This window comes from Cervus canadensis, chromosome 22 (assembly GCF_019320065.1).
Source record: "Cervus canadensis isolate Bull #8, Minnesota chromosome 22, ASM1932006v1, whole genome shotgun sequence".
In the NCBI taxonomy this organism is placed as follows: Eukaryota; Metazoa; Chordata; class Mammalia; order Artiodactyla; family Cervidae; genus Cervus; species Cervus canadensis.
Window position 1 is genome coordinate 25,250,160 of NC_057407.1, and position 72,089 is coordinate 25,322,248.

Consider the following 72,089-nt stretch of genomic DNA (forward strand, 5'->3'; position numbering starts at 1 on the left):
CATTCTCATAAAGTTTCCTTCTTTTATAATAGTTCCCACAGATTATCAATATGTGCTAGATGAGCGGTTCTCATCCAGGGGACATTTGTCTATGTTGGGAGACACTTTCTATTATCACAACTGCAGGGGGCGGTGAAAATTCCATGAACAGGTCATGGATAATGCTAAATATCCTACAATGCACAGGTTATAGAGTCCGTACAACAAAAATTATCTGGCATCAAATGTCAGCTGCAACATGAATAAATGCTCAACACCACTCATTATTAGAGAAATGCAAATCAAAACTACAATGAGGTATCACTTCACATGGGTCAGAATGGCCATCATCAAAAAATATACAAACAAGGTGGTGGGAATGTAAATTGATACAGTCACTATGGAGAACAGTATGGAGATTCCTTAAAAAAAAAAAAACAAACTAAAAAAGAACTATCACAAATCCCACCACTGGGCATAAACCCTGAGAAAACCGTAATTCAAAAAGACACACGCACTCCGATGTTCACTGCAGTGCTATCTACAATAGCCAGGACATGGAAGCCACCTAAATGTCCATCAACAGGTGAATGGATAAAAAAGTTGTGGTACATATATACAATAGAATACTAGTCACAACAAAGAATAAATCTGAGTCAGTTCTAGTGAGGTCGATGAACCTAGAGCCTGTTAAACAGACTGAATTCAGAAAGAGAATAACAAATACTGTATATTAATGCATGTATATGGAATCTAGAAAAATGGTACTGATGAGCCTATTTGCAGGGCAGGAATAGAGACACTGACATAAAGAACAGACTTACAGACACAGCAGGGAAAGGGAAGGATGGAGCAAATTGAGCGAGTCGCACTGAAACACATACATTGCCATGAGTAAAATAGCTAGCGAGGAGGAAACTGCTATATGATAAAGGGAACGCAGTCTAGTGCTCTGTGACAGCTTGGCACTGGGGGCGATGGGGGAGGATGGAGTGGGGGGTTGGGAAAGAGGTGCAGGAGGAAGGGGACATATGTATACTTACGGCTGATTCATGCTGTTGTATGGCAGAAACCAACACAACATTGTATAGCAGTTATCCTCCAATTAAAAATAAATTAAAAAAAAGAAAAGAAAGTAAAAAGACAACCTAACAAATGGGAGAAAATATTCACAACTCCTGTATCTGATTACAGAGACTTGTATCCAGTATATGTGTGTGTGTGTTTGCATATGTGTATATATATATATATATATATATATATATATATATATATATAAAACTTGTAAAATAATAAAAGAGAAACCAATTTAAATATGGGAAACAAGCAAAAAAAAAATGTCAGTTGCACCAATGCTAAGAAACTCTGTCCTGTATGTATTTATATTTTAAAGTACAAATAAGATCACAATTACAGATCATTTGCTTTTACAAGTTAAAAGTGACTCCTGAACATTTATTTATTCATTTCTCTAACATGACTAGTTTTCCAGAAGCAGACTTACAGATATTGAAAACACACTTATGGTCACCAAAGGGGAAACGTGGTGGTGAAGAGATAAACCAGGAGTTTGGGATGGACACACACACACTATTATGTATAAGATGGTGACCAACCAACAAGGACCTACTGCATAGCATAGGGAACTGTACTCAATGTTCTCTGATAACCTATCTGAGAAAAAATTCTAAAATAGAGTGACGGTATGTATATTTATAACTGATTCACTTTGCTGCACACCTGAAACGAAGCCATGTTGTAAATCAACTATACGGCAATAAGATTAAAACGTTAAAAAATTAATACTACTAGTTTCCTTCTAGTGTGAAAATTCTTTCATGCTGTCATCTAGCTTTCCATAACACTGTTCTTTTTAGGATGGCATGTCATTAATACCAACCAATTCTCTATTACTGGACATTTAGATAGATCCTTCTTCCCCCCCTTTTTTTCCTTTGCTTTCTCTCCCTCTCTCTTTTTTGTCTTTTTGCTATTATAAACACCACCATCATGAACATCTTTGAGGCTTAACTTTACACACATCCCTGATGACTAACTGCTATGGAAATCACTTTGTATTGCTGAAGTTAACCAGGAACCCATGGTCAACAGCAAACCCACAAACATTTCAAGGGATAAAAACAAGTGTTTGCCCCCTCCTAATAATGCCGATGGGGGAGCCAAGGCTGTAAGAGAAGAGAGGCAGGACAGCCAATTCTCACTTGAGATGTGGTTTTCACATCGTCTAAACCTGCTGGGGCAGGCCAGCCTTTGGCAGGGACTAACTTTATAATCTCTTTTACCAGAGGCTTCCAAAAATTCTCAACTATGTTCTGAGTTCCCAGTGAAGATTCTTGACATTCACAAAGTTAAAGAAAAAGATGTGCTCACAGACAAATTAAGACAGAGAATGCCAACTGGCTGGAGATCATTCTTTCTGTGTAAGGAGGTAGGAAGTGAAGTCAAAGCCCTAAGTAAACAGCTTACAGAGACAAAAGACAAGGTGTTTTCTTTTCTGAGCACTGGAAATTCAGGAACAACTTGCGTCAGATTTTGCAACTCTCACAAGAGTTTGGCTATCACAACATAATGACTGTATTCCTGGAAAAGTCTCAGAACCAATTACCAGGTTCTTTGACCTGAAAGTCAAAGATGGCCATGAAACCAGACCAAACCAGGTGAGATTTGAAGACTGGTGGGGAGACAAACACGGCTGAAATAAAGGTGATGGGGACAACAGGGCATCTTGGAACGATATAAAAATCCTTCCGTCTCTCAACTCTGACAATTATTTGACTCTATGTGGACAGTTTGAACTTGAAGCATTCTTCGGGTGAGCACAGGACAAAGGGAGAAAGGATGTGTTCTGGTCAAACAAAGAACATATCTTGTAAATGTGGGAGGTGACTTCTGGCAACATGTTTTCAGGACATAAGGGGTTAAAATGCAGGAAGAAGCGACCCAATCCCAAAGCATTTAAGTTGTGTGGTTTTCCTGGGCATAAAGGCATAGAAAGAGTCCAGGGGAAGGGAAGAATGTGTTGTTCATAAAATCTAAAGCTAAGCAAACAGTGCAGGTTGGAAAGGAATTGTAGTGTCTTAATATTGTGCAAAAGAATAGATGATAAATCTATTTAGAATTGACAGAAGCAACCACGTAAATAATCCAACAAGTACTGCTCCAAAGTCTGGAGAATGAATAATGTGATGTCTTGCCCTGGCATATTTCTCTTTCTAAATATGTTAATTTATTGTTTAAATGAATAAGCATTCCTGAGTGGCTGGAGAAAGGGGACCCACATTTTGAACAGCACTAAGACATACCCCTGGGGTCAACATTCCTGCAGATAACTTATACAGGCATCGGTGAGAGTTGACTGGGGGTGCTATCATCTAGAGTTTTTTCAAGTTAAAAAACTTTTGAACCCACTGTTGTCCACTCCTAGTTTTGGTGTGGTTTTTCCAGTGCCCTGCACCCTACTGACAACTCTGTTTGCATTCCCTGACCGAGAAGACATTCACTGCATGTTGTTAGCCAATTTTACTTTCTTATTTTATCACTACTAGCTGAAATTTTCTTAATTAATTTTAATCTTTTAAAACTTGAATGTAAGCCGTGAGGTTTAAAAGATTAGGAACTCCTCTGTTTTGTTTGCTATTTTATTTTCTATGCCCAATATACTACTTGGTTCACAGTTGGTGCTCAGTAAGTTTCGCTAAGTAAATCAACATGTTTTCGTCAATGTACTTTCTAGAAAGGAAGTCAGGGCTCCCTGAAGATGCAAAGCCAGCTAAGTTCCTTCAAATGATTTCCGACCTTCACATCTTTCCCTTTTTTTACCCCTTTTCAAATATTAAGATATAAATCACCAACAGTAAACTCCATCTCCCTTAGTATGTGGTTCTGCAAGTTTTGACAAATGCATTCAGTCATATACCCACCACAATCAAGATAGGAAGAGTTTCATCACCTCCCAAACCGCCCCCCACCCCGAACCCTGGGCTATTTAGCCGCTAATCACTCTCGGCACCGGCAACAGCTGCTCTGATTTCTGTCCGTACAGGAGCAAGTCTTTAGAACCGGGCTTCTTTCGTTTAGCATAATGCACTGGAGACTCATCATACTGTATCATTAATTCGTTCCTTTCAATGGCTGAGTCGCTTCCCTTGTATGGATTTACGAAGTTTGTTTATCCATTCCCCACTTGAGGGATATCACCTCCTCTCTTCTTATATGGAAAAGTAATGCCTTCACAGTGGCTGAGAGCAGGTTTGGGGTCAGCTAAACACGGGACTGAATCCTAGGCGTGGTACTTCCTAGTGTGTGAACCGTGGGCAAGTCAGCGAACTACCATGACTCAGTTTCCTCAGAAGAGTGCTGGAGGAAACCTATACAAAGCACAGAGCAGAAGGTCTGGCAAGCAAACAGTGAGCAGAGAATGGCAGCCGCAATCATTTTGGGGTAGACTGGAGTGAGGTCCTGCTGAAACTTCCTTTCCTCTGATCACCGTACCAATCTTCAGTCATCTGGTCATTACTTAACAGCTTTCAACCTCAGTTTATTTAACTGAAAAATGGGGCCAATAACACAATTTCATCGAGTTGCTTTGCAGGCTAAATGGGCTAATATATGTAACTATCCTAGTGGGGTGGTGCCTGGCCCAAAGGAGGTCCTCAGGAAACAGCAGTTAGAAAATGAGTGTTGGGACTTCTCTGGCAGTCCAAAGGCTAAGACTGCATGCTCTCTGTGCAGGGCGCTCGGGTTCGATCCCTAGTCAGGGAACTAAATACCACAGGCTGCAACTAAAAGTTTGAATGCTGTAACTGAAGATCCCGCATGCTGCAGCTAACACATGTGCAGCCAAATAAATAAATATTTTTTTAAGAAAGGAAAACGAGTGCTGAGATCACTTGATTAATATGACTCTTCTTCCATCTTCAGGGTTTGCATGAATAAGGAAGCAGTGTTGTATAGGTGAGGGGTGGGGAGACAGGCTCGGCAGTCAGACTGCTTGGATTTGATTCACTGCTCTGCCCCTTCCTAGCTGAGTGACCCTGGACAAGTTACTTCACCTCTCTGTGTCTCAGTTTCCTAATCTGAAGCATAAAGAAAATAATAGCCACCCAAGGTCTGTTTTGGGAATTACATGAGACAGGGCATGTCAAGTGCTTAGAAAAATGCCTAGTACATGGAGTTCAATAAAATATCAGTTGTGAAGATGCTACTAATTGTTAGATACTGTATGTGTCTGGTTCTCCTAGATCACCTGAGCTTTAGGTCTCTATATCATCACAGAAGTGAACAGTTCTGGGCACTATGTATGAGTTCAGTGTATGCTTGTTGAATTAATCTGAACTAACATATATCTCTTTGGGATATCATTATGATCTCAAAATTTCATTATATATTTTAAAACGCTAAGCAAAGCAAATTTTCAAAGGATACATTCTGTGAAACCGACTAGTATCACCGATGAGATTCAGAGCAGTTGAGGACATATATTACTTATGAAAGAGGCCTTTCATTAAGATGACTGTGTAACATTTTCCATACTGACACTTCTTTTAGATAATCTCAGCCTTGATTTTTCTGACAGCTCTTTTATAGTTCACTTGTTTTGTCCTTCAGAGAAGAGTACATTCAATTCTTACAATGACCTGGTTGTCTTTGGAATTAAACTTGTCTGTTTTCTGGTTCCAGGACTGACCCGCTGTGTTACTCCAGATGAAGTGATTGCCTTCTCTGTACCATAGATGCTCCATCAACTACTTTTGTACATTACAGAGTTAAATCAACAATTGCTGTTTAGTTGCTGGATATAAGGGTGGGAGGTGTGTACTGAGGTAGGGGAAGGCACTCTAAAAGTTGCTGCTGTTTACTGTAAAGAAGTGAGCGATTTTAGACATTGCCTGGTGATAGACCTATATAGACTATACATGTGTGTATGTCGCTATTAAGCTCACATTGAGGTCTGTTCGTACATTCATTCGTCCATTTTACACCTGTCAAGCATCTATCGTCTTGCCTAGTTATCAATAGGACAGTCTGCTCCGTGGGCAGGCTACAAAGCCCTGATGCTGGGGTGGTATGAGGCAGTTAGTTCCACATCACTTTCTGCTGTCATGCCAATGGTCAGGGATGATTGGGGTCAAAACCAGCCCAACTGGACTGAATCCTCTAAATTCTGGTGGGAACTGCCAAAAAAGAGACTCACTGTTTCCTCCTGGACTTGACATTAGAAGCAACTACTGGTGGCCACTCTGCCACCCAGGGAAGACTATCCAAGAATGGAACCAAACAGAGGGAGTTGGCTGAGGAACAGAGCAAGACACATGTACACATACACACACACACACAGACACACACAGAATGGGAAGTGAGGTCCTAGTGACAGAGTATGAGGCCTGACTCCAAGTGTTAACTGAAGGCAACACTTCCTATGTATTTTCTATTGATGTACCTATTGATGATTTTTTTCAATTCTGTAAGCCAATCAGTCGCCATCCCATCTGTTTTTTCTGGCATATGTCGGTTTGGGTTCTATTTTCTATTATAGCCTCTTACTAGATATGAAAACTTGGGGTTACACAACCATACTGAGCTTCAATTTCTACATTTGTAAAATGGGGGTAAAAATTTATAATGTGGGGTTTTATTGTGAGAATTAGAAATGATACTAGTATATAGTAGTACACAAACAAATCTTTCCCGAATGTTACCTTTGCAGGGGAAACTGTGCTGATCTTCCTACTGAAAATTTCGAGGCCTCAGCATCTTCCATCTCACAAAGCCTGCTTTGTTTCTGCAACATTTATTCTCTGTCTTTATTTCTGAAGCACTTATTGCAGAATCATTTATGCAATCTTCCCTGAATCTGCATCTTTTGCCCTGTTTCACAGTCCCCTCCACTGAGTCCAGGCTCTGTCACGAGACCTCCTTTGGTCAGTGGTATATTAGTAACTAGAATGTAAGCAGAGACTTGAGAAGTGTGTGTGCCTTTCCATTTTTTCCTTTTGTAGAATTGGACTGTTTGCCTTTGCATGTCTGCCTTGCCATGAGAATTTGCTGGGGCTAGTCCGCTGGCGGGATGGGAGAGACATGGGCCAGAATGGCCTAGTTTGCTCCAGCTGACCCGGGATGACTGAGTCCTCAGCCACAAGCCAGCCAGACATGTGAGCAAGACAAGAGCAGACCAGAAGAAGCAAACAGCCTAACTCACTGATCGGGAGAATCAGGAACTACAGAAATGGTTACAGTGTTAAGAAACTGAGATGTGGGGTGCTTTGTTATGCAGCAAAGGCTACCTGATACATTGACATACCATTAGTCTACCTATTTGCTATGTGTACTATCTTTCTCCCCCAACTAGACTGTGAACCCCAAGAACGTAGGGATTTTTACATGTTTTGTTCACAGCCTGGCAGATAGTAGGTACTTGGATAATACTGCTGAATGTTAAATGAGTAACACAGAAGTGGCCTACAAAGAGGCATGTGAGTTGATGTTTAATGAATGGTAGCTGTATAATAATAATGTTTAATATTTTTTAAAAATATTTTTACGGATGTGAGAGTTGGGACTATAAAGAAAGCTGAGCGCTGAAGAATTGATGCTTTTGAACCGTGGTGTTGGAGAGGACACTTGAGAGTCCCTTGGACTGCAAGGAGATCCAACCAGTCCATCCTAAAGGAAATCAGTCCTGAATATTCATTGGAAGGACTGATGCTGAAGCTGAAACTCCAATACTTTGGCTATCTGATGCCAAGAACTAACTCATTTGAAAAGACCCTGATGCTGGGAAAGATTGAAGGCGGAGGAGAAGGGGACGACAGAGGATGAGATGGTTGGATGGCATCACCGACTCGATAGACATGAGTTTGAGTAAGCTCCTTTCTCTGTGATGAACAGGGAAGTCTGGCATGCTGCAGTCCATGGGGTTGCAAAGAGTCGGACATGACTGAGCAACTGAATTGAATACTTTTTATGACAGAACAAAGTTTTTTTCTCAGGTTCTTCTATTATCTTTCATGATGATATTGTGGGGGAAAAAAAAGGGAAAAGACAAGCTGCTCTCCTTTGGGTACAGGATGGATGATGAGAGTTAGCAATAATGTCAGATGCAGGCTTAATTTTTTTCTTACAAACTGACTTCGGATTGTGGGTGTTACAGAGACACAGCTCTTCATTTTTCAACTTGGTAGGTGTTGCCCTAGCAGTCCCTGCGGATGTAGTTCGGTTGATATTTATGTGTATAGGTGGAAGCAAAGGGTGTCCAGAAGGTAGATTTATAGCAGAGTTAACATTATTTTAAAACTTCCATCATACTTAAAGAAATTCATTAGTTACTGGATTATCTGTGTAATTCCTTTCTTCTCCATCAGGCTCTCAGCTCCATGAAGGAGGGGACCACTTCTACTTTATTCACAATTACACCCACACCATCCATCACAGTACAAGTACTTAAATCTACTTGTTTGGGAAATAAATTGTGCCCCTATTCATTTTAAGAACATAAGCTTCCCGAACTGAGGGACTACATCTTCCCACAAATAGTGTGGGAGCATGGCACTGCAGTTCAGTTCAGCGCAGTTCAGTTCACTCAGTTGTGTCCAATTCTTTGCAACCCCATGGACCACAGCACGCCAGGCCTCCCTGTCCATCACTAACTCCCGTAGTTTACTCAAACCCATGTCCATCGAGTCAGTGATGCCATTCAACCATCTCATCTTCTGTCAACTCCTCTTCTCCTGCCCTCAATCTTTCCCAGCATCAGGATCTTTTCCAATGAGTCAGCTCTTCTCATCAGGTGGCCAAAGTATTGGAGTGTCAGCTTCAGCATCAGTCCTTCCAATGAACACCCAGGACTGATTTTCTTTAGGATGGACTGGTTGGAACTCCTTGCAGTCCAAGGGACTCTCAAGAGTCTTCTCCAACACCACAGTTCAGAAGCATCAATTCTTCGGGACTCACCTATCTTTATAGTCCAACTCTCACATCCGTACATGACTACTGGAAAAACCATAGCCTTGACTAGAAGGACCTTTGTTGGCAAAGTAATGTTTCTGCTTTTAATATGCTGTCTAGGTTGGTCATAACTTTCCTTCCAAGGACTATGTGTCTTGTAATTTCATGGCTGCAGTCACCATCTGCAGTGATTTGGGAGTCCAGAAAAATAACGTCTGCCACTGTTTCCACTGTTTTCCCATCTATTTCCCATGAAGTGATGGGACTGGATACCATGATCTTTATTTTCTGAATGTTGAGCTTTAAGTCAACTTTTTCACTCTCACTTTCATCAAGAGTTCTTCTTCACTTTCTGCCATAAGAGTGGTGTCATCTGCATATCTGAGGTTATTGATATTTCTCCCAGCAATCTTGATTCTAGCTTGTGCTTCATCCAGCCCAGTGTTTCTCATGATGTACTGTGCATATAAGTTAAATAAGCAGGGTGACAATATCCAGCCTTGATGTGCTACTTTCCCTATTTGGAACCAATCTGTTGTTCCATGTCCAGTTCTAACTGTTGCTTCCTGACCTGCATACAGATTTCTCAAGAGGCAGGTCAGGTGGTCTGGTATTCCCATCTCTTTCAGAATTTTCCACAGTTTATTGTGATCCACACAGTAAAAGGCTTTGCCATAGTCAATAAGGCAGAAATAGATGTTTTTGTGGAACTCTCTTGCTTTTTCGATGATCCAACGGATGTTGGCAATTTGATCTCTGGTTCCGCTGCCTTTTCTAAAACGAACTTGAACATCTGGAAGTTCATGGTTCACATATTGCTGAACCCTGGCTTGGAGAATTTTGAGCATTACTTTGCTAGCATGTGAGATGAGTGCAACTGTGTGGTAATTTGAGCATTCTTTGGCATTGCCTTTCTTTGGGATTGGAATGAAAACTGACCTTTTCCAGTCCTGTGGCCACTGCTCAGTTTTCCAAATTTACTGGCATACTGAGTTCAGGACTTTCACAGCATCATCTTTCAGGATTTGAAATAGCCCAACTGGAATTCCATCACCTCCACTAGCTTTGTTCATAGTGATGCTTCCTAAGCCCCACTTGACTTCGCATTCCAGGATGTCTGGCTCTAGGTGAGTGATCACACCATCATGATTATCTGTGTTGTGAAGATTTCTTTTGTACAGTTCTTTTGTGTATTCCTGCCACCTCTTAATATCTTCTGCTTCTGTTAGGTCAATACCATTTCTGTCCTTTATTGAGCCCATCTTTGCATGAAATGCTCCCTTGGTATCTCTAATTGTCTTGAAGAGATCTCTAGTCTTTCCCATTCTATTATTCTCCTCTATACCTTTGCACTGATCACTGAGGAAGGCTTTCTTATCTCTCCTTGCTATTCTTTGGAACTCAGCATTCAAATGGGTATATCTTTCCTTCTCTCCTTTGCTTTTCACTTCCCTTCTTTTCACAGCTATTTGTAAGGATTCCTCAGACAGCTATTTTGCTTTTTTGCATTTCTTTTCCTGGGGATGGTTTTGATCCCTGTCTCCTGTCCAACGTCACGAACCTCCATCCATAGTTCATCAGGCACTCTGTCTATCAGACCTAGTCCCTTAAATCTATTTCTCTCTTCCACTGTATAATCATAAAGGACTTGATTAAGGTCATACCTGAATGGTCTAGTGGTTTTCCCCACTTTCTTCAATTAAAGTCTGAATTTGGCAATAAGGAGTTCATGATCTGAGCCACAGTCAGCTCCCAGTCTTGTTTTTGCTGACTGTATAGAGCTTCTCCATCTTTGGCTGCAAAGAATATAATCAATCTGATTTCGGTGTTGGCCATCTCATCATCATATATGTGCAATCACCCTCACTTTGGGGCAAATTTCCTTTGGTCATTACTACGTGCCAGGCACTGTTTTAAGCACATTATACGTGCAGGAAGGCCCTGTTAAAAGTCCCGTTTTATAGATGAGGAATAAGAAATACAGTAAACCTCTGTTGGAATACTGTGACATACATAGGGCAAGACACCACCCCTCTGGAATCTCTGTCCCTCAACTGCTACTTAAAGGGGTCAGGATAGAGCAAGGCTTCCTCTTAAGGGTTCTAAGGAGAACTATGTATCTGAGTTGCTCTAGAAGGAAATAAAGACTTCTGTGGTGAGCAGACTTATGTGCCATGCCACATCCCTTTGGCCCACCTTGGCTCAGGGCAGCTGTGTGGAAAGTTCCACACACATTGCCAGAGTTCCATGTCGACTGTTTCCTTGCTGTCTCTTTGCTTTGTTGCCTTAGCATTTTCCCGAAAGCTGCAGTGGTTTGCTCTGCCAGCACTCAGGTGCAACCCAGGAAGGGCAGGGCATCTAACACCTCACCGACAACCCTCAGCCAATAAGAGCCTGAGGAGCCTCAATCTTTAGTGGGACAATCTTGAGGCACGTTTTATATGGTTCCTCAACTGTTCTCCAGCAACACTGAGTTTCCATTACTCATATTTGTAATCAGCTCCTAATGCATCTTTTTCTTTTCCTGTTTCCTGCTCCCCACTCCTTCACTTTTCATCACTGGAATCTACTCAGAAATAAACTGTACCTGAACTCAAGCCTTTGTCATTGCTTCTAGGAGAAGTAAAACTAAGACATATGGTCAAATAATAAGAAAACCCTGCATGCTATGTTTCTCTGTCAGACATTCAAAATGCACGTTAACATATTCAAAGCTCTGAAGAGTCCTGCTGCAGTTACCTGTCTAGCTCTCTTTAGGGCTTCCCTGGTGGCTCAGTGGTAAAAAAAAATCCACCTGCAATGCAGGAGTTATAGGAGATGCAAGTTCAATCCCTGGGTTGGGAAGATTCCCCAGAGGAGGGCACGGCAAACCTCTCCAGTATTCTTGTCTAGAGAATCCCATGCACAGAGGAGCCTGGTGGGCTACAGTCCATAGGGTCTCAAAGAACCAAACACGACTGAAATGACTTAACACAGACATACAAGCTCTCTTTAACTCAGGGCTTCTCAAACTCATCTGCCACAGAATGGTTTACTCCTAAGATCTTTAAAATTCCCCAGGATGAAAGCTCCCTGGAATGTGCTTTGAGAAACGCCCATCAGTACAATCTCCAGCACCCTCTTCCTTGCTTGCGTTCTTCATGGTAATGGGTGGATCCAGCATTGGCTGCCATTCCCTGGCCTGGAGTCAAAGCCAAATAGAACTTCCTGGATGAGAGATTTCTCAGCATCAGGGAACAGAACCTTCAGACAAGGCCTTTCCGGAAACTGTCTCTTTCCCTTTTCCTTACAAATGGGATGGTCAGCCTGCTGCTGGGGCCAGGAATGTCTGGCTTGACTGGGTTGGGAATGCAGCTGTGGGCATCCTGAGAAAAAGCTCTACTTGCTGATGACGTGGGAGCCCAGAAGTGATGAATAAGAGATGCATGCCAACCAGTCTGCCGCCCCTGCTCTTCTGCTCACAAGCAGCCATGGGAGAATTTAATTGGCGTGGGTCCAGAGAGGATAATTATTTCCGAAGGTGGTGCACAGAAGGACACTCAGGAGACCAAATCAGTGTAGGATCAGGAGGGTGCGTGTGGAAACCTGGGGCCTGAACCTCCCTGTGGGGGTGGGATGGTGGGAGTGGAGAGGGCTGCCCAGCAGCTGGTCCATCTTCCTTTACCACTCAATATCTTACATTTAAGTAATAGCATTTGGGTTCTTGAATTTGGGGGATCAAGTCATATGTATTTGAGAGACTTGCTTGAAGATCTCTTCATTCCCTTGTTTAATAAAAATGAAACCAATGAAAATAATAATAATGGGAATATCAATTTCTAAATTCTCTGTGAAGAACATACACATACAGCCCTTTATCAAATCCTTTATATTCAATGACTGGTCTGGGTTAGAGTTTCTCATCCTCAGCATAACTGACATTTTGGGCTGGTTCATTCTCTCTTGTGGGGCTATCCTGTACATGGCAGGATGTCGAGCAGCATCCCAGGCCTCTACTCACTTAATGCCAATAGTGCCTTTCTCTTCCCAAATTGTTACATACAAAAATACTTCCAGACACTGCCCAATGTCTCTTGGGGTTGTAAAGCCAGTCGCGGATGGGAGCTATGGTCTATGTTAAAGGGGCAGGGTAGGTATCGTGCTTAAAGCATAGTTTTCCAGCTCGGCTGTCTTTGTCCAAATTCTGGTTCTACCATTTCTTAGCCTCGTGAATTTAGATACATTAGTTAACTTCTCCCCCTTCACAGATCACAGACTTGTCATGGCAAAGGGGTTTGTATAACTCAATGACGCTATGAGCCATACTGTGCAGGGCCAACCAAGATGGATTGGTGGAAAGTTCTGACAAAATGTGGTCCACTGAAGTATTCTTGCTGTGAGAACCCCATGAACAGTATGAAAAGGCAAAAAGATATGTATGACACTAGAAGATAAGCCCATTGGGTTGGAAGGTGTCCGATATGCTACTGGGGAAGAGTGGAGGGCAATTACTAACAGCTCTAGAAACAATGAAGTGGCTGAGAGAAAGTGGAAGTAACACTCAGCTGTGGATGTGTCTGGTGGTAAAAGTAAAGTCTGATGCTATAAATAACCATATTGCATAGGAACCTGGAATGTCAGGTCTGTGAATCAAGGTAAATTGGATGTGGTCCAGCAAGAGATGGCAAGGGTGAATATCGACATTTTAGGAATCAATGAACTAAAATGGACAGGAACAGGCAAATTTAATTCAGATGACCGATATATCTATTACTCTGGGCAACAATCCCTTAGAAGAAATGAAGTAGCCCTCACAGTCAACAGAAGAGTCTGAAATACAGTACTTGGGCGCAATCTCAAAAACGACAGAATGATGTCAACTTGTTTCCAAGGCAAACCAACATTACAGTAATTCAAGTCTATGCCCCAACAACTGATGCTGAAGAAGCAGAATGATTCCATGAAGACCTACAAAACCTTCTAGAACTAACACCAAAAAAAGATGTCCTTTTCATCATAAGGATTAGAATGCAAAAGTAGCAAGTCAAGAAATACCCAGAGTAACAGGTAAGTTTGGCCTTAGGGCACAAAACAAAGAAGGTCAAAGACTAACTAACAAAGAGTTTTGTCAAGAGAATACATTGGCCATAGCAAACACTTTTCCAACAACAAAAGAGACAACTCTACGCATGGACATCACCAAATGGTTAATATTGAAATCAGACTGATTGTATTCTTTGCTGCTGAAGATGGAGAAGTTCACACGGTCAGCGAAAACAAGACCCAGCGAAAACAAGACCCGGAGCTGTGGCTCAGATCATTGGCTCCTTATTGCAAAATTCAGGCTTAAATTGAAGAAAGTAGGGAAAACCACTAGGCCATTCAGATATGACCTAAAGCAAATCCCTTATGATTATATAAAGGAAGTGATGAATAGATTCAAGGGATAAAATCTTCTGCCTGAAGAACTATGGATGGAGGTTTGTAACATTGTAAAGGTTACATCCCAAAGAGAAAGAAATGCAAGAAGGCAAAGTGGTTGTCTGAGGAGGCTTTACAAATAGCTGAGGAAAAGAGAAGCAACAAGCAACAGAGAAAGGGAAAGACATACCCAACTGAATGCAGAGTTCCAAAGAAGAGCAAGGAGAGACAAGAATGCCTTCTTCAACAAATGATGCAAACAAATAAAGGCAAACAACAGAATGGGAAAGACTAGTGATCTCTTCAAGAAGACTGGACATATCAAGGGAATATATCACGTAAAGATGGGCACGATAAAGGACAGAAATTGTAAAGACCTAACAGAGGCAGAAGAGATTAAGAAGAGGTGGCAAGAATACACAGAGCAATTATACAAAAAAAGAAAACCACGATGGTGTGATCACTAACCTAGAGCCAGACATCCTAGAATTCGAAGTCAAGTGGGCCTTAGGAAGCATTGCTACAAACAGAACTAGTGGAGGGGATGGAATTCCAGCTGAGCTGTTTCAGATCCTGAAAGATGATGCTGTGAAAGTGCTACCCTCAGTGTGCCAGCAAATCTGGAAAACTCAGCAGTGGCCACAGGATTGGAAAAGGTCAGTTTTCATTCCAATCCCAAAGAAAGGCAATTGCAAAGAATGTTCAAATTATCGGACAACTGTGCTCATTTTGCATGCTAGTAAGGTCATCTTTCAAGCGAGTCCTCAGCAGTATGTGAAACGAGAACTTCCAGATTTGGAAGCTAGGTTTAGAAAAGGCAGACAAACCAGAGATCAAATTGCCAACATTTGTTGGATCATGGAGAAAGCAAAGGAATTCCAAAAGTATTCCAAAAAATTACTGACTACGTGAAAGCCTTTGACTGTATGGATCACAACACACTGTGGAAAATTATATTAAAGAAATTGGAATACCAAACCACCTTACCTGTCTTCTTAAAAACCTGGATGTGAGTCAAGAAGCAACAGGTAGAACTGGACATGGAACAACAGATTGGTTCAAAATTGGGAAAGGAGTACAACATGGCTGTATACTGTTACCTTGTTTATTTAACTTATTATGCAGAGTACATCATGTGAAATACCAGGCTGGATGAACCACAAGCTGGAATCAAGACTTTCAGGAAAATATCAACAACCTCAGATATGCAGATGATACCACCCTAGTGGCAGAAAGATAAGAGGAACTAAAGAGCCTTTTGATGAGGGTGAAAGAGAACGAAAAAGCTGGTTTTCCAATAGTCAGAAAACTAAGATCATGGTATCCAGTCCCATCACTTCATGGCAAATAGAAGGGAAAAAACTGGAAGCAGTGGCAGATTTTATTTTCTTGGGCTCCAAAATCACTGCACACTGTGACTGCAGCCATAAAATTAGAAGACATTTGCTCCTTGGAAGAAAAGTTATGACAAACCCAGACAACATATTAAAAAGAAGAGAGATCACTTTGTTGACAGAGGTCCATATAGTCAAAGCTATTTTTTCTCCAATGGTCATGTACAGATGTGACAGCTGGACCGTAAAGGGTGAGCCCAAAGAATTGATGCTTTTGAATTGTGGTGTTAGAGAAGACTCTTGAGACTCCCGTGGCCTGCAAGAAGATCAAATCAGTCAATCCTAAAGGAAATCAACCCTGAATATTCATTGGAAGGACTGATGCTGAAGTTCCAACACTTTGGCCATCTGATGTGAAGAGCCGACTCACTGGAAAAGACCCTAATGCTGGGAAAGACTGAAGGCAAAGGAGAAGAGGGTAGTAGGGGATGAGATGGTTAGATAGCATCACTGGCTCAATGGGCATAAATCTGAGCAAACTCCAGGAGATAATGAAGGGTAATGAAGGCTGGTGTGCTGCAGTCCATGGGGTCACAAAGAATCGGACATGATTTAGTGACCCAACAACAACAACAAAATTTAACTTCTCTGTATGTTAGTTTCCTCTTCCGTACATTTGGGTTAACAAAAGGACCTATCTGAAAGGGTTACCGTGAAGATTAAAGAGGTTCATATATGTATTTAAGTACCGATGCAGTATTTAGCACAGTCTGATGTGCAGAAATCTCTCAATAAATGCAAACTTTTACCATTGTCAACATCATTAATTTTTTTTTTTTTTTTTTTGCTTTTTCCTCCTGGTCTCTAAACTCTTTGAGTACAGACAGCAAGCCTTATTTTTCAGTTCATGATGTCCAGGAGAGGGACGTAATAAGACTGAATTAGGGAGAAAAGGAGGAAGGGAGAGAGGAAGGCAATGTGGAGATTAGCAGTGGAACTTTCGGTGTGAAGGCACAAGAGAAGAAGGTTGAGAGCTTCCCCAGAAAGTGGCCTCTGTGCAGTGTCTGGAGCTGGGGCTCCAACAGTTTTAGATCAGACCAGGGGCGATTTCACATCCACATGACAATTCCTGCAATCCTGCCACCAGTAAGAAATTACAGATATTTTCAGGTCATATTATAGTTGTGGCAGGGGTACTGAAATAGCATTTTCCCTTATCACTTCTTTAAAATTACAGTGGCTATCAGATTCGATCATGTTATTCAGTACGTTACTAAAGAGGCTCACAGATAATTTGATCACAACTTTTTAATGTAAACACTGTCTTAATGATTTCTTTTCTAATCCAGTGTATTTTGTTTTATGCATTTCAAAATCTTATTGTGAGAAGGGGTCTGCAGCCCTCAGCAGATTGCCCAAAAGTCCACATCCAAGGAAGTGGGAAGGGTTCTATACCCAGCACTTTCCAGTTCCTGAATCTGGCCCTTTCGCTAGTTTCAGCTCTCCAATGAGGAAAGTCTTACTCAGTTTTGCCTTCCTGGTGGGAGATGCCTAGAACAGGGTTAAAGAGTGGCTGGTGGAGGATAAAGTCATATCCCAGGTGTGCAGACTAATAAGGTATCAATTAGGAACCAGCTGAGCTGAGAGTGGAAGTCCAGGGCATGCTGCATTGGGCTCTTTCTTCTTAGCGTTTGTTGACAGAACACCATCCACCCCTTCTCCTCCTGGACAGAAACGGGCCAGGTGCCTCCCTTTGCAATGATGCTTTTGCAGAAAATCCATTGCTGCAGTCCTGGGGCAGACCCTGGTTTCATATGTTTAATACATCTCATTGATGGATTTGTTGAAAACCTTCACTGAGCCCTTCCTGTGTGCCATGTAATTTGCCGAGGGCTGTACCTGGTGATCTCATCCAGGCCTCACAACAACTCCACAGGGAAAGTCCTCCTATTATTTCTATTTTTCACTTATGAGGCAATAGAGGGAGGCTCTAAAGAGCAAGTGACTTGCCTAAATCCAGACAGGTTGCAAGTGATGGGCTGGGATCTGCACTTGGTGTAACTCTTCCAAAAGTCTGTTCCGTTGGAATTTGGGGTTATTTGGTTTTTTGTTTGGGTGCAATAGAAATGTCTCAATTTTAAGGAAATAGCTCACATTGTGTCGTTTGATAGGCAGTGAGCACAGAGGCAGCTTGTGAACCAGAGACCCATGATAACATCGCAAGTGACAATGGGGGCTTTCTGAGAATTCCACAACCCCAGAGTGGAGGACAATCTGCATCACCCTCAAATCTTGCTGTTCTATGATAATCACAAAGGTTGATACCAGAGAGGCCGTGTGTGTGTGTGTGTGTGTGTGTGTGTGTGTGTGTCAGTGGGATGCCAAGGCTCAGAGAGAAAGGTATTGTCTTATAATGAGATAAAGATCACACATATCTGTGAATTTTAAGTTAAAAAGTCAGGGGAAGTCAAAAGGTACAAACTCCCAGTCAGAAAGTAAATGAGTTGGGGATGTGATGTACTGTGTGGTGACTATATAACTAATACAGATACTGTACTGCATGTCTGCAAGTTGCTAACAGACTAGATCTAAAAAGTCCTCATTGTAATAAGAAAAAATATTCTGTAACTCTGTATGGTGACGGATGCCAATTAGACTTATTGTGGTGATCATTTTGTATATACTGAATCATTCCATCAGATATAATGTCAATTATATATAATCCTGTATGTCAATTATACCTCAATTAAAAAAAAAAAGCCAAGGGGAAAAAAGTCACCTCTCTCTTCCCTATAATGGTCTAGTCAAGTTCAGGTCTTGCACTGCTAGAACTTTGAGGGAAGTGGCTGGTTTTTCTCTGGGACATTGTAGGTTGGACGGATTTGCCATCTGAGTCACTCTATCCTGGGTCTGGGGTCGGCTTTTCTCTGCCCTGTCTTTGATCACCCAGAAATGTCAATACTCAGATGCAGTTTCTCCACAAGGCACCTACCCTTTGTCACCATCTGTTTATATCACAAAGAAAGACTTCATGTTGCAAAACACTGAAATTCAGAGTAAGTGGAGTAAGGAACAATCCATTCCTTGTTTTAAATCAAGTTGTCATAATCCAAAGGCAAGCTCCAATTTTAATAACAAACACCCAATGTTATGACATTTTACCTTTTCCAACTATTTATGTAGGCACAAATATTGTGTTTAAATTTTTAAACTATACACTTAACATAAAACAGTCCACTCACTTACATAGAGTAAAAATAAAGTAAGTTATGCCAATTTTGTTTCCCTTTTAGGCCTCATTCTTTAAATAGATCATTCATGCAACAAACGTCTGCTCGGCACGCAGTGTCAGATACTAGTTTGGCACAGTTCACCCTAAAATGAACCAGAAACTGTCCTTATGCTCTGAGCACCAGAGGGAAAACAGCCAGAGAACCCTCAGGGCCACTTTTACACTCTGACCTGTGCTCTGCCACCTCTAACATCTCCAAGGAGAGCTCTCAGAACTGATTTGCATTCCCTCTTCATTCTCCAATAAACCCTGTTCCCTCAAATCAAACCTCAGTGGGGTCTAGGAACTGCATCTCTGGAGTATGGTTTTTCAGCAGTTTTAGGAACTTTCGCTGTGAAATGCAGAAAGTGGCAGACACAACAGAATTTCAGAGGATTTTCCCCCAAGAAAGATACCATGTGTGATGCTCAAGGCTTGACATCCTGACTCTTCATCCCACACTCAGACGGCAATTGGATTTTAACAAGGAGTGGGGTTTGTGGTTTGGGAAATATGGCTTTTTTTTAACTGCCTTGGGTCATATTTAAAATATTTGCAGGCGTTTAAAATAGCGTAATGTTATTTTTTCCCTTGTCTTCAAAACAAACCCAGTAAGCTTTTATAAGTCATAACAACAAGCATAAAATTGGGACATTGGGAAACCCATGGGCAGGGATTTGGAAAATCCATTCTCCCCCAAGAGGAGCTGGGAGGCTCATGAGCCCCGAGGGGCCCGCATGACCTTGAATGACCCTGGGGTCCTGAAGGAAGGGAGGAGAGCTCAGGTGGCAATAGAAACCAGGACACCCCTGCCCTGCAACCAGTCTTCAGGGCAAAGATAAAAGTATGTACAGGGGCTTTGGGATTTTCCTTCTAGTCAATTTTACTCTGGAAATTTCTTTGAAAAAAAAAATAAAAATAATCCAGAGACTGATATTTATTTAAGTGACCAATTCCCAAAACCCATTGCCCTGGAATTCTGTCCTGAGAGCCTTGCTGTCTGGGGCCTTCTCCTGCCAAAGGGCCTCAGGTGGGGGCAAACACTAAATGAAGATGTGAACTGGCCTTGGATGTAAGGGTATCCAGCTTTCTGTTTATTAGAAAAATGAACAGTAATCAGTCTCTGCACAGAAGGAAACACGTAAGGAGATATATATATACACACACACACGCACACACACACACACACATATGTGTATATATTAACATAAAAGCTAATATTTCTTGATCATCTAGTAAGCCATACCCCAAGTAATCCACACAACAACTCCATGAAATGTGTGCTATTATCATCCCAATTTTGCTGAAGGAATAAACATGGAGGTTAAGTAAATTGCCCAAGGTCACACAGCTGGGAGGTAGTAGAGCTGGGACTTGCATTTAGGCAGCTGGATGCGGGAATGGAGTTTCTATTATCATTACTCACCCTGAACTTGTTTGTCAAGCCCACATTTAAATAAATCCGTACCAGAAATTCTAAAAATCTGATGGCAAAGTAAAGTGTTTGATGGCTTTCCGTTTGATGTTTGGTATTAAAAAAAAAGTTAAGTCCAATTCTCAGATGTGGAAGATATAAGAAGATGAAAAAGATCAAGAATGAGTTAAACCAAGTTTTCTCTATCTCAACCCTACTATAACCTCCCCCAAAGAGAAAAGAAGCAAGAAAAAGAAGGAGGAAAAGTTCTTGATTTGTCACCTTTTCAAACTTTTAAATGCCTGATTTTAGGAATGTAAAAGAAGAAGAAACGATGCAAAACAGTTTTTGAAGCTGAGCAGAAAGCAGCAGAACCCAGCAAGCTGTGTGCTTCACAGGGCAGCCTGCTGGCGGTTGTGCTGGAGTGTGGGAGAAACCTTCTTGTGACAAGGACATGGGAACATGCTCAGCATCCTGGGATAAAAGACTTGAGAAGAAAGACGCCTCTCAATGAATGGTGGGCAAAATGGGCTGGAAAACAGGGGAAATGGGCCCTCTCCATGAAAAGCTGAGAAAGTGTCTTTTTTGTTAATTCTCTCACTGCAAAGTGCTGCCCTCCCCCTCCTCTGTCACCCACTCGACCCCTTCCCAGGCTCATCTCCCTGGGCTCAGAGAAAAGGCTCCTTGTAATCCCATCTGCTGGCTGCTCATCCACACTCTTTTATCTCTGCCCAGGGCTGGCAGTTGGGCCTGGGTTTCAGCTGCCAGAAATTTTGGGTTTCACATCGAATCTTCCCAAGATGGGCATCTGAGAAATGTCAGTTTACATCAAAATTGCCTTCCTAGCAAATAGCCAGAAAGCCTTCTTTTCCCTGGCAAAGTTGGGAAAGAATTCTCTCTTGGAGATCATGCCAATACAAACTCCAATCCACATTTGGGATGATTGATTGGACTTAAAGGGACAGGGACTACTTCAGCTTTATGCTTGAAAAAGAAAAGAATTTTAAGTTAAAAATGGAAAATTAGTAATGTTTCCTTTTTAGTAGTGCTAGGTGTAACAAGGAATACTGTAGTGTAACAAATTCTTAAGAACAGGGTTTGTGGATATGGTTAGAGAAAGCAAATAATCCTTTGGATAAAGGCATAAAAAGAAGAATCTTTTCGAGAAATATCCCTGATATTTAGAAAGTTCTGAAAGAAAGGAAGCGAAGCATTCTTTGAGACAGCTGATGGGGCTCTTCACTGAGTGTTAGAAAGGCCATGAGAAACTGGGAGAAACTGACTTTTTAATGCTGCAGGAAACCTCTGCTCAGAATAATTTCAAGCACTGGCACCTCTGTCCTACAGGCTAGACTCTGGCTTCTTGCAGAAGGAAATCGTGGGTCAAAATGGACAGAGCTGTTGTGACTCTGCAGGACTGGTGTCTGTGTGGAATGCTGCCTGCTCTTCAGTGCCAGGTCTGAAAACAGAGCAAGGCATCCGAAGGCAATAAAGGACCCTGTCTGCTGCTTGCCCCTCTTTCACAGTTGTCCTCTGTGGGTTTTTATCTAGGGGTGGATATGGGAGGCTGAGAGGGCAGGAAGAGGAGAGGGGTTAGGAGATGGGATTTGGGAGGGTTGGGAAGGTGGGGGTGGGTGGGAACCAAACAATAAAACCCCTGGCATGGCTGAGTGTGGCCATCCTAGCCGCCACCTTAAGGTGATGGGCTTGAAGTTTCACACAAAGATACTGCTAGGTTTTGAAGCTCCTGGCAGTTCTCTTTCCACCCCCATTTTTTTGTGTCCTTTGTACAGAATAAGCAAGCATCCTGCTGCTGCTGGTCCTTATTTGCTACTGCTGCTTAGTCGCTATGTCTAACTCTTTGTGACCCCATGGACTGCAGCTTCCCAGGCTCCTCTGTCCATGGAATTCTCCGGGCAAGAATACTGGAGTGGGCTGCCATTTCCTTCTCCAGGGGATCTTTCCTGACTGAGGGATTGAACCCATGTCTCCTGCACTGGCAGGCAGATTCTTTATCACTGAGCTGCTAGGGAAGCCCAGTAGCCTCAACAGCTTTTTTTGTTTTTTGTTTTTTGTTTTTTTCCTGTCTTTCAGCAATATCTCTAGTCCCTGAAGCTAGCAAGGCTGTTCTCAGTTCAGTTACTCAATCATGTCCGACTCTTTGCGACCCCATGAATCGCAGCACACCAGGCCTCCCTGTCCATCACCAACTCCTGGAGTTTACTCAAACTCATGCCCATTGAGTCAGTGATGCCATCCAGGCATCTCATCCTCTGTCATCCCCTTCTCCTCCTGCCCCCAATCCCTCCCAGCATCAGGGTCTTTTCCAATGAGTCAACTCTTCGCTTGAGGTGGCCAAAGTATTGGAGTTTCAGCTTCAGCATCAGTCTTCCAATGAACACCCAGGACTGATCTCCTTTAGGATGGACTAGTTGGATCTCCTTGCAGTCCAAGGGACTCTCAAGAGTCTTCTCCAACACCACATTCAAAAGCATCAATTCTTCGGCACTCAGCTTTCTTCAGAGTCCATACATACTCTCACATCCATACATGACCACTGGAAAAACTATAGCCTTGACTAGACAGACCTTTGTTGGCAATGTAATGTCTCTGCTTTTTAATATGCTATCTAGGTTGGTCATAACTTTCCTTCTAAGGAGTAAGCGTCTTTTAATTTCATGGCTGCAATTACCATCTGCAGTGATTCTGGAGCCCCCCAAAATAAAGTCTGACACTGTTTCCACTGTCTCCCCATCTATTTCCCATTAAGTGATGGGACCAGATGCCATGATCTTAGTTTTCTGAATGTTGAGCTTTAAGCCAACTTTTTCACTCTCCTCTTTCACTTTCATCAGGAGGCATTTTAGTTCCTCTTCACTTTCTGCCATAAGGCTGTTCTAGAGCATAATAAAAATGAGACCTAACACTCCAGCTAAAAACCCTGCAGAGGACTGCCTGTCATCCTCAGGGTATGATGCAATTCAAATCATGGCTCAAATGCAAGAAGACTGTTATCATCCAGCGAAGGACATTTCTTTTTTTTTTTTTTTTGAGAAGGACACTTCTAAAGGTGAAAGTGCAGCACAAATTATGCCAGGACAACGGATATACACAGAGGCTGTCCCCAGCAAATCAAGGCGTGGACTCATACCTGTGGTATCTGGCTCCTGCCTGCCCCCTCAGCCTCTTCTTATTTTCTTCAACCCTCTGCTCTCTGCTCCATCTAGGGTGGATTCCTTTTGTTCCATTTGCCTTTTCCACTTAAGGGCCTTGATCAGTCCTTCCTATTGCACTTTCCCTCAGATCCTGCTCTGCCCAGGGAAGCTCCCCATGGCTACATTACGACGCTGGATCCACACTGGATCCCTTGTTTTCTGTCCCAAGGACCAGAGATGACAGTCAAAATACATAAGTGCTGTGGGGTAATGAATGAATCAAGGAACAAACGAATGCAAGAATTAACACTAATCTCCCTCTGTCTTAGCTAGCTAGGGATGCTATAACAAATTAGCATAGTGGGTAGCTTAAGTAACAGAAACTAGTTTTCTCACAGTTCTGGAGGCTAGAAATCCAAGGTCAGGATGTCAGCATGGTTGGGTTTTGGAGAGAGCCCTTTTCTTGACCTGCAGACGGATGCTTTCTCTCTGTGTCCTTACCTGGTAGAGAAAGCAAGGGCAAGCTCTCTGGCCTCTTTTTATAATGGCACTAATCTCATCATGGGGGCTCCACCCTCATGATCTCATAGAACCTGATTCCCTTCCAAAGGACACACCTCCAAATACCCTTAGGGCTTCAATATGTGAATTTTGAGGGGGACACAATTCATTTAATGGCACCCTGTATTTCTCTACATAAATTAAACTATATGTTGAACAAATCTGCTTACTGAGTGATATGTTACAGTATAAACTGTTCCAATAATTTCCAAGTTACTTCTTAAAAACTATTTTAAAATAATTATGGATTCACAGGAAGTTGCAAAAATAATACAGAGAGGCCCTGTGTCCCCTTCACAGAATTTCCTCCATAGAAACATTTTACAAAACTCCAGTATGAAATCAAAGCTGGGGCATTGGTGTTGGTGCAATCCATAGAACTTTTTTCAGACTCCATCAGTCATACAAATAGTTTATGTCTGTGTGTATAGTGTGTATATGTGCGTGTGTGTGTGTGTGTATGTGTCTGTGCTGCTGTTTAGTTGCTAAGTCTTGTCTGACTCTGCAACACCATGGACTGTAGCGCAACACCATGGACAGGCTCCTCTGTCCTTGGATTTTCCTGGCAAGAATGTTGGAGTGGGCTGTCATTTCCTTCTCCAGGAGATCCTCCCAACCCAGGGATCAAACCCATGTCTCCTTCATTGGCAGGTGGATTCTTTAACACCAAGCGACTTGGAAAGCTGTTATGTGTCTGTAGCTTTATGCAATTATATCACATGTGTAGATTCACGTGACTATCACCACAATTAAGACACAGGACTATTTCAGCACCACAAAGGTCTCATGAGCTCTCCTTTTACAGTAAGACTCAATGCATTTCCTCACCATCCCCACCTGTTTCCAACTCTTGCAAACACAAATTTGTTTTCCATCTCTGTAATTCTGTCATTTCAAGAAGCAATATCAATGTAATCAAATAGTATGTAATCTATTTTAAAATCACGCAGTATGTCATCTGAAGGTTAAACATAGATGGTGTGGTCTTATCTTTCAAGTGGAATGCCACTAGCTAAATATGTGTCTTCTGGGTTATAATTTGACAGAGGAATCTGCACTGATGTTTCCAATGACCTCCTCATTACATCAGTCGCGGTGAGGTACCTGGCCTGTTTTGTCCTGGTGAGGGATGCTACCTGCACATTCAGGTGCAGCACATGTGTGGATGCCAGAGCTTCCCATGTACTCAGGAGAACCTCTAACAACAGTGGCACCTCCCAAGTCCCTTGTCTTGCTACCTGCTCCCCATCCCCAGAGACACAGGCCATCCCAGAGTAGCAGGTGGGCACTGCCAAAGCATTCCAGGTCCTGTTCAGGCTCTGAACATATCTGGACTACAGTAAAAAAAAAAAATTACACTCACCAGTCAGTACAGAAATCATTTCATCATTCTAATAATCTTCAATTGTACTGGTGCACATTTACTAACCACCACTCTGTAATGTCCGGTTCCATGTCTGCCCTCTAACCTTCTCGAAATCAGATACCTCCTGGTACTTGTCACGTCACCAGCACCTACCTCCATGTCAGCACACAGTAGGCACACAAGGCATTTTTGCTGAATGAGAAAGTGGGAATATGTTTTGAAATAGAGTGTTAAATCTAAACTGATTTCTCTTAAGAAGAGATTATTTATTCCTTGCCTGAAAGATGCTTTCCACTCAAATTCCACTGGACTTTTTTTTTTTTTTTAAATCAAAAAAGACGGGAATGCACCAGCAGCTGCTAGTCTAAATGGCCTAGTTATGGTGTTCTCAATGCCTCCTGCCCTCCTGACTATTTTGAAATAAGCACAGGAAATTACGTAAATTGGCAATAAGAGTCCAACAGTTGGGATCGGGGAGGTATGCATATTTGCTTTTCCAATTTTCTGCTCCCCTACCAAGCGAACACATGGAGCTTTGACCCTCCATATGTTTTTAATGCGTGTCGGAGATAAACGTTCCAGCAAGTTGGAAGCAACAGGTTGAGTGCTCCCCCTGCCCCCCAACTCCATCTGACGCTGCTTCAAGCAGGCTGTGGACCTGAGGGAGAACAGAACAACCTCCTACAGCACTAGACCTCAGAAAGTTCTGCACTCCTACCCTGCTGACTGGCTTGTGCAGAAAATTTTCGCTGACTTGCAGGGCTGGATTAGGGAACCCTTGCCCCCAGCACTGGCTATGCTGTACTGGAATCACCGTTTTGTCCTCTGTCACCCACATCCAGTTATAAACCCAGGGGAGATAGGACTGTGTCTATCACCTTCTCCACCTTGTCCCCAGCATCTGGCTTAATCTCTGACCCAGGGTAGGGCTCAGAATGTATTTGTCAGATGAATGAATGGATGAGGAGAAGGGAAACAGGAGCATTAATCAGAGCTTTACAATTGCCAAAAGTCCCCTGGACTTCTGGCACTCATATCATCTGGTTCTTATTGCAAGAATGAGCAGGACTATTGCCACTGGCCCTATAATTCAGGGGTTCTCAGCTTTGTCTGTGCATTACAGTCATCTGAAGGATTTGTACAAGGACAGACCGATGGTCCTGTCCCCAGAGTTTCTCGTTCCCTGTGTCGGGGCCCTGACATCAGCATTTCTAACACACCTCCAGAGGATGCTGCTGCAGTTGCTCCAGGGCTACAGTGTGAGAACCACTTCAGGGATAAATAGGGGAACTGAGTTGTAACTGCATTTCTTTTAACAATTAGATTTGCACTGCAGATTTTAAGAAATGGCAATATTACTACCTACAGTGGAAAATCAGCCTTATCGGTTACAGTGTGATCTGAAGAACTTAGGAATGTATATCTTTGACCATGTGGTAGACAGATGGGCCTTTCATCAGTGTAGATTCCATATTTAAAAGGTATGTGTAGGAAAGAGCATGGATTTTGGAGCCAGTAGGACCTGACTGAATTTCACTTCACTGTCAACTGGCAAGGAGACCCTGGACAAGTTAATGCTGTCTAAGGGTCTCAGAATATCCATCAGGAAGTGTAGATTATAAAAGATTCTTTTCAAAGTTGCTAGAAAAAAGAGTTAAAAAAAAAAAAAGAAGAAGAAGAAGAAGAAAAGTATTCCTACTTACTAAAAGATCAATTGGATTATGGGAAAAAAAATTGTTAATTTGTATAGCAAGGGATGTAGTACTTTTTGAAGCTATTTGGCTCCTGAGTTTTAGGTAGTGAAGGTTTTATTGGAAAATTTTATTTGGTTATTGAGCTTAGATAGTAAGAGTTTGGACAGAGAAAGATATTTATACATGTAAGGAGACGTTTTACAGAGCAGACACTCAAAAAAAAAAAAGATAGAGAGGTATAACTCAGAGATATTATAGATTTGGCTCCAGATTACCACATTAAAATAAGTATAGAGATAAAGCAAGACACACAGAGTTTTTTGTTTTTACAGTACATATAAAAGTTGTATTTACAGGCTACTGTAGTCCATTAAGTGTGCAATAGCATTATGTCTAAAAGAACTAATTATAAACCTTAATTTAAAAACAATTTTCTTGCTAAAAAATGCTAACCATCCTCTGAGCCTTCATTGAGTCCTATTAAAAACATAAAGAAGTCACTCATCACAGAAGATCACAGTAACAAATACACAATAATAAAAAAGTTTGAAATATTGTGATAGTCACCAAAATGTGAAACCAAGACCCAAAGGGAGCAAGTGCTATTGGAAAAATGGAGCCAATGGACTTGCTTGATGCAGAATTGCCACAAACCTTCAATTTGTAAGAAACCCTATCACTGTGAATTGCAATAGAGTGATATATGCCTGTAATAGAAAAATGAATGCAAGAGAATAATGTGTGGGTAAGAAAGTGGATAAATCATATGGGGGAGTTCTCCATTACCTGAGTATTCATTATTTGAGAACTTGCAGGGAATAAATCGTGAAGGGACGCTGAGATCATGGTAACATGAAAAATATCCATCAATGACACAACTATTTCAAAATTTGTGCCACCTTAAATTCTTCCTTGCTTAGCACCCATTTTGCTCATTAGGCCACAGTCTTAGTTGGTTCCCCTCTCTTACTGTCCTTTGGGTGCCTACCTGTGAACAGGAAATCTTACACACAGCGTAAGACTTCACAAACTAGATGAAAAGATGTTAGAGATCTGTTCAAGTCACATAGAAAGAGGGATCTAGCAGAATTAGACAAATGTACACCCGAATAAGAGGAAATCCAGAAGGATGGTGCTATAACATTTTCAAAAGGTAATTATTTAGCTATCAAAGGGCTGTGTGAAATACTAAAGAAATGAAGAAGCCCTCCAGTATTTTTGCATAATAATGGGCTCTTCTTGATAAAACTGCTGAGCTCAAATAAGAAGTAATGATACTGTACTTTGTTACCACAAATTTTGTCAGAAATACTGTGTTAAAAGAAAAACAAACCACAACCCACATGATTCTTGCTTTTTATAAGAATCGTATATACTACAATTACGACCCAAGTCAAGGGTCTGCAGACTGTAGCTCGAGAACCAAATCTGACCCATCACCTGAGTTTGTCAATAAATACTAGAACACAGCAATGCTCATTCATTTGCTTATTGTCCATGGCTGCTTATATACTGAAGCTGAAGCCTTGAGTAGCTACAGCAGAGATACCATTGTTCACAAAGCCAATAATACTTACTATCTGGCCCTTTACAGACAAACTTTGCTGACTTGTGATCTAAGTTTTTTTTTTTTTTTTATAAACTTTTTCTTATTTTATTTTTATAAAATATTTTTCTAATAAAAACTTTTCCCTCCACTCTTTCCAACAGCATTTTGATTTCTAAGTTGATTTATTCTCGGTGATGCTTACCCCCGCTTATCCTCCCTGAATTATCCCTAGCTGATGAGGCCACTCTATAATTCAGACAAAACGTGGTTATTCATAGAAATAAATCATTGCTGGTTCCTAATTTAAGAATGCTTGGAACCAGACTGACAGTGTTTGAATTGCAGTACTATTCTTCCTACCTGTGAGCATGGGCAAGCTTTCTGTCCTCTGGGTCTCAGTTTCCTCTTCTGTCAAATGAGTTTAATAGCATTAACTTTGCACAGTTAGGGACTAAAACAAGGTAATGAAGGTCAGGCTCTTATTCCATCACTGGAGCACAGTGTACACACACAATGGTAGCTTTTGTGATTTCTATGTGTCTAATTTCTCTTTGGTTTGGAATGGCAGTTTACACAGTCTAGATTCTGAGCTCTGAGTTCCTCCAGGCATTCTCTGAGTTGCTTGTTCTAAGGCCCTCCTCTAGCACTCTGGTTTATGAAGTCCTACATGGAGTGGAAGCAAGTTCTTTACCAAACCAACCAGTCTGCTCTGCTAGAAAGAGAAAGGCATGAGTGAAGAATTTATCTTTACTTTTAAATGAGTTCCCTTTAGTCAGTTGATGTCATAAATATCGGCAGCAGCAGCTGGGGGGAGACTCTTCACAACAGTCCAACTCCAGCAGGGGGAGAGAGCCCAATACAGCTTGCATATAAACACTCCCAGATGCTCTGACTTCAAGAGGGGCGGCATTTTGTCATCAGGAGAAGTGGACAAACATGACAGCCGTGCGGCAGTGATGGTAATGAGGGTGGTAATCAGCCGGCCAGGGGAGAGCAAGATGATTTCCTGACTAGATCACGGGGGAGGAACAACGCTGGCTTTATTCCTCCAGATCGCATCCAACTAGTTGTAGTTCCCCTGGTGGGCAGCTTCTAAGTCAGCATCCCACAATCCCACCTCTTTATATTCCTGCCTCTATGGAACTCCCTGCCCCTGAGTATGCACTGGAGTTAGTGACTTGCTTCTAACCAACGGAAAAAACGATGGCATATCACTTCTGCGATTAGGCTACAAATGTGTCTAGCATTCGTCTTGTCAGCAGACTCACTCTCCTGCCCTCTCAGCTTGTTCATTTTCATGAAATAAGCTGCCATACAGAGAAACCCACGTGTCAAGGAACTAAGGGCCAACAACACTCCATTTTGTCAATCCTGTTGACAACCGTGAACAGTAGATTCTTTACCAATTGAACTTTCAAATGAAAGCCCACCCCAGCCTGACATTTTGGTTCTAGCTGTGAGACCCTGAAGCCAAGGACCCAATTAAGGTATGCCCAGATTCCTGACCCATGTGAGATGTGGGGTAATAAACATGGGTTATTTGAAGCTACTTCACTTTAGGATAGTTTGTTATGCAGCAGTAGATTACTAACACAGATTTCTTTCTTAAAGTTAAAAAGTACATAAACATACATTTCTGCTGAGAGTTGGTGATGAGTTAGATTGTCACTTAGTTGGTTTTCTCTTAGTTTGAATTCTTCAAAAAATGTGTAGATAGGTTAATCCACCTGAAGAATACTTCAGATATTACCCTTCTTCTATTTAAACACCTTCATTGACTTTTATTGACTGAAGGAAAGAAGGACTACTTTTGCAAGTGTCATTCAAAGCTCCCCTGGATATCTACTTTCTGCCAGCTGTTAGAACAATCTTCCTAAAACACCAATTACTGTTGAAAACTCAAACAACTCAATCAAAACATGGGTGGGAGATCTACATTGGCATTTCTCCAAAGAAGACATACAGATGGTCAACAATCACACGAAAAGATGCTCAACATCACTAATTATTAGAGAAATGCAAATCAAAACCATAATGAAGTACCCACCTCACACTGGTCTGAATGGCCATCGTCAAAAGTCTACAAACAATAAATGCTGGACAGAGTGTGGAGAAAAGGGAATACTTTTGTGCTGTTGGTGGGAATGTAAATTGATAACAGCCACTAGGGAGAACAGCAAGAAGGTTCCTTAAAAATTAAAAATAGAACTACCATATGACCAAGCAATCCTACTCCTGGGCATATCAAAGAGAAAATCATAATTCAAAAAGATACATGCACCCCAATGTTCATTACAGCACTATTTACAATAGTTAGGACATGAAAGCAACCTAAAGGGCCATCAATAAAGGAATGAATAAGAAAGATGTAGTACATATATACAATGGAATATTACTCAGCCATTAAAAGGAACAAAACTGGGTCATCTGTAGAGATGTGGATGGACCCAGAGTGAAGTAGGTTAAAGAAAAAGAAATACTGTATATTAATACATATATGTGAAAGCTAGAAAAATGGTATAGATGATCTTATTTGCAAAACAGAAATAGAGACACAGATACAGAGGACAAACGTATGGACACCAAGGGAGGAATAGGGGGAATGGGATGAATTGGGAGACTGGGATTGACACATATGAGGACTGACAGGATGGATTATCCTATGTAGCCAACTTATGCACTGTGCCCATCTTCTGTCCCTTCTTTTCCTCCATCCCATCCATCTTCAAGACACATGCTCTCTCTTAACCTCCATTGTCTTTCTCCTCTCGGGAAAATTTATTCTTAAAGATTCAGCTAGATGATCAGTGTAATCAAGAGGAAAAGCAAAGAACCCCAAATATACTCATTTCTTTAGATCTGCATAGATGAACTTTAGAAGGATCCAGAAGAAATCAGTGACACTGGTTGTGCTGGGGGGCGTGGTAGGGTGGGTATTCAGTAGGCTTAAGGGATAGAGGTTGGGAGAGAAAATTTTCACTGTGTATCCTCTGGTATCTTTGTAATTTTCTAGCATGTGAGCACATTGACTTAATCAAGCACCAAAGAAAACAGCTACAATGAAGGAAAGAAAGTTAATTTCTTGACTCATCCTTGTTAAGACCTTATTTCCCCACACTGAGTTAATTGCGGGATGACTTGCTTACTTACCTGTCAGCTCCTCTAGTATCTGAGGTTGGAGATTCATTCCTTGTTCACTCCTTATCTCCGACCCCCACTGTCTAGTGCAGTGTCTGCTACTTCACAGGTCCTTGAAATATCTGAGGAATAAAAGAGCTGCACTTCCTCACCACTCCCTGGGCAGATGCTAACTGCCTCCCTGGGGGCTCTGGACTTTGCTGCCTCTGGACTGTACCCTACTGATTCCTTTGCCTATATTTTCTTTCCCCCCATCATTTCATTTTTGATTCTTCCTTATCTTTTAAGACCCACCTCAGATTTCACCACAGGAAGTCATCTCTTTCCCTGATGTTCAGTAGCATGACTGAGGAGTTCTACAACTTTTCCGTTTATGTCCAGGGTTGGCAAACTATACCTCATGAGCCAAATCTGGTCTAAGCCTGGTTCTGTGAGTGAAGATCCCATTCTTCTACCTATTGCCTCTGGTGTTTTCCTTAACAAAGGCAGAGTTGAGACTCTAAAGCCCTGCAGGGCCAGAAAGTAAAAAATTTTGGCCCTTTATAGGAAAAGCTTGTTGATCTCTGATTTATACCTTAATTATACCTATTGACTAGTCTGCTCATTAAAACTCAAATTTGTACTCAAACTCTGTGTTGGATCCAGCCAAACTCATCACCCTGGCAAAAGGCTGCCCCCTCTTCCCTGGAGCCTACCAAGAACCATCCCACTGCAGACTTTCCCTACCTCTAGGGCTTCTGGAGTCCTTTCCTGTCTCAGGTTGGAAAGTGCTCTCCCTAACTCCCTGGAACTCAGCTCACCCCCGACCAATTTCTTATCACTTTCTGAGTCACACCCAGGTCCTCTGCTCAGAGAGGCCTTCCAGGACCACCTCATTGGGGAGGATCACTGCTGATCTTACTGCAACACTGGGCATTTTTACAAGGCAATTCTGCAAACTGAACTTATTTTTATTTATTGCTTGAATTTTTTCTCTCTCCTACCAGACCATGAAGTCCTTGAGGGTAGTCTCATATCTATCTAGTTTACCACAGTATTTGCAGGGTCTAGGATAGCGGCTGTCACACACTGGTAAGGACTGTAGGAAATACTATTTACTGACTGACTAAGCAGATGAATAAATGAATACATTTTCATCTCCATAAAAGTGACTACCTGAGAGTCTAACAGGCACTCAAAATTATTTGTTGAACGAATGAATAATTTAAGAGAGGATATTTAGTCATAATACTGATAGATGAAAGTAACTCATTGCATGGTTCGCTCAACCTTTTAATATCAGCTCATGGAAAAGAATAGCTTTCTTCAGCTCCATTTAAATTATTCAGGATAAAGGAAAGAAAGTACACTCTCGAGGGACACACTAGAATACCCTCTGATCGTGTGTGTGTATGCGTACGTGCCTGCGTGTGTGAGTGAAAGAGAGATACACAGCAGCCTGTAGGTCTCTCAGTCAAGCTGCTGTCCATAGGCTGGGGGCAGGGGAAGAGAAAGGACACCGCAAACGTGCTGCCAGTGGACTGCAAAGTCTGATTTTCCTGAAAACCAGCAGTTCACAAGTTGGAATACTCATTCAATATAGTTTTTAAAGCAATGCTGTTTTGGACCATAAAACTGATGCATGCATTGCAAAAGAATTTAAAAGCTAAACAAAATGTAAACAAGAAAATAAAAATTACCCTTAATCTCACCATCATGGTTGCCTATCTTTTTCTTGTGTATTTGTGTTTTAAATTCCTTTCCCCCCTCTCTCCTTTCTGTTTCTTTCTGTCTCTCTTTCCCACAGACACACACACACACACGCGATCTATTTAGCATTCTATGTGTTCTGTACACCAACTATGCCTCAATAAAAAATAAAACAAATGTGTTTTGACAAAATTTTAAAGAACTGTATACTATTACAGTTAATTTACCCTAATCCCTTGCATCAGTTGTTTTTATTCATTGCTATCAGTCTACAACTAATACAAAATTCTACAATGAACAAATTTGCTAACTTTGCATTTTCCTTAAGGAGCTTTGTAAAAGCAACATTATTGGCTAAAGGAGTATACTGTGGACCGGCACAGCCATATTAATTGTGTGGGAATGATAAAAGTCCACAGTCTTAACCCCATTCATATCTATTTTACCACACCCCCGCCAAAGAATTTCACCAAAATTATTACATTGTTAAACACATAATACTTTTATATTTCATTAGAAAACATCAATTAAAATGCTTACCAATTAAATCTTTTTCTACAAATTTATTTTCCATGTTCACATGTCTTTTGAAGCTTAAATATTCAATTACACTTAAAGAATTATTGCTATCATCTACATGCTTGATTATACTTCCAATCAGAAGAAATATTTTAAGTGTAGTATACAAGAATCATTTGATATAAACAATCAAATTTATATAGGCTGTAATACTACTACAACAATAAAAATTTGTGATTTAACAGTTCACTTACCCTCAGCTGATTTATTGATCCATTTTAACTCTTTGGAGTATGGAATACCTGCATAAAAACAAAAGAATGGATTTGGAAAGCTGAAATTAGGATTAAGGACCAGGCTCTCAGGCAACAATCCTTGAGGTCTTGCGCAAGTACACAATACAACAAAGTTATCTGGTGGGGCTGTGCCTAGCCCATACCCGCAGATCAGATGATCCTGTTGTCAAAGTCTGGGGATCTTAATAAGAATTGTAACAAGGAATGTTAATAAAAATCTTGCAATTCAGGAATGCAAGGAAATCCAACCAGTCCATCCTAAAGATCAGTCCTGGGTGTTCATTGGAAGGACTGATGCTGAAGCTGAAACTCCAATACTTTGGCCACCTCACGCGAAGAGTTGACTCACTGGAAAAGACTCTGATGCTGGGAGGGATTGGGGGCAGGAGGAGAAGGGGATGACAGAGAATGAGATGGCTGGATGGCATCACCGACTCAATGGATATGAGTTTGAGTAAACTCCGGGAGTTGGTGATGGACAGGAAGGCCTGGCATGCTGTGACTCATGGGGTTGCAACGAGTCAGACACGACTGAGCGACTGAACTGAACTGAACTGATAGACTTTCTTCTTTTCCCTGACTCTGCTGTGCTTTATCCACAGTCTAATAAGCCTGTACACATATTCTGAGCAAGACAGCTCTTATTCAAACAGAATCTTGCAAATGGGACTTGCCACAAGGACATGTTTTTCTTTGTTGGATACGACCTATTGACTATACTCAGAGAAGAAGCCTGTGTCTTAGAAATATGCTGCTGCTGCTGCTGCTAAGTCGCTTCAGTTGTGTCCGACTCTGTGTGACCCCATGGACAGCAGCCCACCAGGCTCCTCTGTCCACGGAGTTCTCCAGGCAAGAATACTGGAGTTGGTTGCCATTTCCTTCTCCCCCTGCCTCTATAGGTCTGGTTATATAGTAGCTGCAGGGGCTATGCCCTGATTATAGACACAGGATTAAGGACCTGTAAGAATCTAAGAGGATGATATGGACTCCTCTCCTGCTCAGGAGTAAGGCTGGTCTTTGACTTAGGGGTCAAATCCCACTGGTCTGGGGGTGAGAGTGGGGTGTAATAGCTGAGCAGAACTCGTAAAGTAAGGTAGAGACAAACCTTGGAAGAGGAGAGGAAGGTTGGCTATAGAACACAGGAGAGAAAGTACCAGAGAAATTCTGTAATATATCCAGAGGGAAAGCATCTTTCTGAGCAATATTCTTCAAATATTACTGCTCATGACTCCTAAAATGCTTCTGAAAAAGTATTTATCCTTCATCTATGTTTATTATCACAACTATTTTTATTTGCATTTAATTGGTCAAAACAACAGATATATGCATTATAAATTTTGATAAATAATTACAAAACACAAGAAGTAAAATTTTAATGGAAGTGTGTATCTTAAATGAGTTTGGGTTTTTCTCTCCTATTAACTCCAGAATACGTTTTATTGTCCAAGTGAGACAGAATTCAGCATCAATTTCACTCCTTCTGCCCGCCCCCCCTGCCCCCCACCTTTTAATCACAATTGTAAGGACTGAAAACCTTTGTTCACATAAGTAGATGGACGCGGAAAGAGTTTTTTTTACAGCAACATCACTCAAGTCTTTAAACTCTTCCAAGTCATTTGTCAAAAATTATATGGTGATCTATCATCAAAAATTATTTTTAATGATCAACTGACAACTCCATCAGATCCTTCTTCAATTTTGTTGAAAGCAAAGAACTGAAAAGGATTTGTAACCCAATCACTAGAATCATTCATTTTCTCAACACTAACAGCTAAAGTTTGAATCACTCCTTTGTCTGAAGTCCTGGATTTTTTACCCTGGGGGAATGCACCACAGTAAGATTCAAATGGTCAAGAGGTGGGCCTCCCTGTGATAAAAGGGGAAAAAGGCAGCCATGAGAAGGGAAGTGGGAGGGAACCAGCTGGGGCTCATGGTACAAATCCAGATGCGTCCTTCTCCTTGAGTTGTGGTGTCCTGGAGCAGGCCACTCCAGGAGCCCACATTGTGAGGCTCTGGCAGGAGAACTTGCATGCCACATGCGTGCTCTCAGAGCACTTTTAGAAGACTCTAGAGGGGAGCTGACAATCTGGAAATTATTCCTTTAAAACCGTTCATGCAAAGTTGCCCTTAAAAATCTTCATGTCAAGTATCAGAGAAATAGCAGATTCAGGCAAAAATCATCAACGTAGGCTAGAACTGGTGAGGAATAGGACAGTTACTAAACATGAAGATGAAACCAAGTATCACTAAATACGACATAATTATAGAGCACAGAAAGTTGCGAACTGTACATGGACAAACAGTGGGTCCCTACAGAGAGGATGCACTGAGAAAAACATAGCATCATTTCTGATAGTTCTACCTGAAAAGTGTATCTTGAATTGCATCTTGGGGAAATGTTTAGAGAAACTCAAATGGAGGGATGTTCTACAAAATAATTGGCCCGTACTCTTCAAAAATGTCCAGACAAATGCAGTATGTGACCACAATTGGATCCAGACCTGTAAACCCATTACTGGGAAAATGGGTGAAATGCAAAAGAAGTCTGTAGATTAGAAGGCATCACCATTTCATGGCTGTACTATGACGATGTGGGGAAAGGCTCTTATTTTTAGTGAAGAGACTTTGGAGTATAAAGGTGTAATGTGTATTAACTCAGCAGTGTAACTTCTTATGGCTCTGAAAAAATCTAAGTACATATATTGAAGGAGTGATAAAACTGTGAGGAACCTGAGTGAAGAATACGCAGGAACTCAATGTACTGTTATAGAAGCTTTTCTGAAAGTATGAAATAATTTTAAAATAAATCATTAAAACATCTTATTCTCCTGGGAAGCTGCAAAGCCCTAGTTTAAAGATCACCAGAATTTTTTTTTTTAAGAAACGTCATGGACAAAAATAAAGCCTTCAGGAGTTCAAAGCCAGTGTGAACACATAAAAGAATTCATTACAAGTAAGAAGGTCCTCATTGTGTAGTAGGAATAAAATCACGCAGAGATAAGTGAGTGAGTCTCAAAGAAGGGGGAGTAGAGAAGTTCCCTTGTACATAGGTAATAAGTATTTTTTTTACTCTCTTTTTATTTTCCTCCCCCCCTCCCCCCAATTAGTACTATGTTTACGTAATAAGGGAAATTCGTATATTTAGAGTTCTCAAAACTACATCCTGGAAATGATCAAACCGACCTAGAGATATACTTGTTTAGGGTTTTACTTATAACAATGGCTAAAAACACAAATATTTTGCTACCTGATTTTTTAGAACTAAGAGTTGGTGTGTTTTTAGTATAAGTAGAAAGCTCTCTGGAGTCCATGTCTGGCCCTGAAGTCATGGTACTGCTCAGGGTATAGGGATGGAATGTGCCTTATTCTCTCCAGCTCACTGGAGGAGAGTGGATGAATGTCATGACTACTTTTGTGCAGGCCCTAGAAAAGAGCCAACAAATAATTTTTTGAAACAGGACTTAGGGGTTCCAGAGGATTACTGTGAAATGTTCTGCTCTTCATGCAGTTCTCAGAAACCAGAATAAAACTGAAAAAAAACTGGAGACATTTTCATCTGGAGCACATTGGTCTATAATAATAGGACTTTAACTACTTGACTTTTGTAAGCAAAATTATTCTGGAGAAGTAACTTTTTCATACAATTGTATGTGTGTGTGTGTGTGCATGTGTGCGCAGGCACAGTCTGTCCTGTTCAAGTCTTTGAGACCCCATGGATTGTAGCCCATCAGCCTCCTCTGCCCATAGGATTTTCCAGACAAGAATAGTGGAGTGAGTTATCATTTCCTTCTCCAAGGTAATGAGTTTGAAGTTTATGCAAAGAGAAGGCAGCTGAAGAAAGGTTGAAAAATTCTGCCACAGACATCAGTAGGATACCCTCAAACCTGAAACAGGCATAAGATAGAAACTAAGCATAGGTCATGCCCTCTGATGTCCATCTCTGGTATTTTTCATTGATTAAAATGATGATAACTCTTGTTCAGTGTAGCCAACAGAATAACCTGCATTCTGGTCAGGACTGGATTTTCCTCTATGTGTCCAACTATGATATGATCTGATCTCACACGGGCTCTTTCATGCTGTGATGTACATTTCTTTATTCTTGGTCCTTACTGTGAAATATCTGCCTCTAATATTTTATCAATTGATTTCTACTAGTAGCTTTGCTTGCTTCTCATTGACTTTGCAAACAATGGCTATCACCATGCCATATTATAGTTCTGTCTCTAACTACAGTCTCTGTTTCTGTCTAGATTCTCAACCTAAACATTTTCTCTACTGCCATGACTTGGAATGGTTACTATTTAAATAGGAGAAGGCAAGTTGCCCTTATCACCACCTGATTGGTAATAGGCCTCTTGGAGTCCTCTACTAGGCAGGATTTTGAAAGTTCTTCTGGGCTCAGTGGGAGAGCACGCCATGACTGATTAATCACTTCTGCTATGGCCTCAGGGAGAAATACAATGATATGTTGGTATGTGAGGGTAGGCAGCCTCTGTGGGAATCCCCATTGATCCCTCCCCTGGTATTCTTCTCTTTGAGAGTGGGCGGGACCTAGTGCCTTGCTTGGAACCAATAGAATACAGCAAAAGTGATGGAATGTCACGTCTGTGTTTAGGTTATGACTGTGACCTCCATCTTGCTGGAAGATGCTGTCTTGCTGGCCTTGATGAAGCAAGCTAGCTGCCTTGGTGGAATGGCTCATGTAACAAGGAACTGAGGGGTGCTCCAGACAACAGCCAGCAGAGAAGTGAAGGTCTCAGTCCAACAGTCCTTGAAGATTGGAGGCCTGCCTTCCAACGAGACCCCAGCTGTGGCAAAGACACCATGATTGGCAGCCATGTCAGACACTCTGAAGTAGAGGATCCAGTTGAACATGCTGGATTCCTAACCCACAGAAACTGTATGATAATAAATGTGCGTTCTTCTAAGCCAGTAAGTTTCAGGGTAGTTTTTTACATAATAATAGACACACCATGTACATGCTATCCCTCATTTAACCATTTCATGAACATTACTGAGGAACAGAAAAATGACAGGGGCAGTGCCACACACTTAGCAAACAGTAAGAAGCTGGAGCTAAATTGAAGGGAGGAAGTACAAATTTTATAAGATCAACTGCAAGAACCCAAGGCATAGCTATCAGAGTGGTGAGGCCAACTGTTCTGGAGAACCCAGCCAGCTCTGAATTTAACTATATTTGTCACCCAATTCAATGAAGTTCACAACAGTCTTTATATCTCTTATCCTGCACTTCAGTATGATTCCTTGTTTTTCTCTCTTCACCAGAGCAGAGGGTTTATAAGAACAGACACCCTTTCACTGGAAAAGAGTGTACCCGGCACAGTGTCTGGCACATACAAGGCTCCCATAACTATTTATTGAATAAATGAATGTCTACGTTTCCTTGACTGTCAATAACTCACAAAATACTGCCACACATCTGAGAAAAATAAGTACTGAAATGGTTATAATAAAGATTTTCTTTACCCTGTAAAGGGAGCAAGTCTTAGTATCTGGCCAATTCACTCATTTAAGGCATCTAATTCCCTGATAATGTCAGTTAAAAGGGACCTTACTGTAATAAGTACCATAAATTATTCATGGCTAACAACACAGTGCTCAAGGTCAAGTGAAATCTGATGGAAAATCTCTTCACTGAGGAAAAATCAGTTGCTGATTGTTATCACAACTTTCACAGCCTCTGTTTACAGAGCTTCTCACCTTCTGGTTTGTTCAACGGGGACCACAGGCACTAAGTTCATTGTATGGAAAATTAGGCAATTTCATTTATCTGACTGCCTGCTTCTCTGCTGCTAGGAATTTTCTTTTTCTTGTAAAGGATATTATTTTTGTCTTTGAACTATTATAAAGAGAGCAGGAAATCAGTTATGGTATGACAGAGGCAGAATAAGCGAAAAATAGATTAGCTGTTAAAAAGAAACACAGAAAGCAAGTATTACCAAATTTCTGAGATGAGCCCTGAACTTGCTTCGCCTATAAAATCTAGAACCTACACTGAAGGGATAAGTTTAGCATTAGCTTGGCTGGTAAAATGGCCAAAGGGTGTGTCATCTTTATTCACTGAGAATGAGAAACGGCATTTAGGTTTCTCCTGTTGCTCTGTGTTGAGAAGGATTTTGAGGCCCAGTGAAGGAGCCCTATGATTGATTAATGATGGCACAGAGTCTAGAATAGACATATTAGTAAGTTTATTTACAAGTCTTAGATTTCTCTAATTAATGCAATTTCAGGGTAAATTGTGACTCAGTGAAATCCAATTATGATTTCTTTAAAAAAAAAAAATTGCAATAGCATGACCAGACATCTTTCTAAATTCAAGAAAAAAAAATTCCCCTCTTTTACTTTAGATTTAAACTTACCTTCAACAGGTTATTTTAGTTTAGGGAAGGATTTCAGGTTCTGAAATGTTACCAGGTTTCTCATGAGGGAAAAACAAAGCCCACAAAAAAATGAATCATTTTTCAAAGGTGACAGAATCCCCTGATGCCTCTGGCTTATGTGTTTGCATTTCACTGGAAAGCAATAACTACATGTCCACTGGTGATTTGCTTTAATCTTAAGATAAATAAAACCTGTTGGAGCAGCAACTGGGAACAGGGTGGTCAGAGGGTAAACAGCATTGCGAGTACTTTGTTCTCACATTGCACATGATTTCCTTGGGGCATCTAGCCCTTCACCAACCTACATTAGTACACCAAGCCTTTAGAAAAGCCCCATGAGACAAAATAGGCTGAAAAGGCTTTACAACATAGTTATCAAACTCAGTAGACTGCATAAAGGCAGTGTGTATTTTCAGACAACCTTGGTCTATAAAACTTTTTTCCTTACTCGACTGTGAAATGTGAGGTGGTCTGACACCTTGAGAGCAGGACCACAGGTTCCTCCCATTTGGCAAGTCTACGCATTATCTGGACTTTGTTTCTGCCAGTTTCTACCAGATACATTAGTTTCCTGGAGTCTTCTACTCCTTCCCCTCAAAATATAAGGTGTGGAGCAAACAAACATCTTCTCCAAGAACCTGCCTTCTCTTTATTACTATGTATTTGTGACCCAGCTTGCTGAATTTTCATTCATTCATTTATTCATTCACTTGTTCATTTACATATAAATTTAATAGAAATATACTGAGATGTGATGCTAGTGAGGTCCTGAAGATACAAGGGGAGAGAAAAGAACAGAGTTAATATCTTCATGGAAAATAGTGAGGAAGACAAATTAAACATGTAAATGAATGATATACTGTGTGTTACAAGGAATAAATAAGAGACTGAGAAAGAGAAGAGTAGAAAGGTATTTCTGTTTCTAAGCAATTGACAGACTAGATGTTTGCAGAAACTCATCTTAGTAAAGTACAATGATTTTAACGCTTAAGAAAATACTAAAGACATTTTAAGAAATGAATTGCTTTCTGCACAGGAGAGCAAGGGAACTGCATGGAGGCCATAAATGACCAGAAAACAAGAATCATCAGGGAAAGGTAGCTCTGGAGTTTGGCACTTGTCTTAGGGTAAGTTATTTTTCTCATGGTTGACATCCTGGGTCTAAATTAGTCGCCAGGAGGAGATAAGAGGGGCTTCCCCAGTGGCTTGGCGGCAAAGAATCTGCCTGCAGTACAGGAGACACAGGAGAAGTGGGTTTGATCCCTGGGTCAGGAAGATCCCCTGGAGAAGGGCATGGTAACCTACTCCAGTATTCTTGCCTGGAGAATCCCACCGACAGAGGAGCCTGGTGGGCTACTGACCAGAGGGTCGCACAGAGTCAGACGGGACTGAGCAACTGGGCAGAGCATGCAGGAGAGAGGAGGAGCAAGTGCCCGAGCAGAAGCTGGCTTTACGGGGCTCTGCATGGGGCCAGGAGAGAAAAGAGAAGGTGTTTCCAGGTTTGGGGCTGGAATCCATGCTATCAGCAAACAACCTCAGCGCAGAAATGTAATTTTAGGCAGTTCTAAGGTGGCTGGGAGAAGGAAAAGTCTCAAGTTCTTAGTGCAGAAATGCAATCAGAAACCTGGGTCTTGACGATTATCAAGAAATGACATTCACAATTAAAACCAATACAAACATTAAGAAACAAAGTCATCATGCATATAATGAGAAACAAGACTACATATATAATTACCCAACTATTCAGGAGGAAGAAATGGAATTAGGGAAGCCTTGCCCAGTCTTAAAATTTAAAATAAGATTATAGACTTAAATAGTATTATAGTATTAATCACTATAAGTAAAAAAAAAATTCAGTAAGAAATAGAAGCTTATTGGATATCATTTTTAAAAATGCAGCAATACAGAATGATTAAAAAAATAAAAAGATGAACAGGTTAGGTAAGTATTAATCCAAAGAAAACGTGTACCTCTATTTCTAGAAACAAATGCTTCTACAGATAAAGAGGGTCACTAGATTTTCACAAAAGTTGCAATCATCAGAAGGACAGAACAATTCCAAACATGTTTCTGGTAGTATAACTTCAAAATTCCTAAAGCAAGAATTTTAGGACCACAAAAAAAAATTAACAAGTCCCCTATGATTGCAAAAACTTCTTTATCAATAGGAACCAAAAAATAATAAAGGAAATAAAAATGAGAAGATAGGAGATTTAAAGAACACAGTAAGAATAACGTACTGGATATATACAGATCACTATTCCTAATATATTAGCAAACTTTAAAATTTTTTGCATACATGCAACATATATAAAATTTGACCCTGTACTGGGGCATAAAGAAAGTATCAACAAATTTCAAGCAACCGATATCACAGAGACAGTGTTGATACTTGATTTATGCCCTCGTTCAGTTCAGTTCAGTAGCTCAGTCGTGTCCGACTCTTTGCGACCCCATGGACTGCAGCATGCCAGGCCTCCCTGTCATCACCAACTCCTGGAGCTTACTCAAACTCATGTCCACTGAGTCGGTGATGCCATCCAACCTTCTCATCCTCTCTTGTCCCCTTCTCCTCCCACCTTCAATCTTCCCAGCATCAGGGTCTTTTCCAATGAGTCAGTTCTTTGCATCAGGTGGCCAAAGTATGGGAGTTTCAGCTTCAGCATCAGTCCTTCCAATGAATAGTCAGGACTGATTTCCTTTAGGGTGGACTGGTTGGATCTCCTTGCAGTCCAAGGGACTCTCAAGAGTCTTCTCCAATATCACAGTTCATAAGCATCAATTCTTCAGCGCTCAGCTTTCTTTATAGTCCAACTCTCACATCCATACATGACTACTGGAAAAACCAATAGCTTTGATTAGACAGACCTTTGTTGGCAAAGTAATGTCTCTGCTTTTTAATATGTTGTCTAGGCTGGTCATAATTTTTCTTCCAAGGAGCAAGTGTCTTTTAATTTCATGGCTGCAGTCACCACCTGCAGTGATTTTGGAGCCCCCCAAAATAAAGTCTGCCACTGTTTCCATTGTTTCCCCATCTATTTGCCACAAAGTGATAGGACCAGATGTCATGATCTTAGTTTTCTGAATGTGGAGTTTTAAGCCAAACTTTCCACTCTCCTCTTTCACTTTCATCAAAAGGCTCTTTAGTTCCTCTTCACTCTCTGCCATAAGGGTGGTGTCATCAGCATATCTGAGGTTATTGATATTTCCCCCGGCAATCCTGATTTCAGTTTGTGCTTCATCCAGTCCAGCGTTCCTCATGATGTACTCTGCACGGTGACAATATACAGCCTTGATGCACTCCTTTCCCGATTTGGAACCCGTCTGTTGTTCCACGTCCAGATCTAACTGTTGCTTCCTGACCTGCATACAGATTTCTCAAGAGGCAGGTCAGGTGGTCTGGTATTCCCATCTCTTTAAGAATTTTCCACAGTTTGTTGTGATCCACACAGTCAAAAGTTTTGGCATAGCCAAATTTTATATATGTTGCACTTGTGTGTGTGTGTGTAACTTGACAAGTTGTTTAGAAATTCACACAGAAAAGGAAGAACTGGCAAGGTAGGCCTCAAAAAAGTTGATAAGATTTGCTATAACATATTAAGTTAAATAAGACATAGTAGTATGGGCCCAGGGACTGGGTCACAGAACACAGAAACAAAAGGTCCATGTGGAACCAGTGTGGGAAAATAAGACAATTCAATAAGTAACATTAGGACACTTAGTTATCCATATGGGGAGAAAAAAAGGAATTGAATCTCTACTTCACAACTTTCATGAAAGTCAATTTCAGATGTATCAAGGGCTTAAATGTGAAATGCAGAACTCTTAAGACATTTAAGAAGAAATACAGAAGTTTATCTCTATGACTTTGGAGGTGGGGAATGATTTCTTAAATGATTTCTTAAACAAGAAGCAAAAAGCACCACCTATGAAAAAAAGATAGATCAATTTGACATGAAAAGTAAAAATTCTGCTCAATGAATGATAAGGGAAAATAATATTTCAAGATATCTATAACTGCATGTTACAGAAAAAAAAAAACATTTTCTACAGGTTAAAAAGTCACAGGTACTGCCAATTCTACTGTGTGGTTTGTTGCCTATATTTGTAATTGAAGGCCACTTTTTATTCAGTTAGAGGTCACTGAAAATAAAAAAAAATGTATATTTTCCTCATTCAAGTTAATATATAACATATATAAAGTCTGTTCAGGCTACTATAACAGAACATCATAGGTGGGGTGGCTTACAAACAACAGAAATTGATTTCTCACAGTTCTGGAGACGGGGAAGTCCAAGGTCAATGCACTGGAGAATTTGGTGACTGGTAAGGACCTGCTTTCTGGTTCACCATTCCTTCTTAATGTCTCACATGGAGGAAGGGTGACAGATCTGTCTGGGGTCTCTTTTATTAGGACATGAATTCATTCATGAAGGCCCCAGCCCATGACCTAATCATCTCCTAAAGGCCTCACCTCCTAATACCATCACACTGGGGATTAGGTTTCAACACACGAATTTTAAAGGGAATATGAATGTTCCATCTAGGAGCATCAATGTTCTTGAAAAAGCAGTACTGTGTTTCTTTTTAATCTTGTTTATTAAAATTTTAAGAGATTAAGAAAAAAAATCCAACATATTCTGTGATAGAAAAACATTTAGCTGACACAAAACAGGTCCTTTAGTTTCTCTTCTGTTAAACTCAAGTAGTATTTAAATGCTTTCATTTAAAAATACAGTTGAACAGTTACATTTCTGTTTAATTCTATCAGATGATTAGACTGCCTCTCCATCCATCCATATGTAAGTTAAGCATGCTTCTCTGATCTTTGATTTTGGATCTAGGCATAGGACTTGCTTTGCCCAGTGGGATGTGAATAGACAAATTATAAGTAAAGGCTTGAAATGTGACTTCATGGTTTGGCTTGGCTCTTCTGTACATTTCCTATCACCATGAGACAAACATACCCTTGAAGCCACTGTCCCTCTGGTCTGGGTACCAAAATGCCACATAAGATGCAAAGTCAACAGACAGACCCACAGGCCATTGAAGAATTTGTCCAGACAACTCACAGAAGCCTGAATAAGAAATAAAGGCTAATTTTTGAATACTACTGCTATTGTGAGGGTATCTGTTATGCAGCCATAGGTGACTAATACAGTGTCCATCTATCCAGCCATTCTATTATCAGTTATAAGCACCTAGGAAGATGTCTGCAGTGATGTCTTTCAAATGTTAATAATGGTTGTAGAAAAAGCACTTCTATTGAGGCTTGGTAGTAAGCAACTCCAGTTCTTGTTGTTGCTGGGCTATTGCCAGTGTATTGAGAAGACGCATGGGCAAGCATGAAGAGTTTCTGCTACACAGGGCAGGCAGCTCTGCCACCTACCAGACTGGCCCTGTGACCTGGGTGAAGCAGGCAGTCTCCCTGACAACACATACATACCCCATACCCCTGCCTCCCCCGCCTCCCATGCAGTACCTCTCCTGCAAATTTTACTACACAGCTAAGGTGGGGAGTAGGGGAAAAAGGAGGAAACAGCTCCAGGTCAGGTCCTGCCTGTTACTGCTTCAGCCTAAAGAATATCATTATTCATAAATTATAACTGCTCATGCTCTGGATTTTACTTGTTAAGAGCTGAGTATAATTTCCTTAATTAGAGTCAGGAGTTGGAATGCCTAAAAATAGAGACATGGAGAACATCAGAAATTCTGAACCTAAAATAAAACTTTTCAAACAGATTATTTTTGAAAGAATAAAGCTTTATATGCTCTTGGAGAGACATCCTTGTGTGTGTGTGTGTGTGTTAATTTTGAGCCTGGGAAGTTTGTTCTGTACCCAGTGATTCTACAATGCAGTTTTCCTGCAGCCTTGTTGAATTTTACCACATATTTGTACTTCTACCCTCAACATTTAAAAATGCTTTCATACCTGCCATCTCTCCTATCTCTCTTCTTTCCCAAGGGCTTGCTGGGTAGGTATGATCGCCTTTTGCTCAAGTTAGCCAGAGAAGATTTCTTTGCTTGTGATTCACATTTCTTTGCTACAGACATTCTGAGAGCCTCTATATACTAGTGTGCATTGAGAACACCAGAAAGGAGAAAGAAAAGTCAGCATTCTTCCAGCTCATAGGACCCATTTTTTGTCTGTGGCATTCCTCAGAGTGCTAGTAGAGACCTGTTGTCTTAGTTATAACTTCTGCAAAATAAATGCTTTTCTTACGCGGTGTCTGCAGTCACCATACTCAGGTAACAACCAAACGAAGGAGAAGCCAGGAGAGACGGGTGTGTGACAGGGCTGAATCTACAGTAGGGACAGAGCTGTCTTAGGAAGAAGATCTTGTGGTTTTTAAAAAGATCATCTTATTTGCCTTATTCATTTTGTGATTTCTTATAAAGCCTGAAATCTTATTCCCAGGCAGCTTGTTCTTTTCTGGTTTTGGAGCCATTGGCTTGGCCCTGCACCCTTTCAAAAACTCACAACGCTTTTCTCTCATTCAAGGTATGCCAGATACTAGCTCTTTATTCCTTCTTTTCACATCTCTTCGACTCCTCCCCACCCACCCCTCCCATGGAGGTGCTGCTTATGGAGACTGTGCCTAAACCTGGTGGTCTCAAGGAAAAGTTAGTTGCCTGGCCTTGTGGAACAGGGCCCGTGGGTGTTACCGGGAGTCACAGGGCACTGCAAAGCATCTGGGCTGTCAGCAACCCGAAGCTCTATCTCTGCTGAACATAAAAGGAAGCAGCCGCTGAACATTTCCCAGATGGGAAGCTGGCCTGGCGGATTACATAGGAGATTAAAAGAACAGCTTTTTTGGTTCCCCTATTGAAGAGGTGTCAACTTGCTTCTCACTTGCTGGAAGTAAGTTGTCAGTATTTTGAAAGGCATCTCTTCACCCATATGACCAACTTTAAATGGGTCTGAACAGGGGAGGAGGGTACCCACAGGGGACACTGGGCAAAGTCTGGAGATATTCATGGCTGCCACAAAGGGGGTAGGTGGTAGGTGGGTAATACTACTGGCTTCTAACAACCAAGAGGACAAGGATGCTGCTAAACATCCTACAGTGCACAGGACAGCCCCGCAATGAAGAACTATCTAACCCTCACTAGTCAATATTGTCAGTACTGCTAAGGCTGAGAAATCCTGTTGTAGAGCATGATGGCTAATCATTAAAGCCATCGGAAAGTCAGAAAGGAGTCAGAAAGGCCAGAGTTCAAATCCTGGCTTCATCACCTACTGCCCCTGTGACCTAAGCAGATCGCTTCATTTAATTCTTTCATTTCTAAAAGGAAACTAGTTACACCTACCTCATCAAGTACTCAGATTAGTACATGGCACTTAAAATGATAAGATTTCACTATCAGTGCTCTGAATGGGCCTTATGGAAGACAGGAAGTTGACAGATGTGAACAGTACCTCATGTGCCAGGTACTGTGGCATGTAGAGCAGATTGTGGGGAAGAGTTTGTAGAAGAGACAGAGCAGAAACATGCTGCCCTATGTCTCATACAGTTTAGAATGATGTGGTTCAACATAACTTTCTGGAGTGATGGAAATGTTCCCTAACTGCTCTGTCAGACAGGATAGCTCCTATTCATACGTGAATTGTGAGCACTTGAAATGTGGCTACTGCAGCCAAGGAACTGAATTTTCAATTACTTAAGTTTAATTATTTAAAATGAGGATGCAACACGTAACTTATAGCTCTTGTATTGGACAGAGCAGTTTTAGAAGAGGAGATGAGACTGATGTGGACTGAATCTTGACAATCTGTGACACCACATGGGGAGGGGCACAGCTGGGGCAGAGAAATTGAGGGGGAGAGGCCATCACTTCTGAACAAGCATTTCATGGAAGAGATTCTAGGAAAAGGCGGGCCTGGAGGATGAATAGGCTTTTGCATAGCAGGAATGAAGACCAGTGAGGGGGAGCAAATTCCAGACAGAGGAAGCATGAGGGCAAAGATGCAGGCATGGGGAGAACAGCCTGGCATGTCTATACAGATGAGGGTCAGGTCCTAAGAAGGCAGCATCTTCTGAATGCAGTGAAGATGACATTAAAAAGCACCCAAAAGATACAACTTCCAAGCGAATTTAAGACAACAGAACATGTTAAATACACCACACTCATAGGAATGACTTGAAAAATTTTTTTTTTTTTTTTGAAAAATTTTTAAATGCCATGTTTTGTAGAGCTAAATTCTTTTGAATCCACCACATGTTAGTAAATGCATGTCTTAAACCCATGTCTGTGTGACTTCAAGCACAATGTTTTCTGGTCTACCCCATGAGAGCCCCAAGTCTCCTTGAGGGCATCAATAATATGAGAAGCTGGAAGAATGCCGAAGACACATTTTGACAATCTGTCTCAGGCTGCTCTGATTTCTGGAACCCAGTTAAGGATGGATGACACGGAGAGACAGAGGATACTGTCTCAATTCAATTTTATTGCAGGCACCCAGACACTGCCTAAAACTTTTCCAAGACATCTATTAAGTATCATGACTCCACCAAGCAGTACTTACTTAGAGGCAGGAAGGGTTGGACCAAAAGCAACAACTGCTCTGAGGATTTCACCTCCAGGGGAGGGGAAAATAATTTTTGAAACAGAAACCTGAGGTGTGTTGCTGGAGAGAGGAAAATTGATCTTTCAACATAAGGAATGTTTGCATAACATGCCAATTGTAGGATCCAATAAAGGCGAATAAAGAACTGTTAGTAAGACAAACATTTTTCAGGACAAAAGGAAATTATCTGTGCAAACCAAATCTTTGTCAGCTCTGGTTACTGGCTTCAAACCAGGGTTCTTATATAACTGGAAAACAATTGTGGCTCCCCAAACCAGGTGAATTTTTAAAGTTGCATATCTTAAAATATCTGACTCAGTCAACAACCAAAAATTTTGATGAATAAATTGGAAAGAAAAATTTCACAGTGGCTGTATTAATTTACATTCCCACCAATAGTGCAAGAGTGTTCTCTGCTCTCTACCCCCTCTCCAGAATTTATTGTTTATAGACTTTTTAATGATGTCTATTCTGACTGGTGTGAGGTGATATCTCATTGTAGTTTTGATTTGCAATTCTCTAATAATGAGCGACATTGAGCATCTTTTCATGTGTTTGTTAGCCATCTATATTCCTTCTTTGCAGAAATGTCTGTTTAGGTCTTTTTCCCACTTTTAGATTGGGTTGTTTGTTTTTCTGATATTGAGTTGTATGATCTGCTTGCATATTTTGGAAATTAATTCTTTGTCAGTTGTTTCATTTGCTATTATTTTTCCCATTCTGAGGGTTGTCTTTTCACCTTGCTTAGAGTTTCCTTTGCTGTGCAAAACCTTTTAAGTTTAATCAGGTCCCACTTGTTTACTTTTGTTTTTATTTCCATTACTCTAGGAGGTGGGTCATAGAGGATCTTGCTTTATGTCATCAAGTGTTGCCTATGTTTTCCTCTACAAGTTTTATAATTTCTGGTCTTACATTTAGGTCTTTAATCCATTTTGAGTTTATCTTTGTGTATGGTGCTAGGAAGTGCTCTAATTTCATTGTTTTACATGTAGCTGTCCAGTTTTCCCAGCACCATTTATTGAAGAGGCTGTCTTTGCCCCATTGTATATTCTTTCCTCCTTGGTCAAAAACAAGGGACCCATAGGTGCATGGGTTTATTTCTGGGCTTTCTATCTTGTTCCATTGGTCTATGTTTCTGTTTTTGTACCAGTACCATACTGTCTTGATGACTTTAGCTTTGTAGTATAATCTGAAGTCAGGATTCCTGACTTCCTCTAGCCCCATTCTTCTTTCTCAAGACTGTTTTGGCTATTCAGGGTCTTTTGTGTTTCCATATGAATTGTGAAATTTTTTGTTCTAGTTCTGTGAAAATTGCCATTAGAAATTTGATAGGGGTTGCATTGAATCTGTAGATTGCATTTGATAGTACAGTCATTTTCACAATATTGATTCTTCCTACCCAGGAACATGGAATATCTCTCCATCTGTTTATGTTGTCTTTGATTTCTTCCATTAGTATCTTATAATTTTCTGTGTACTATTCTTCTGTTTCCTTAGGTAGGTTTATTCCTATATATTTAATTCTTTTTGTTGCAATGGTGAGTGGGATTGATTCCTTAATTTCTCTTTCTGATTTTTCACTGTTAGTATGTAGAAATACAAGTGATTTCTGTGTATTGATTTTGTATCCTGCAACTTTGCTAAATTCACTGATTAGCTCTAGTAATTTTCTGATACTCTGTGGGCTGTCTACTAATTTTGGAAGAAAAAAGAAAAGGAGAGATGTCTCAAAATAAATATACAAATGTTTATAAAGAGAGAGAGAAAGAGAAACCTGGAAACATCTTTGAAAACTAAGCACATTGTTCCTAAAGGCAATCCCACAGAAGAGCAAAAATCATGTCAGAAAAACAGAAGCTCTATGGCATTATCAATATTTTTTTTTGTTCAATCACTCAGTCCTGTCTGACTCTTTGTGACCCTTGGACTGCAGCATGCCAGGGTTCCCTGTCCTTCACCATCTCCCAGAGCTTGCTCAAACTGTGGATAGCTTAATTCACGATTGTAGTCATCTGGTATTAAGACAATAATTTCATAAAGGGAAATTTCAAAATAACTTATAGGTGTCCACTCATTTAGGAATTAAGGTCTGTAGAGTTTTTCTCTAGCTAGAATCTAAGATAAGAACTCTAGGGAACAAGATGACCATTTTTAACCTCCCTGGTTTACAAAGTCCTGGTTCCTTTCTGTGGTCAGACACTTTGGATCAAGTCAGATGTGTTTTCAAACTACTTTGCCTCTTAATTTTTAAATCCTTGTTTATTTTAAAGAAAATTTAATCCATATGTTTCCGATTCATTTACACTTAACTCATCAAAATGCTGTTTCATAAAAAGCTCTTTGATGTTTAAATTGCCTTTGGAGCTATTTTTAATAAGTTTTTTTTTTTTTTTTAAAGACTTCCCTACTTAGAAACAGAAAGTTTCATTTCATTGCTATTTAACAACTTGGGGTCCAGAAGGTTGGGTTCAGTTTATTATCTAAATGAAATAATGTATGTAAAATGCTTCATAAATTCTAAAGCAATTGACACCTGTTAGTGATTAGAGTTGCTATTGTTATTACCACCACACAGAAGACATAAGGTTTGAGGTTTCTCCTTCCCATAGTTGGCTGGACTAGCTCATCTTGTGGCTCCCTCCTACTTATAACATTTTCTTATTCTACGACTTTCTCATTCTTAGTAACACATACAATAAACATGTTAAGTGACTAAGTAATGACAGAGTAAGTCAGGGAGAGACTCACCCACACAAATTAAATCCCTTTTAAATGAGCTCCTGGTTGGACCTACTGTGAGTAATGTGTCAGTCTTCACTGAGATTCAAGGTCTAGCTGGGTTTCACTGACTGACGGGTCAGTGTTTTCCTGGAGTATTATGTGCAGGAATGGTTAGATTCTGTTAGAAAAAGAATTCACTAAGAAGGAAGTTTTGAGAACAGGCACCTGGGGGCAGGAGGGGGACAATCAAAGCAAGGTGGGTTCTCTTCCCCAGTCTTATGGAGCGCTGCATGGAAAAGCTGCAGTTATTCTGGGAAGCAGGTGGTGTGGGAACATGGTCACATACTGTATTGTTCAGGGTGACACGACAAAATGTGAGATAAAGCATTCTCCCACTTCTTGGTGGAACCCGGCTCTGCCTTGTCCTCATACACATTGATGATAGAATCTGAACAGTGGACAGCAGTGGTTGGGATCTACGGTCTGGTAGGATGGGGCTGAGACATCTTGGCAATGCACAGCAATTGCGTGTAGCAGCAGCGTCCAGTTAAAGTTGGCTTAAGCACATGGGAGTCGCCTCTGAAACACTTTGGTGTATGTGTGTGGGTGGCCCAGGGGGTCTCTGTGACCTCATTCCTAAAGTCTAATGAGCCCTGGGGTCATTCAGATTTCATGTGAAAATGCCAAAATAGGCATTCAGCTCGTCCTGTCTTGACAACTGCGCAAAAGGTCTCGACCATTCTAACAAAAGTGAACAGGAAACCTTTGTCTCCTGGAAATTGACCCTGATCTTGCGTGTGAAGCACACACCTCGCTTCCTCATGCTCTCCCCATGCCTTGGCCTGTTGTACACCAGGCTGCCTTTAGGAATTTGGAATCAAACATGAAACTCTTCATCACACAATGGAGGGACCACTGCTCTGCCCTTTCGCACATCAGTCTTTCGTGGTGAATGGCTCTCCAGCCCTATGATTCTTGCCATATGGAACAATCGGTCCCTTCAGTTAACTTGCCAGCAGTAATCAGTTATTTCTCCTAGCCATAAATTTTCACCATTCTTTTTGGAGGGGGAAGAAATTAAAGTAACAAAGGGAGGTGGCTATAAAGAACAGAACTGTCAGAATAGAAAATGTTTGAGTAATTTGTTGGGTCCTTGATTTAGGGTTGACTAATTTCAGCACAAGTTTTGGTTTGGACTCTTTCTTGGGACCAAGAAGCCTTATTTTCATCTGCATCTCTAGTGAAGATTGGGACTACAAGTGTGGAAAAGCTGTGAGAGAGGTTTTATCAGAATGTAACAACTTCACTGATATTTTTGGCAGGGAGGACAGGGGAGAATTCATATCTGCTTGGCTATCTCTTTTCTCATGAAACAAACCAGAGTTCTGACAGTACCCACTGAACTTGGTCCATTACAGACACTGCCTGAGAAGCCACCTGATTCAGCTAAATGGTAATAACTTCTCTGAGCATCTAATTCCACCAGGTCTCATTTGAAAAAGAGGAAAAAATTCCCCAAATGACTAATGCTTTTAGGTCCAGCAGCCGTTTTTCATTGTCTTCAAAGCACCTGGTGTAACCTGCTTGCCTTCAATTCTTCTCAGAGCCCGTGGATTTGAAATGAAAAAAGCAAACAGGATCCCCTAAGTCCACAGGGCAAGGCAATCTACTTTTATAAAGAAAACATTGAACAGTTTTGAACATGTGGCCCTCTAAGCTCCCCCTGTCAGGGTCAGATTTATATATTTGCTCTGGAACCAAGATTTTTGTACACCAGGAACAATACCTTGGGGTATTTACAGTGCAAGCTATTTTCCTAAAGCAAACAGCTGCATCGGTAACCCCCCGTCCCCAGACACAGGAGTCAGAGCCTTCTCTGGGAGCAGGTGTGCCGTAACTAGGAGGCAACCTTCCTTGGGCCTGACTCCTTAAATGTCTGAACACTTCCCCCCTTCCAGAGCCACAATCTGATGACTTCTGAAGTCTTTGAAAAGGCAATTCTTTTCTTATTTCCCTCTTGATAAGAAAAACTAAAAAAGGGTCCAGTTATTGCAATCTAAAGGGAAGGGGTGGGTGGCTTCTAGAGGAAGCTGTAGATAAAGCAGAGCTATGACAAAGGCACTTTATCTTCTTCTTCTTCTCTTCTTCTAATAAAAAACAAAGTTCCCCTCCCTCTTTTCTGGCAGGGAGAGTACAGGCCTTGGTCTTGAGCAGGAATGTGAAAGGGAAACAAAGGCAAATCCTGAAGTTGGGATTCCCAGGGAGCTCACTTGGCCTGTGAGAAACTCCTAGCTGGCCTCCCTCAGTAGAGGTGAAAATCATCCACCTTCTGTAGAAGGGACTTGACAAAAAACAGGCAGAGATGGCATAAGGAGATGGTGTGAGTCATTTACTTATTCATTCCATAAATATTTATTAAGTGCCCACTTGGTATCGGGGGCTGATGACACTTTCGTAATGGAGTTGAACATCATCCCTACAAGTGATTAAAGCGGTCTCCTTCATTACTTGACCTCAAAACCTTCACGATTTCAGCCATTCCTTACCCTTTTAGAAAAGAGACACTGACAGGAGGCTGTCAAAGTGGAAACGCCATGAGAGGACAGTTGCCATTTTTCTATTATATTTTAAAAAATCTTTGCTTGAGTGGTGGGATCCAGTGTAACATGGTGTCATGGGAGAATCACAATTCAACAGTCAGGAGAGATGAGCTCTGCTTCTAGTTCTGCTAATCACTACCTGGGTCATGTGATCACATGCAAGTGACATTTATCCTCTGGGCTGCAGCCTTTTGAAAGGTATGAGGAGGTGGTGAGGATTTTTAATTGCCTTCCGGCTTTGTGATCCTACAATTTGTTAATAGCTTAAAAGTGGATATCTACTTATTTAATTTATATACAGAGTACATCATGAGAAATGCTGGGCTGGAGGAAGCACAAGCTGGAATCAAGATTGCCGGGAGAAATATCAATAACCTCAGATAGGCAGATGACACCACCCTTAAGGCAGAAAGTGAAGAACTAAAGAGCCTCTTGATGAAAGTGAAAGAGGAGAGTGAAAAAGTTGGCTTAAAACTCCACATTCAGAAAACTAAGATCATGGTATCTGGTCCCATCACTTCATGGCAAATAGATGGGAACAGTGGCTGACTATTTTTCTGAGCTCCAAAATCACTGTAGATGGTGATTGCAGCCATGAAATTAAAAGACGCTTACTCCTTGGAAGGAAAGTTATGACCAACCTAGACAGCATATTAAAAAGCAGAGACATTACTTTGTCAACAAAGGTCCGTCTGGTCAAGGCTATGGTTTTTCCAGTGGTCATGTATGGATGTAAGAGTTGGACTATAAAGAAAGCTGAGTGCTGAAGAATTGATGCTTTTGAACTGTGGTATTGGAGAAGACTCTTGAGAGTCCCTTGGACTGCAAGGAGTTCCAACCAGTCCATCCTAAAGGAGATTAGTCCTGGGTGTTCAATGGCAGGACTGATGTTGAAGCTGAAACTCCAATACTTTGGCCACCTCATGCGAAGAGCTGACTCATGGGAAAAGACCCTGATGCTAGGAAAGGTTGAGGGCAGGAGGAGAAGGGGACGACAGAGGATGAGATGGTTGGATGGCATCACCAACTTGATGGACGTGGGTTTGGGTGGACTCCGGGAGTTGGTGATGGACAGGGAAGCCTGGCGTGCTGCGGTTCATGGAGTTGCAAAGAGTTGGACACAACTGAGTGACTGAACTGAACTGAACTGAACTGATCCAGATTAAAATGTGATGGGAGGGCTGAAGTGCTTCGCATGTGGTCTAACCTGGAAGAGGAAAAGACATAAAGGAGGGAACCCTATGTATGTAGGTTAATAAATAAATAAAATATTGTTATCATATTAACAATAGGTCAGGACAGTTGGGGAGAGAACATCACGGGCTATGGAGTCAGGCTACTTGGGTTTGAATTCTGGCTCTACCACTATGCAGGTTGAGGTATTTCATTGACCTTTTCGAAATCTCAGCATCATCACCTGTGAAAAGGGTTAATATTAGTATCTACCGTAAAGAACTGTTGTCAGAATTAAGTCAGACTGCCTATCTAGCACAGGGTAGCTTAAACAAGTGTGGTCTGGAGACCCCTGAAGAGTTTTATTGGGTGGGGGTCTGTGAGGTCAAAAGAGGTTTCATGATGATATTAAGATATTATTTGCCCTTTCATCCTTATTCTCTCATAAATATACAGTGGAGGTTTCCAGAGGCTACATAATGTGTAACAGTATCACAGACTAAATGCAGAAGCAATTAGGAGAACACACCTATCTTTCTTTATGCTGGTTGTTCTAAAAAATTGCAAAAATATAAAATAATCCCACCCTTCTAATTTTTCTTGGAAAAAATAGGTATCTTTCATAAAATATGCATTTTTGTTTAACATGTCATATGTTCTATTATTGCAATTTTAAGTACACAAATAATTATTTAACACAATCTTAGTTTGAATTTCCAATATGGCAAACACTGGTAGCTCTGACTCACACAAACCAAAGCTATTTGGGGTTGCCAACTATTTTTAAGACTATGGTTCTAAAAATAAAGAAAAAATATATTTCTGCCTTAGTTTGCTATTGCTACACAACTGTTGTAACAAAACACCATGAACTTGGTGACTTAAAAACAACATTTTTATTATCTTCTTGTGTCCCCAGGACTGAGTTCTTTCTGGAGGCTCCAGGGGACAATTTACTTCCTTGTCCTCTGCAGCTCTGAGACTGCCTCCATCTCGTGGTGCGTGTCCTCCTTCCTCTGTCTTCAAAACACTGGGCTGACCTGAATAATCCAGGACACTCTCCCCATCCTAAGATCCTTAACATTACCACACCTGCAAAGTCCCCTTTGCCATATAAGATATCATAGGTTCTGGGGATTAGGACATGGGCATCTTGGGGGCCATTATTCAGCCTTCCACAATTCCATTGAGTTTTTCTACAAATTGGATCCTTAACAGAAAAACAAACAAAAAGCCAACTAAAATCTGTAATTATAGTATATATCAGTTTGAATGCAGATACACCTTTTTTACTCATTTTCTCAACAGAGATTTCTATAAAAGTCTTTGCACAGACTTCAATCAGCAGTTTAAGAGTCCCCCCCTCCTCCACCTGATATCTTCTTTACCTCCCTCAGGAGGGTTCCCTCTTCTCAGCATCTGCACTGAACTTGGACCAGAGTAAGAGCTCCATAATTGTTAGCTGAAATTATTTCAATTACTTTTCCATGTCTCTTCCCTCTCCTAGGTCTAAGCCACCATCCTCTAAAGCATGTTTCACAAAACACTTGTCCCATGAGATGCCACTGCATAAAAACAGTTCTACAGTCAAAACATTTCATGAAATACTACATATTTTATCCTCCCACGTGGAGATTCATGGTGCACATTAGCATATTAAAGGCTCTGAGAAGTCCTGCAGAGTCCAGGGGTGAAGGTGAGGTTAGTTTAAAACAGTGTTTTTCAAATGTATTTGCCCAAAGAATCTTTTTTTCATATAAAATTAATTACCATTCTATTTTTAGAAACACTACTCCAAGCTCCTTGGGATATGGGCCAAATTGTGTCCTTTTGTCTTCTGTGACTGGACTGCCTCTGAGAGGTACTTGATGAGTATATGTCATATGAACGTACTGAAAAGAGGAAAACCAAGTTGATAACACAAGATCTCTTCCCTTAAATGGTTACAAATGAGGAAGACATATGTATAAATAATCATTTATGTAGTAGTAGGTAAGTGAAAAAGCGATATAACTCAGGATTGTTAATAAGAAGAGAAAATCTAACACAAATGCTGGAAGCCAACCTAAGAGTTAAACAAAACTGAAAGAGGTAATTCAAGTGGCCCTTTGAACTTGGTGGACTGCCCTCTCTACAAAAGGGAAAAGGAAAATTAGATCTGTGTAGCGGAGAGTGGAACAGAAAGAAAGAGCTGTCTTCAGATAAAGAATGAAAATTATAATAGAAAAGATTAAGCAAGGGTTGAAATTCCGAGTCAGGTCTCTACTGCACCCCAAGTGATGGCTGAGAACCCAGTACTCACATCCAATTGTCCCTGTGAACTGCAGGCAGTCACTTTGAGGGAGTGAACCTGTAGCTTGCTGCCAAAGGCTGGACATAAACTTTTCAATCCCAACCACTGTCATTTATCAGAAATGAAGGTTCTCTTGACATGGGAAGCAGCGCTGGCCCCACTCTGAGATGGCGGCAAAGGCCAGGGCAATCACTGGTTGGACCAGTCACGCTAGCAATGCTCCGTGGCCTCACTGGTTTCCTCTGTCAGTTGACTCTGAGAGCTAATTCAACCAAAGTCAGGAAGGGGCAGAAGGCAGTCTTACCTACATGCTCTGTTAAAGTCATGATGTAGAGGGAGAAACAAACAAAACTATGTCCAACAAGAAGAAAAAGAAGTTGGTATGGCTCTGTGGCAGTGGCAAAGGATTTGGGGGTCACCAGGATGATTTGGGTTTGAAATTCTGGCTCTGTTGATCCTGATTGTGTGCAAGTTACTTAATATCTATGAGCCTGTGTCTTCGGTTGATAAACTGAATTTATCTTCTTAGGGTTGTTGAAAGTCCTAGAAAGAAGATTTAGAAAGTGTACATAATAGGCACTCAATACATAATAGTAGGACAGCACTTATAATCAATAACATTTGTTAGTTAATATACAGACATCCTGGAATGTGAAGTCAAATGGGCCTTAGGAAGCATCACTATGAACAAAGCTAGTGGAAGTGATGGAATTCCAGTTATTTCAAATCCTGAAAGATGATGCTGTGAAAGTGCTGCACTCAATATGTCAGCAAATTTGGAAAACTCAGCAGTGGCCACAGGACTGGAAAAGGTCAGTTTTCATTCCAATCCCAAAGAAAGGCAATGCCAAAGAATGCTCAAACTACCGCACAATTGCACTCATCTCACATGCTAGTAAAGTAATGCTCAAAATTCTTCAAGCCAGGCTTCAGCAATACGTTAACCATGAACTTAGATGTTCAAGCTGGTTTTAGAAAAGGCAGCGGAACCAGAGATCAAATTGCCAACATCTGCTGGATCACTGAAAAAGCAAGAGTGTTCCAGAAAAACATCTATTTCTGCTTTATTGACTATGCCAAAGCCTTCAACTGTGTAGATCACAATAATCTGTGGAAAATTGTTCAAGAGATGGGCATATCAGACCACCTGACCTGCCTGTTGAGAAACCTGTATGCAGGTCAGGAAGCAACAGTTAGAACTGGACATGGAACAACAGACTGGTTCCGAATAGGGAAAGGAGTACGTCAAGGCTGTATGTTGTCACTGCGCTCGTTTAACTTATATGCAGAGTGCATCATGAGAAATGCTGGGCTGGAGGAAGCACAAGCTGGAATCAAGATTGCCGGGAGAAATACCAATAACCTCAGATATGCAGATGACATCACCCTTATGGCAGAAAGTGAAGAAGAACTAAAAAGCCTCTTGATGAAAGTGAAAGAGGAGAGTGAAAAAGTTGGCTTAAAACTCCACATTCAGAAAACTAAGATCATGGCATCTGGTCCCATGACTTCATGGCAAATAGATGGGGAAACAATGGAAACAGTGGCTGATTTTATTTTTCTGAGCTCCAAAATCACTGTAGATGGTGATTGCAGCCATGAAATTAAAAGACGCTTACTCCTTGGAAGGAAAGTTATGACCAACCTAGACAGCATATTAAAAAGCAGAGACATTACTTTGTCAACAAAGGTCCGTCTGGTCAAGGCTATGGTTTTTCCAGTGGTCATGTATGGATGTAAGAGTTGGACTATAAAGAAAGCTGAGTGCTGAAGAATTGATGCTTTTGAACTGTGGTATTGGAGAAGACTCTTGAGAGTCCCTTGGACTGCAAGGAGTTCCAACCAGTCCATCCTAAAGGAGATTAGTCCTGGGTGTTCAACGGCAGGACTGATGTTGAAGCTGAAACTCCAATACTTTGGCTACCTCATGCGAAGAGCTGACTCATGGGAAAAGACCCTGATGCTAGGAAAGGTTGAGGGCAGGAGGAGAAGGGGACGACAGAGGATGAGATGGTTGGATGGCATCACTGACTTGATGGACGTGGGTTTGGGTGGACTCCGGGAGTTGGTGATGGACAGGAAGGCCTGGCGTGCTGTGGTTCATGGGGTCGCAAAGAGTCAGATACGACTGAGCGACTGAACTGAACTGAACTGAATATGTATTATATTCATGTAATAAAATATAAATAGCAAAATATAATAAATAGTAAATGCTAAGTTTATTATAAATAAATCAAATAATTTATCAATGATAGTGAGGTAACATCTGTGAATTACTAACCTTTGTTCCCCTACTCCTTTTATCCCATAACTGTATTTCCCATTGGGGAATAGAAAAGCAGATAAAAAGAAGGCTCTTCTGGAGTTTTTACTCTGAAAGTCAGACAATGAAGGAATGGAAAGGAAGACTCAAGTCACAGACAGTGCTGACAACATGGTAGCTACTGGCGCTAAGTTTCTACTGAATGGCTGACTGTGTGTACAGTGTAAGTGCACGCTGCATGCTAGATTTCAGAAAAAGGGACTCAAAATACTTCACTGTTATTAAAAACTGATTACATATCAAAATAACAATATGCTACTAGGCTGAGTAAAGTATACTGGAAATATTAATTTTACCCGTTTCCTTTAAAAATAAATCTATTAGAAAATTACATATGTGGCTCATGTTATATTTCTGTTGAACAGCACTGGTCAAGACAATGAAGGAATGGGAAGGATTCATGATATAAACAATAAATTCAGGAGAAAATGTATTCAGTTAGAGCAAGGGATTTTTTCGCTCCTAAAATCAGAAAAGAACTCTCGACCTGTGTGAGAGGGGTCAAAGGCATGTCAAGAGGGCTAAGATGCAGGTTTATTTCTTTGACCTAGATGACCTCTAACTCTCTAGCTTAATCCTCGGAGAAGGGAGGATACTTTCTCCAGAGAGAGCTTGGGGACCAAGAGGCAAAGATCCCCAACTTTGCCAGACAGAGTTCATATGTGGCAGCAAGAGTCTAGAAAAGAGACGACCTTCATTAGGTTCACTGCACTCCAGGAGAAGAAACCTCCAGCACCTTGGAGCGGTATAGACACAGGAGAGTAACTGCTGGATCAGAAGAAGCTTTACAGGTGGGATCTTTATTATAACAATTACTAAGGCACAGCAGGCTAATAAAGAGGTGGGATGAGATGTATGTGAGAGAGAAAGAAAGCACATCTGATGACATATATATGACTGTTTTAAAAAGTGAAAAAAGAGAATTACAAGGTATTGGTTCAATATGAGCTATTGGTTATGTTGGTAAGAAATATTTACGCATTCCAGTGGTTACATGGTGCAATATCCAGGTGGATATTAACTGTTCTGTGACAAATCTGCAATGATGGTACTGACACTATAAATATCTCATTAACAGAGTGCCACCACCTATAAAAAGAAAGCTGTTACTGACTGCATTCATGTGGTTGCCATATTTTCTCGAGAGTTTTACAAACATTTAGATTTGTGTAATTCAAGGGAAAAACAATCTGTCCTGGAGGAAGTTGCAAAGAGCTCATGAGGCTTTCGGTTCTTCATGTGTGTCATAAGAGCTCATGTAACAGGTTTTTCTGCTTGTATTTGTTTCACTGCTTAATTCAATCAGTTTCAATTTACATTTTTATCCCATCTTTAGTTATAAAGCACCAAATAAGAACTTAAAATCCCTCAATTCAAAAACAATAAAAAATGTCAAACTTGCAAGGTTGTTTAAAAAATAATCATTATTTTGCTAAATATTTGCCAGCATCAAATATGCTAATTAGCTCTTTTTCCCACTGCCACCCCTCCCCCCCCAAACTCTCCTGATCATTTCACTAGTTTCTCCCAAATGTGATTGAGGACTCTCACACAGTCTCTGCAATGATGTTCTTAGCCATTTTCTGCAAACTTTATCAAATTACTTTGGGTCATTCACTCATTTAGTTCAGGAAAAATTTACTGAGAATTAAAACTGCTAACACGGTCCTAGTACCTAAAACAATCTATATATTTAATGCGATCCTCATCAAATTACCAATGACTTTTTTTAATTTTACAGATCTATAACAAATAATCTTCAGATTTATATGGAACCATAAAATACCGGGAATTAGCAAAACAATCCTGCAGAAAAATAATAAAGCAGGAGGCATAATCTCTGAAGGTTTCAGATAATACTACAAAGCTACAGTAGTCAAAACAGTGAGGTACTGATACAAAAACAGACATACGGATCAATGGAACAGAACAGAGAACCCAGAAATAAATCCATGCATCTATGGTCAATTAACAATGGGGAAAAGAGAGTCTCTTCAGGAAGTTGTGGTGGGAAAGCCAGAGAGCCAAATGCAAATCAACGAAGTTAGAACATACCCTCTCACCATACACAAAAATAAACTCAAAATGACTTAAGGAGTTAAACATAAGACATGACACCATAAAATTCCTAGAAGAGATTATAGGCAAAACATCCCCTGACATCTACTGTACCAATGTTTTCTTAGGTCAGACTCCCAAGGCAACAGAAATAAAAACAAAAATAAACAAATGGGATCTAATCAAATGTACAGGCTCTTGCACAGCAAAGGAAACGATAAGAAAAGACAATCTAGACAATGGGAAAAAATGTTTGCAAACAATGCAACCAATAAAAGCTTAATTTTCAAAATATACAAACAGCTCATACAACTCGAGACCAAAAATACCCAAACAATCCAATCAAAAAATGGTCAGAAGATCTAAATAGATATTTCCCCAATTAAGACACACAAATGGCCAATAGGCACATGAAAAGATGCTCAACATCACTAATTATTAGAGAAATGCAAATCAAAACTACAATGATGAACCACCTCACGCGTCAGAATGACCATCATTAAAAACTCTACAAATAATAAGTGTTGGAGAGGATGTGGGGAAAAGGGAACCTTCCTATGCTGTTGGTGGGAATGTAAGTTTTGGTATACCCACTGTGGAAAACAGTAGGGAAGTTCCTCAGAAAGGTAAAAATAGGGTTACTATATGATCCAGCAATCCCACTCCTGGGCATATGTCCAGACGAAACTCTGATATAAAAACACGCATGTACCCCTCTGTTCACAGCAGCACTATTCACAATAGCTAAGACTTGCAAACAACCTAAATGTCCATCCACAGATGACTACATAAAGAAGAGCAGTGACGTAAATGCCATTTGCAGCAACACGGATGCAACGAGAGAGTATCATACTAAGTGAAGTAAGTCAGAAAGACAGACAAATATCATATGGTATCAGTTACATGTGACATCTAAAATATGATACACATGAACCTATCTATGAAACAGAAACAGACTAATGGACATAGAGAACAGGCTTGTGGTGGCCGAGTCGGAGCACTGGGGAGAGGTGGAGTGAGAAGTTGGGGTTAGGTGATGTAAGTTATTGCACGTGGAATGGATAAACAACAAGGTCCTACTGTATAGCACACAGGAGTATATTCAGTATCCTACAAAAAGCCATAATGGAAAAGAATAAATAAAAAAGGATGTATATATATATGTGTGTGTGTGTGTATATATATATATATATAACTGAATCATTTAGCTGTACAGCAGAAATGAACACAGTATAAACCAGCTGTATAAAAAAGAAAGGTCACCTAATGCCTATCATGTGCCAGGGGCTGTTGCAAGCACCACGGATCCAATGGGGAACAAAACAGGTCCACCTTCTGCCTTCATGAAGCAAACAACAAGCAAATCGTCATCAACTGGGCTAAGAGGGAACACTAGATCTACATTTTGAACACGGCTTCTTTCTGGTGGCTTTTGTTCAACCTAGTGTTTGTAGCTAGCCATTGGGACATTGAATAATGTCTACTACCTATCAAGGCAGGAGACCTGGGGTTTTAAAACATGCTCATTATTTTATAACCCATTATTCCCCTTCTACATGTAAGGAAAACAGACTGCAAGTTCAGGTAGCCAACGAAGATTGGTCCTAACTTCTCTGTTTTATTGCTTTCCTCTCAGAAATTATTAACCAAATGGTATCTATTTGATTCTTATTTCATTTGGTTTTAGGACCAATCTTTAGCCTTCATTTTAACCTTGGTACAGATTTCCCCTAGGAAGCAAACCTGTGCTTGTGACAGCAACCATCACCTCTATGACCCTAGCCTCTGGAGTCACTTAGCCCTGGGGAGTTATAAACTACCCTAATTGCCTATAGTCAAAATGACTTTGTAAAGAGAAGTCTAGAGGACAGAGAACAAAGAACAAATGGGATCACATCTGCAATCTAGAAATACTAGTACAGAACAAATTGAAGAGGGGATGTCAAATTGGGAGCAAGGAGAAAAATGAGGAAGGCATTAAAATAATGCAGGAGACAAGTGACAAGACCTGTGGCAAAAGGCATTGCCAGTAAGAATGTAAAGGAAGCTATAGCTTCATTACAATCGTTACAGGTATGAGTTTATAGTAATTATTCATGGAGGGGAAAATGTGTCTGATCACTAATGAAGTCCCATTTCAAGTGGGCAGAAGGAGGAACATGGGCAAAGGAAATGGAGAAGGTGTAACCACAAGGGCAGAAAGAAAACCAGGAGAGGGGCATCACGGAACAGAATGTGTTCTTAAAGAGGAGGAGCAGTAGACAGAGGAACAATTACTAAAGAAGTCAAGAAGGAGAGCAAAGAAAATATATCTATTGTCTTTGGCAACATGGCGGTGACTGAAAACTCTATACTAAGTGACTGATGTGGTGGATTGATGACAAAGGAAGCCAGATTGCAGCTGACTCAGCAACTCAGCCTCTTTTGCATCCTGGAGTAATGGAAAGCATGGGATGAAGGGTCATTTCTATGCAATTACAGAAACTGCTGGAATACAGACATCAGATGGAGGCAATTCTTACAAGAAGCTTCGTGTGATAACATAGAACGTTTTCAATTTATACACATGTTGTCTTTGACTCACTAGAAATGATATGAATACAAAAACTTCAGCACTGTGACTGCCCTCAACTGTTTGTACATCTTGACTGCCATCCAGTCTGTCTGGCCAAAATCAACTAAGCAATTATGCACGTGGGTGTGATAGCAATATACCAAATGTTGACTGTCCTCAACCAAGAGATAGTAATGAAAAGTTCTGCTAATTAGGTCCTGTTTGTATTTCTATAATCAAAACTAACTACCTGTTTTATTCAATGATATGCTTTATTAATTATCATTGGTGTACTTGTTTCTCAGCATATTTTAAGCATCTTACAATACTTGGTCTATCTTCTGGGTACCCTTACCAACCAAGATTTTGCTTGTATTAAAAAAGCAATAGATAGGGAACACAATGTGTTCATTACATAAGTTATTCCCCTGCCCTCTTTTGATCTTTCCCTGAGAAACATGGTCCTAGGCTTGTCAAATTTAATGTCAGAAGGGATAAATTTAAAGATATTATTAAGTGAAGCAGTTCTCATACCAGGAGTAGGGAGAAGGCTTTTTTGTGGAACACTGGGATTTTATTTTATTTATAAGACAAATTTGAATATCACTATCAAATGCATTTCTGCAGGACAACTGAGGTCCTTAAGACTTTTCATATGTGGCTTCTATGACAACAGAATGCCTATAACATATAGTTTTTCAGAAAAAAGAGACTTTCAGCTTCTATCATGGTAAGTGCCAAGTCTTTGAAAGAGTGATTAGTGGTCTGTAGTTGAATTAGGGCAATATCTCCAGCTCTGAATGGAAAAGACTGAAGTCCAGATTGGGACAAGGAACTATCATAGGATTGCTAAGTGTGAAAACAGCCAAGTTAGAGCTGGACTTTCAGTCTCCTGTGTCTTCCCACTGACCTCTACCTTAACTACTCCGTGTTGGAAAGGCAAGTATGATGATTACTTTTAAATGTTACCTTGACTGGGCTAACCGTGGAAAGTTCTTCAAGAGACAGGAATACCAGACCACCTGACCTGCCTCCTGAGAAATCTGTATGCAGGTCAGGTAGCAACAGTTAGAAATGGACATGGTACAACAGATGGGTTCCAAATCAGGAAAGGAGTATGTCAAGGTTATATATTGTCACCCTGCTTATTTAACTTACATCCAGAGTACATCATGAGAAATGTTGGACTGGATGAAGCATAAGCTGGAATCAAGTTTCCCAGGAGAAATATCAATAACCTCAGATATGCAGATGACACCACCTTTATGGCAGAAAGCAAAGAGGAACTAAAGAGCCTCTTGATGAAAGTGAAAGAGGAGAGTGAAAAAGGTGGTTTAAAACTCAACATTCAGAAAACTAAGATCATAGCATCCAGTTCCATCACTTCATGGCAAGTAGATGGGGAAACAGTGGAAACACTGAGAGGCTTTATTTTGGGGGGCTCCAAAATCACTGCAGATGGTGACTGCAGCCATGAAATTAAAAGACGCTTGCTCCTTGGAAGAAAAGCTATGACCAACCTAGACAGCATATTAAAAAGCAGAGACATTACTTTGCCAACAAAGGTCCATCTAGTCAAAGCTATGGTTTTTCCAGTAGTCATGTATGGATGTGAGAGTTGGACTATAAAGAAAGCTGAGTGCTGAAGAATTGATGCTTTTGAACTGTGGTGTTGGAAAAGACTTGAGAGTCCCTTGGACTGCAAGGAGATCCAACCACTCTATCATAAAGGCGATCAATCCTGACTATTCACTGGAAGGACTGATGCTGAAGCTGACACTCCAATACTTTGGCCACCTGATGCGAAGAACAGACTCACTGGAAAAGACCCTGACTTTGGGAAAGATTGAAAGCAAAAGGAGAAGTGGTTGGCAGAAGAAGAGATGGTTAGATAGCATCACCGACTCAATGGACATGAATCTAAGCAAACTCCGGGAGACAGTGAAGGACAGGGGAGTGTGGTATGCTACAGTCCATAGGGCTGCAAAGAGTTGGACACGACTGAGCGACTGAACTGAACTGAACTGACTGGACTAAAGGATACCTGGATCACAGGTAAAACGTTATTTCTGGGTGTGTCTGTGGGGGTGCTTCAGGAAGAGATTCGCATTTGAATCTGTAAGTGGAGTAAAGATGGCCCTCACCACCAGGGGTGGACATCATCCAATTTGTTAGGGCTTGAGTAAAACAAAAGAGCAAAGTAAGGGCAGGTACGCTCTCCTTTAGCTTGAGCTGAGACATTTCATCTTCTGCCCTTGGACACTGGTGTTCCTGGTTCTTAGACCTTCAGACTAAGACAGGGACTTAAACCACTGGCTCCCCTGGTTCTTGAGCCTTTGAACTTACACCACCAGCTTCCCTGATCTTGACTATAGGTGGCAAAATTGGTGGACTTCGCAGTCTCTGTAACTGCATGAGCCAATTCCTGTAATAAATCTCCTTATATATATTTACACGTGTCCTAGACGTTCTGTTTCTTTGGAAAATTCTAACTAATACAGGGATATCTCAGGCTCTGAGGTCACACAGATTTTACTTTGAAGCCTAAATTCACTCTATACATCACTCATCTCACCTGGAAAGTGGGTTCACAGAAGGTACCATTGTACTGGCTGGGATTACTGTGATGGTTAAATGAGAAAATGTATGGAAAATGCCAAATCACTGCTTGGAACGTGGTGACTACCCTACAAACGTCAACTGCTTTTAACAACACAGAGCAGAACTGGCTGTCACTGTGTTGGGTTTGTCCCCATCCCAGAAAAAAAGCCTAGGATCCCTATAAACTGAAACAATCAGTCATTACCAGATTGTGATCTGTTTGTTTTTCAGACACTTGCTGCTGATCAGTTTCAACTGAGACCCAGTCATAGCCATAATCAAACATCAAAGGCAGGTGGGCAATAACATACTCCCTTTTTTCTGTTGTTGTTTTCCACATAAGTGTATCTAACTGAATTAACTGGTTGGCTACTACCACATGGGAGCCTTTGACTAACTGGGACCAAATCTCTGAGACTGTTGAGCAGAGCAGTTAGGATACAGCATCATGCCTCTGTCCTACTGAACACTCCTGGTAAATCATTCAACCTCTCTGTGCCTCTGTTTCCTCATCTACAAAATGGGGATAAAAGAGGACCTACCTCTTAGGTTGTAAGCTCAAATAAGACGCTACACATAAAGTGCTGGGCTAAAGAGGGCCGCCTCCTAAGTCCTCAATAGTTGGGCCATTAGTATGATTTTTATTTCCCTTGCCGTCCCTACTATCTCACTGAGGAGCTTGGTTCTAACCAGGACCAGGATATACAAATGTCGCCTAAGGTTCACCGTGTTGTAAAGTTGGATTAACAGCATCATGCAGGCTGAGAGGAAACCCAAGATCTCTCCTCTACCGTAACACTCCACCTTGTGACTAAGCAGGTGGGCTGTAGAGGGGCAAAGACCTTTGGGGTCTCTGGGTCACTGAGTTTATAGGCTTGGATCTCTCATAAACTGAGCTTAAAAGGATTAGAGCATGAGAGAGACCTGGTCTCTCCTGACTATAATTTCCCATCCTCTCTGTTCTCAGCTTCTCCTTGACTGGCTGGCTGTAAGAGATTTCCTCTTGTCTGACTTCTTATTTGTAAAGAGCTCCAATCTGATTCTGGATGCCGGTTCTAAAGATGATGAGGATCAGAAGAAGTCATATATGAAAATGAGATGCTCCAACTTATACTGTGCCTGTGGACCCCAGGGTGTACTTACTACACTGTGGATGGTTGGCTCTGACTTTCAAATGTCTGAATTCAGCCAGTCCTGCCCAGCAATCTTCACCTTTCCTAATTACCAGACAAAGGAATTTAATGCAGAATCATGTCTGAACGTCACTAAGAAACTCGGTTCTTACTCGCGTCTGCATCAATATTCTGTTGTTTTGAAACTTGTTGCTTAAGTAAGAGAACACTGGCTCTGGTGCTGCAGGGCCTGCCTTCGTTCAATCCATATGGGCACCCCGCCCCACCCTTCCCCGCCGAGTCATTTCCTGAGACAGGCTTTAATATCAAGAAACACACTTAAAGCCTACTTTTAAAATCACTTTAACTTTTTAACCAAGAGAAGAAATAGAAAGCAAGCATAGCACTAGAGAAAAAAGATACCACTTAAGTAAAGAAATTGAAAAAATCATAATCTTAAGACGCCAAGCTTACTGATTTGGTCAAGTGAAGAACACAAGCCAAAACCTGCTGGCCAATTTGGTTAAAATTTCACTGAAATGTGATTTCTACTATTTAGACCAAACTCTCAAGGAGAAGGGCCTTCATGGTGGCACAGAGATAAAAGGGTCTTCCTGGCAATGCAGGAGACACAAGAGACATGTTTTCGATCCCTGGATTGGGAAGATTCCCTGGAGAAGGTAATGGCAACCCACTCTAGTATTCTTGCCTGGAAAATTCCATGGACAAAGGAGTCTGGCAGGCTACAGTTCATGGGGTCGCAAAGACTTGGGCACTACTGAGCATGCATGCACACATTCATTCACTCAGCCTCAAGGAGGGAGATAGCTTGGTGTAATGGAAATAATATAGATATTCCTATCAGACAACTTCGGTTTGAAATTTGGCTCCATCAATCCAGCCAAGTGACATTAATCTCTTTGAGGCTGGTTCCCCAATGAGAATAGTGATAATGTATATAACCTGCATAGCCCAGTTATTCGTATTATTAATGATCATTGCTATTGTCTTTATCTCTTCTTACCCTCAATCAGTAAAGTGTTCAGTTCAGTTCAGGTGCTCAGTCATGTCTGACTCTCTGCAACCCCATGGACTGCAGCATGCCAGGCCTCCCTGTCCATCACCAACTCCCAGAATTTACTCAAACTCATGTCCACTGAGTCAGTGATGCCATCCAACCATCTCATCTTCTGTCGTCCCCTTCTCTTCCTGCCTTCAATCTTTCCCAGCATCAGGGTCTTCTCCAATGAGTCAGTTCTTTGCATCAGGAGGCCAAAGTATTAGAGTTTCAGCTTCAGCATCAGTTCTTCCAATGCATATTCAGGACTGATTTCCTTTAGGATGGACTGGTTGGATCTCCTTGAAGTCCAAGGGACTCTCAAGAGTCTTCTCCAACATCATGGTTCAAAAGCATCTATTATTCGGTGCTCAGCTCAGTAAGGTAGGGAACATAACAATATTATTTCATAACTGTTGTGAAAATTATTAAATTAGATAATTCAAAGGCTACACATTCAGTGTGTATGATGTGTCAGGTATTGTTCTAAGTACTTCACATGGATTTATTTATTTACTTCTTACAACAAGACCATTTTACTGAGGATGAGGAAACTGGGGCTTAGAAAGATTAAGTACATTATGCAAGGTTGCACAATTTTAAGGGGTGAAGCTGGATTACCATATGTGAAGGGCTCAGCCAGGACCAGGCGTACAGTAGACACTCAAGAATGGGCAGTATTCATGCTGCCATATATATAGAGAACCTTTCCTAAGGGGCTGCCTTGGGAGTATCAGAATTTTGGCTGGCTGGAAATTTCACAATGGTCAGTGTGTTAGTATTGATGGAAGTTCATTCTTTCATGGAATATGGGTTTGGGGTTGCCCTGGAGGACAAAAAGAACTATCTCTGAGCTACAAACAGGAGTGGAGATATCTTTAAATAGGGATTGAGTCAGATTCATTCAGTCAGGTGGTCCCCAAACTAATGTCACCTGTCTACAAAGAAACTGAATAACTGTCATACTTAGAAAATTTCCTGTTTAGTCCTGAGAGAATGATTATGCTGCAAAGAAGCAGTTGTTAAGACTGGCTCGGGGGGAAAAAAAATCTTCTTTTGTAAGTTACATTTTGATGGGCCAACATTAGACACAATAAAGGCAGTGATATTTAAATTGATCAGGGACAGATGTTTAACATATTTTATGTAAGAATTGTAGACACAGTTAACTGCCAAAACAGACTGTTTCCTGAAACATTGGACAGATGGAACCAAGAAGATGTACTCCTGAGGAGTGGGAACTCCTCAAAGTGACCCTAATTTTTAAAAGAAAAAATCATTTTGATCAAAGCACTTCAGTGATTTTTAATTCTTCTGTTTCTGTACTTTGTTCACTTTGTCGTGGCTACAAAGGTATTTGGGATGCAACATTTTTCTCTCTTTGTCTCTCTCTCCCTCTCTGCGTATGTGTATGCTACACATGTGTGAGTATTCCTGGTTTCAAAAGCATGCTTTGTTTTATTTTCTATCATTCACTGTGGGAAACTGAGTGTGCTGTACACATTGTTGGCTGTCTCCCCAGCATCTGCTCCCCTCCCCACTCCTCAGCAGTCCCTGATTTCCATTTGGGGATCTGGGGTTCCAGAGATGCTGATTCTACTTCCACTTCCAGATCTTGTCACCATTCTGCTGCAAAGTCTTGCCTTTGATTGTTCCTCTTCTCATTCAGAGTTAAAAAATAAAACAAAAAACAACAAACTCTTCATACTGGGGCTGCAAGGCTTGATGCAGGGGGGCCCTGTTACTCCAACCTCATCTGCTACAGCCTCCCACTCAGCTGTGCTCCTTTTTACTGCCCCTCTTGCTCTTCCTTAAACATTCCAGGCACTGCTATATCTGCCAATATTCTCCCACCTCTAGGACTTTAACTCTCTGACCTGTTAGAACAAAGCAACTGAGTTGACCAGTTTCCCCTAAATCCCTCATTTGGCTCACAGGGAAAAAAAAAATCCTGATACAATCAGAGTAATGTTAATTAAATTAATTAATTAAATCAGATTACTTTCTGTGAGAAATGGGAACACATTTTCATTCCCATTAATGCTGTAAGAGGAATGTTCACCAACATTCTGCCCTGATGTATATGAAGTCTTTCTTCTTGTGTTCTTAAAGAACAATACACAATTCAGTGGTGCAGAGAAAGCCTGGTTGAGAGCAACTGCAAGAGTTATTTACTGGGTGGGGTTGCAGTCTTGCATTGGCTATTCTGCTGATATTCACTTAATGAAATTGACAAATAAAAACATCTGAAAGTATGCCAACCAATGCCTGCTTCACCAATCCAGGTTTCTGGCT

General features: G+C 40.9%; 1 long non-coding RNA gene across 1 annotated transcript; it reads right to left on the bottom strand.

The window, feature by feature from the left end:
* Positions 1 to 30,968: 30,968 nt before the first annotated feature.
* Positions 30,969 to 49,423, bottom strand: LOC122425164. Its single transcript, XR_006264727.1, has 3 exons — positions 49,411 to 49,423; positions 47,284 to 47,285; positions 30,969 to 31,105 (listed from the first exon to the last, which is right to left on the bottom strand). It is a non-coding gene; the product is annotated as an uncharacterized LOC122425164 (long non-coding RNA).
* Between the last annotated feature and the right edge of the window lie 22,666 nt (positions 49,424 to 72,089).